Source organism: Musca domestica, unplaced genomic scaffold (genome assembly GCF_030504385.1).
Source record: "Musca domestica strain aabys unplaced genomic scaffold, Musca_domestica.polishedcontigs.V.1.1 303, whole genome shotgun sequence".
NCBI classification, from domain to species: domain Eukaryota; kingdom Metazoa; phylum Arthropoda; class Insecta; order Diptera; family Muscidae; genus Musca; species Musca domestica.
Genome location: NW_026712304.1, coordinates 416,737 through 488,825, shown reverse-complemented (window position 1 = coordinate 488,825; position 72,089 = coordinate 416,737).

The following is a 72,089-nucleotide window of genomic DNA, read 5'->3' as shown; positions in this document are numbered from 1 at the left end:
GAATGGGAATTTGGTGAAAACCTTTTGCTAAATCTAACGTGGAGAAGTATAAACATTTTCCCAATTTAGAAAATAAATCTTCTATGTTTGGTATAGGAAATTTGTCACTGATAGTAACATCATTAATTTTCCTATAATCTATTACTACTCTCCATTTCTGCTCTCCTGAATTTTTTTTGGGAACCACCCATATTGGAGCATTGTAGGGACTATTTGATTTCTTAATAATACCAGAATTTAGCATTTCCTTGACTTGCTTCTCTACTTCCTGCTTGTGAATTTCTGGAAAATGGCAAGTTCTTGAATACACAGGTATGACGTTTATGGTAGGTATCCTGTGTTTATATTTACCTGCTGCCGTTAAATGCTCGCCCTCAATATAAAATATTTTACTGTATTCTTTAACAACATGTAATAAATTCGAAATTTCCTCTTTATTTAAATGATCAAGGTGTAATCTATCAGTTAAATTGGTGATATCTGGTCTATGAAAGTTAATGTCTATTATTTGAAAATATAATTCCTTTAAGTCTGATTGGTCCTAACGTCCTAAGTCGAACAACAGTGGCAATTCTGTATGATGTGTTATTAGATTATTTTTTTCTAGATCAATTTTACATTGTAATGGCCTTAATACATTACACCCTAATATTCCATCATATTCACCACATATATCACATTCTAATAGCTCAAGCGTTGCTCCTTTCATTTTAAATTCATCGAAAAGGGAATTGTAATTTTGGATGTTGAAGTTGATTTTGAATTTATAGTATTAAGAACTATGGGTTTGTTTAATTCTGTACGAAAACAATCATGGTATAGTACCTTTTTTATTATTAATGTCGCAGCACCTGAATCTACTAAGAACTTAAGTGGAATCGAACTGGGCCTTATAATTATATAGGGAAGTGATCGTTGGCTGGTGACTGAAAATTTGTTTGTTCAATAATTCCTATGTCCATAGGAATCTGACTGTTATTGTTATACACTCGTCCATTGATATTACTGTTAAAAGTAGGTTCATTATTAATATTACTAGGCAAATAATTTGAGAACTGAGATTGGGGATTGTTTCTATTTGGTGTAAAATTTGGTTGAAATTGTCTATTATTGCTATAAAAATTATTTGAGAATCTTGTTTGAGTACTTTGTGAATTTCTGTTCTGACTTGATTTTTCGTATCTTCGAAATGTAGTATTTGGTGATCCAGAGTTACTATTATTATAAAATCGAGTATTGTCAAAATTTTGTTGTTGATTATGGTTATGGTTTCGTTTGTAATTATTGTAATGTTTATTATTATTAATTGGGTTTTCATAATATCTAGACGAAAAGACTGTAATTGAGTTTGACATTTTGTACCATTATTAAATTTTCATAAAAATATTCTGTTTCGACTAAAACTTCTTTGGCTTTTAAAAGATTATTTGGGTTTCTGGCGTTTAGAATTAGTTTTGCCTCACTGGGGAGTTTATTAATAAAAATGCGTAAAACCATTTCTTCATTATTAGAACATGTGTACCATTCGTTACTATTATCTATTGATGCTCTTAAATTAAGCTTAGTCAACAAAGTTATTAAATGCTCATACAAATCATTAATAGTTTCTCTCATTTCGGAAATTTTCATTTTGTTAATAATGCTCTCTATACTTTCATTAATACAAAAATTTGCTTTTAAAATACTCTTAATTTCATCCCAATTTGTGGGGCTGTTATTATTAATAGGAGCGATATTAGCTTTGTTAACTATTTTGTGTATAATTTTTAAGTCAAATAATGTTAGGCATGTACCTTCAACGTATTGCCTTATCTCTTCTATTGATTTTATAAAGAGAGGCAGCTCTTCCGCTTTACCGTCGAAGTTTGGAACACTCTTCAGAAAATCGAATACGCTCAACGTTGCCATGATGATTGCTCCTTGTGATGTTGTTTCTCTGTTGAATCTGTTGTTGCAATCCCAAACTTATCGCTGATTTGTTTTTGATGGTTCTGTCACGTAGGCATGAAGTTTTGCAACATTACACTTGGAGTTTTTATGTCTTTACTATTGTTATTATGCAAATTTCTTATGTTAATTGAAATCAACTGTTAGAATGGTATTTTTGATTGATTATTTTTTGTACAGTTGTGTATGGTCACTTTAGTTGTAATTTTGTTAGTTTGGGCATTAATTGAGTATGGCTCCAAATTCTTTTGACACTTATTTGATAATTTATTTAGTATTATATATAACTTATCTTATTATGCCCAATCACAGTTTTTTACAAGTATTTCAAATATTTAAACATACTGTTTTTAGAGGTTATTGTTTTCACAGAGGAACGAATTCACACAAATGTATATATATATTTTATAAATAAATTATTGACACTATTTTAGTTTACTTCACTATATTCGGTACTTTTCCTGGTATTTAAAAGTTATTATATTTATATATTTCAACGTTTGAGTTTAAAAAGAAAATATTTTATATTTTCTTTTTTTTGGGGTCGTGTACCGACTGCGCCAGTTATGTTTCAGGTTTCTTATAAAACATTTAAAAATAAAACAGTTCTTTAAGTCAAATTAATTTATTTATTTTTTCAATTTTTTAAATTCAATTTTAAGTAAAATAACCGACACCAACATATCTGTTCAAGATGTGTACAACAATTGAGAATTTTGTGAAAGAATATGTAATAATATAGATAATAACAATAATATTCTAGTGGGAGCTAAGTGGGTGAGACTGAAAGAAATTGGGAGCATGCTAGGTTGATAATGTCTGAAGAGAGAGAGAGAGAGAGGGAGAAAGAGAACGAGAACGAAAGAGAGCTTAAAATTCAAATTAAATTAAAAGAGTTAAAAGTTAAGATTATTGAGGGTCAACAGTGATAGGCTAATAACATAGACAAATAAAGGTATAGACTAAAAAGTTGTATCATCTGTTATCTTCGAAAAAAGTGCTTCACTAGATGTCGTTCATGCTGTGAGAGAGGTTCAGTAGACCCACTCAATTCTCTCAAAATACAAAATATTAAATATTTTTATGATTCTTTATTATTTATCAATTAAAAACGAAATATCGACTTTGTTTACTTTTACATTATCCAAATATGTCGTGAAATATAAATATATAGAACTTAAATAGCAGAAAAATGAATTAATTGTTTTCGAAGTCGAGTGACTTCACTAGCCCTGAGTGACTTAACTGGCCCAAGATCAACCATAGTGACATCTGCCGGAAGGGGTAAATTTTAAAACTTTTTAGTCTATACCTTTATTTGTCTATGCTAATAATAGGTACATGAATATGACTATAGTCATTTCTCTGCCGACGGCGCTTGTGTTTTATTCATCTTTGTGCGATATCCGTTGTTGGTTCGGCACATTGGGGTAAAACAATACAAATTGTGAATTATTTGCAATTTATTTTAGAATTTATTTTTTGTTAATTTTGTGATATATATTTGACTGTAGGGTATTTGGAATTTTCAGACAAATTCACCCTACCTTCGGCATTCTTTGCAGGTATATTTAGCAACATATATTGGTGAAAATTCATAGTTTTTTTCTTGCTAGATTTGCAAAATTTGTAAATATAATTTAACATTTGGCTGAACAATTGCAACCTAGTAGGGTTTTTGGAAATTTTGGACAAATTCACCCTACATAAGGCATTCTTTGTAGATATTTTCAGAACAAACATTAGTTGAAAATATTCGTTTGTGGCTATTTTCTTTAATTTTTGGGCAATTTATTAATAGCTGTTGGTACTATTTGTGATCCTCTGTAGGGTTTGGGTATTTTTTGGAAGAATACACCCTACATTCGGCATAAACTTTAAAAAGTTACCAAATTTATCATTAAATATTTCCTAGAGTTAGTCGATTTTGCAAGTCACGTTGTAAATCTGAAATATCGTACTGGTCTTAAGATTTTTGAAAGTAGTATATATATTTTACAAAATAACCTTCAGTTGGCATCAACAAATTAGTTATTTATTTTCCTATTTTTTTTTTTTTTTTTTTTGGAGCAATTTTAGCAATATTTGTCAAATAGGGAAAGATTTTCTTAATTTCTCTCCTACTGAGCCCTGCTATATCCTCAATATTTGTAACTTTTTGAAGTATTTGAATGTTTTTAGTTTTGGAAATTTTTCATTTCCGTTCAATAATAGCAACCTTTGTCTGATTTATCTTTCTTTTGCATATCGTTTGTATTGTTTTTGTTATAAACAGTAACAAAATGTCGATAACGCCAGTCACTCGCTTTGTTAGAGCTTCTAACACTCTTCTCAAATCTGTTGAATTCTTCGAACAGATAAAAGAATCTCAATTTACTGTATGTTATCTCAAAAATCGAATTACGGAAATTCAAGAATTGTGGGATAAGGTCTTGCATACTTACACTGAGTGCAAAAACTACCTCACGGCATCCGAGACTGCACAGGTTGATAATTTGGATGGCGTGGATGATATATATAATAAATCATTTATCGCATACCATTGGTATTTGACGGCAATTAAGCGGCATCTGGCTCATCTCAAATCACCCGTCTATAAGAATTGTTCTGCTATAGCTCCTCCTCCTAATAATGCTAATGTTACACCACCTTCAGGCTTGCTTTTGAGCGAACCTTAACTTATCGGTTCCTGTGTAGTCTGCTTCTCCACCCGTTAGTACTTGCTCCAAATCTCCCATTAATATAAGTTCCAATTCACCCTTCGATAATCATTGTTTCTTGGCCAACTTTTCGAGACCTATTCACAACCCTGTTCGTTAATAATTCAGGCCTTTCAAACATAGAACGTCTCTGCCATCTAAACAGAAGACTACCGGCGACGCACTCACAAATTGTAGTTTCTCCTTAGCGTGGAAAGCTTTGTCGGATGCGTATGATAATAAGCGCATCGTGGTGAATAGTCACATAAAAAGTTTGCTTGATATTCCACTTTTAAAGTTTGAAACTTGTTCGGGATTAAAAACTATCCAACGTGGCATAAATAGCTGCCTTGCTGCAATGACCGTCTATGATGTCGCCACGGATCAGTGGGATCCAATTCCACTCCAATTCCTTTAACCAACTTGACTTTGTGGGAGCAAAGCATCAAAAATAAGTCGTTGTTGCCTTCCTGGCCAGATTTAGATGCTTTCCTCACAAACAGAATACAAACTTTGCAGTGTGTTCAAAGCATACAGGAAAATCAGTCCATAGAAAAGTACTTGCCCAAAAAGCCACTTCTCCTATTCAATCTACTAAATCATTCTTGCCAAAGATTGGCATTCCACCCAGACCTCCACTAGATCGTTGGCATCCAAGCATGTTCGTACATCTAGTTCAATCATTAAAAAGCCATTGGTGCATGAGCCAAAATGTTTTGCTCCATCTCCTCAGCCAAACACTTATTGCCCAATTTGTCCTAAACAAAGTCATATTCTCCGACTTTGCCCACAATTTGAAACACTTTCGTTTGAGGACAAATTTTTAATTGTGAAAAAAATAAGTGTTGTATAAATTGTCTTTCTCGTGGCCATGTAGTTAAAAATTGACATAGCACAAATAGTTGCAAATATTGCAAACAAAGGCATCACAGCCTTCTTCACCGGCCACAATCTAGTATAGTTGTTGCAACTATTAAAAAAATTAAATCTCCACCATCCTGCATGTCTTCGGAAACACTCGGTTTGAAATCTAAGCACGTACCTCCGGCTTTTACCAAAGTCAAAAGTCGAGGTCCCAGTTCCCCTCCGGCTTTTACGAAGGTCAAAAGTCGAGGTCAAAACACCTCTAAAACGCACCCACCCTCTTCTAAAAATAGTTCCAGCCAGTCTCCTAACACCATTGAAGATAATGCGCTAATGGTAACTGCACTAGTCAACATTGTTCATAATGGGAAATCGTACACTGCACGAGCAATTGTAGATCCTTCTTCCAAGGCATCAATTGTAAGTAAAAAACTTAAAAACAAACTTGGCATTTTAACTCAATCTGATACTACTTGTTCTAAAGCTGTTGCACCAAGAGAAGTTTATTCTCTTCATTTGTCTTCCCCTAAAAATTCACCTAGAATTGTCAAAACTAAAGCGTTAGTCTCACCTAAAATCAAGGTGAAGTTGTTCTCGTCACCATCTTTTTGTAATTTAAAGACTCGAATTCCTAATCTTGATTTAGCGGATTCTTTTGATAATAGCCCAATATATTTGCTGCTTGGCGCTGACCTATATCCTAAGATACTCGAAGCTGAACCACCCCAAATGGTTTTGGATTCGTTGCTGGCTCAAAAGTTTATTTTCGGGTACATTCTCACTGGTTCAGTACCTCCCGCGACTTTTACATAATCTCGCACCAAAAATTTAAGTCGACCATATCTTAAAATAATGAATATCGCTTAAAATTTAAAAATATCACATGCACTAAACATTGTAAATTATAAAACTGAATTAAATCGTTCGTGTCATAATTTGAAAATCTGCAACTATAACTCACTTAGGAATCTGAATTTACGTTCTCTCCTAGCTCAATATAACACTTCATGATATAGATTGCTAGACTCTTAGTTCTAGCAAGGGGGCCGGAATGTATAAGTTCGATACGTTCCACCATAACTTTCCAATACTCGTCAATCACGGATGATGATTGGCACACTGGCATCTCCTCTACAACTCGCTTGACGGATACCGTAGTGTGCGGATCGCCGCTGGGTATTGGTTGTTGGCGGTAGGCTCACCTTGTTCTCATTGGAAGTAGTTGTAATAATACACAGACATGGGACCCCAAATTACATAAAGGTAATTTTGATTGTTTGTACGAAAAGAAAGAACACCAATAAAACCATGGATTTAAATTAGAATTAATACTAAATATTTCTGTGTTTTATTCTTTGCTATTTTCTTTCTTTTGCACACCACACGCGTGAATCACCCGCACCAAATCTCTCACCTACACATTACATCTCATACCACATAATAACTCTGGGGAGTTATAGTTGTTGTTGCTGCCGCTATCGAAGCCATTCCCCCACTCCCTTGAGTTAAACACTTCTTAATAATACTAATACTTATTAACAATACTAAGGCTGGAATCATGAAATTTGTTGTATATTTCTCGGTTTGTGTCTGAGGTTAAGATATGGAGGTCATTTTGCAAACGTGTCCTATATTTGTACAAAAAATACTATATGATACTTAATTTGGTATTGGGTGAAGGAATTAGGCTGCAATCCCGAAATTCGTTATTAAGGTCTCTGTTGGTATCTGTGGTTAAGATGTGGAAGTGGTTTTGGAAATGTGGCCCATATTTGTAAGAAAACTATTTAATAATACTATAATTGGTATTGGGTGAAGGAATGAGGCTGGAATCCCGAATTTTTTTATTTATGCCTCTGATGTTATCAGAAGTTAATATATAGAGATAGTTTTGGAAATGTAAGAAAACTACTAAATAATACTTAATTTGGTATTGGTTGAAAGAATTAAGATGGAATCCCGAAATTTTTTATTTAGGTCTCTGTTGGTGACTGTGGTTATGATATGGAAGTGAGTTTAGAAATGCGACCTTATTTGTGAGAAAACTTCCTAATGATACTAAAATTGGTGTTGGGTGCCTGGAAATGCGTCCCATATTTGTGAGAAAACTTCCTAATGATACTAAAATTGGTTCTCTTGGTGCCTGGGGTTAAGATATGGAAGTGGTTTTGGAAATGCGCCCTATATTTGTAAGAAAGTTACGTAATAATACTAAAATTGGTATTGGGTAAAGGAATAAGGCAGGAATACGGATTTTTTTAGTTAGACCTCTGATGTTGTCAGAAGTTAAAATATAGAGGTAGTTTTGGAAAAGCGTCCTATATATAAGGTTCTAAATAATACTAAATTTGGTATTGGGTGAAGGAATAACTATGGAAACCCGAAATTTTTTATTTAGGCCTCTGTTGGTGTCTGTGGTTAAGATATGGATATGATGTTGTCAGAAGTTAAAATTTAGAAGTAGTTTTGGAAAAGCGTCATATATATAAGGTTCTAAATAATACTAAATTTGGTATTGCATGAAGGAATAAGGATGGAATCCCGAAATTTGTTATTTAGGCCTCTGTTGGTGTCTGTGATTAAGATATGGAAGTGGTTTGGTAAATGTATCCTATATTTGCAAAAAAACTACTTAATAATACTAAAGTTGGTATTGTGTAAAGGAATAGGGCAGGAATCCCGAAATGTTTTATTCAGGCCTCTGATGTTGTCAGAAGTTAATATATAGAGGTAGTTTTGGAAAATCGTCCTATAAATGTAAGAAAACTACTAAATAATACTAAAATTGGTATTGGGTGAAGGAATAAGGCTGAAATCTGTTATTTAGGCTTGTGTTGGTGTCTGTGGTTAAGATATGGAAGTGGTTTTGGAAATACGCCCTATGTTTTTAAGAAAGTTACGTAATAATACTAAAATTGATATTGGGTGAAGAATAAAGCGCGGAATCAAAAAAATTTATATTTGGTATTGGGTGAAGGGATTAGGCTAGAATCTCTTTTAGTGTTTGTGGTTAAGATATGAAAGTGGGATTGGAAATGCGCCCTATATTTGTAAGAAAACTACTTAATAATACTAAAATTGGTATTGGGTGAAGGAATAAGGCTGGAATCATATAATTTGTTACTTAGGCTTCTGTTGGTGTCTGTGGTTATGATATGGAAGTGGTTTTGGAAATGCGTCCTATATTTGCAAGAAAACTACTTAACAATATTAAAATTGGTATTGGGTTAAAGAATAAGGCAGGAATCCGGAATTTTTTATTTAGGTCTCTGATGTTGTCAGAAGTTAAAATATAGAGGTAGTTTTGGAAAAGCGTCCTATATATGTAGGTAAACTACTAAATAATACTAAATTTGGTATTGGGTGAAGGAATAAGGATGGAATCCCGAAATTTGTTATTTATGTCTCTGAATGAGAAGAATAGAGTCCAATCTCCCTCTTCGATTGTCAACTGTATTCTTTATTCGGATCCTGCTCGGAGGATCAATGATTTGAGTGAGAAAAGAAAACCAACCGAATGGTTTGGCTGTTGATTCAATTCTGTTTTGGATCCGGCTCGAAGGACCAATGAATGAGAAAAGAAAACCGACCGAATGGTTTGACTGTTGAATTAATTCTGATTTTATTTCAAAAATATGTTTCTTAAGTGCTACAAAAACTAATCTAACTTAACCTAATCGCAGCCGTACAATTATTCTTATCTATTCCAATATTGAATGGAGAACATTGCAGGGCTGCTTGACATTTCATTCAAGTGGTCTTGTGCATCTACTGATTGCATCGACATATGTGCGTGTGGGTCATAACCTTTATTATCTCACACATTATCGTATGCTTCAGCGCACAAGATCACCGAATTGTTCACATGTGGTATTTTATGGCGGCTGGGAAATATATAATTTTAGAATATTTATTTTGTTGATAGATCTCCCCAGCGCCTCAACCGCACTCAAAAGTATGTACAAAGTATTTTGTACATTCTCCCGGGTGGCTGAAATGTGTATGTTATTAGTGGACTGTATTTTATAAAATTGAAAAATGGATAGTAAGAATAATCTATGTATTTATAGCTAAATATAGAAATAATATAATATTAATTTAGGACACGGCTTCCAGGAAACAACTCCACTGCTTTGTCCAGTCTCTTTTTCCGATACGACCATTTTTATCTGCCGGCTTCATTTTCCATGCAACCGAGTTAGTAGTCCATCGCTGCAGACCGTCATCACCAGCGTAGCAAATGATTGCCATTGGCCTTATGTTTAGCTCCGGCTTGTCATCTTCCATTCTGACGGCCATTGTTGGATTGCTCTTGATGCCTCTCTGGTAATACCCTTTCATAACCAAAGAAATTTCTCCGGCTTTTATTACTTCTTCGATGAATTCTTTCCCTCTAGAAACGAGGTCGTAATCAACATATTCATTGAAAATTTTGGATTCTTCTGTGCGCAGCGGCTTCTCTTCTTTTTCCACTTTTCGACTATTTTGAAGTGACTTGATATGTTCCTCCTGGAGTGGTTTTTCATCAGTCAGTGTGGGTGCGACACTAGAAATTCCTTCCACATCTCGTTCCTCACAATGAGGACTTGCCGGCGGGAAAAAATTCCCAGATTTACCTTCCAAGCCTGGAATTTGTTTTCGTTCAACAGCATTATGCTCCTCTCTTACACTAGTAAGTTGTTTGAACAAGTCATCTTTCTCAGCTTCGACTCCTGACGCTGTTGTGTTTTCTGCTTTCTGAAGGTCACGCTCCCCTTCTTGGAGCTTTTGTTTTTGGGACTCCTTTTGCAACATATTTTGTTTTTTAAATGTTGCCTTCTTGGCTCTTTTCCTTCTTTTTAATTTGTTTCTTTCTTAATTGTATGTTTTCCTATTTTATTGGGACTTTTGTTGTCCTCTTTTCACTTTGTTTTTGCCCTATGGCATTTTTATTTTATTTTGCCACTATGACTTTTTTATTTATTTTGCCCCTGTGGCTTTTTTGCTTTGTTTTTGCCCCAAAGGCTTTTTTATTTAATTAATCCCTTCGGCTCTTTTTAAAATGCCCCTATGGTCTTACATTTAAAATGCCTCAACGGACTTTCTTTTCTGTAGAAATTTTCCTCTTCTTCTGAAGAATAGCTACATTTACTTGTAGAGTGTCTCTAACCACTGGTGGGGGAAAATTCCTACAATTTTTCTCCTTTGTGATCGCTTGTTCTTTTTACTTTATAAAAAAGTGAAGGCTCGATTGACCAAATTTAAGCGAGAATAGAGTCTAATCCCCCTCTTCGATTGTCCACTCTATTCTGTTTTCGGTGAGAAAAGAAAACCAACCGAATGGTTTGGCTTTAGATTCAATTCTGATTTTTTTTTAAATATGTTTCTTAAGTTATACTGAAACTAATCTAACTTAACCTAATCGCAGCAACAAAATTATTCTTATCTATTCTAATACTGAATGGAGAACATTGCAGGGCTGCTTGACATCTCATTCAAGTGGTCTTGTACATCTACTGAGCGCATCGATATGCAATCCCGAAATTCGTTATTAAGGTCTCTTTTGGTGTCTGTGGTTAAGATGTGGAAGTGGTTTTGGAAATGTGCCTTATATTTTTAAGAAAACTACTTAATAATACTACAATTGGTATTGGGTGAAGGAATAAGGCTGGAAACCCGATTTTTTTTATTGAAGCCTCTGTTGTTGTCAGAAGTTAATAAAGGAATTAGACTGGAATCCAAAAATCTGTTTTTAGGTCTCTGTTCGTGTCTGTGGTTAAGATATGGAGATGATTTTGCAAACGCGTCCTATATTTGCACAAAAACTACTATATGATACTAAATTTGGTATTGGGTGAAGGAATTAGACTGGAATCCCAAAATTTGTTATTTAGGTCTCTGTTCTTGTCTGTTGTTAAGATATGGAAGTTGTATTGGAGATGCGCCCTACATTTGTTAGAAAACTACTTAATAGTATTAAAACTGGTATTGGGTGAAGTAATAAGGCAGCAATCCGGAAAATGTTTATTAGGCATCTGATTTTGTCAGAAGTTAAAATATAGAGGTAGTTTTGGAAAAGCGTCCTATATATGTACGAAAACTACTACGTAATAAATTTGTTATTTAAGTCTCTGTGGTTAAGATATGCAAATGGTTTTGGAAATGTGCCCTATATTTGTAAGAAAACTACTTAATAATATTAAAATTGGTATTGGGTGAAGGAATAAGGCTAGAATCCCGAAATTTGTTATATAGGTCCCTGTTGGTGTCTGTGGTTAAGATATGGAAATGGTTTTGGAAGTGTGCCCTATATTTGTATTTAGGTCTATGTTGGTGTCTGTGGTTAAGATATGGAAGTGAGTTTGAAAATGCACCCCATAATTGTAAGAAAACTTCTTAATAATACTAAAATTGGTGTTGGGTGAAGGAATAAGGTTGGAATCCCGAAATTTGTTATAAAGGTCTCTGTTGGTGTCTGTGGTTAAGATATGAAAGTGGTTTTGGAAATACATCTCTATTTGTATTTAGGTCTATGTTGGTGTCTGTGGTTAAGATATGGAAGTGAGTTTGAAAATGCACCCCATATTTGTAAGAAAACTTCTTAATAATACTAAAATTGGTATTGGGTGAAGGAATAAGGCTGGAATCCCGAGATTTGTTATTTATGTCTCTCTTGGTATCTGTGGCTAAGATATGGAAGTAAGAAATGCGCCCTATATTTGTAAGAAAACTACTTAATAATACTAAAATTGGTATTGGGTGAAGTAATAAAGCTGGAATCCCGAAATTTGTTATTTAGGTCTATGTTGGTTTTTGTGATTAAGATATGGAAGTGGTTTTGGAAATGCGCCCTATATTTGTAAGAAAACTACTTAATAAAACTACAATTAGTATTATGTGAGGCAAATAGGAAGGAATCTGGAAATTTTTTATATAGGCATCTGATGTTGTCAGAATTTAAAATATAGAGGTAGTTTTGGAAAAGCGTCCTATGTATGTAAGAAAACTTCTAAATAATACTAAATTTGGTATTGGGTGAAGAAATAAGGCTGGAATCATAAAATTTGTTATACAGGTCGTTGTTGGTGTCCGAAGTTAAAATATGGAGGTGATTTTGCAAACACGTCCCATATTTTTACAAAACATACTATATGCTACTAAATTTCGTATTGGGTTAAGGATTTAGGCTGTAATCCCGAAACTTTTTATTTAGGACTCTCTTGGTGTTTGTGGTTAAGATATGGAAGTGGTTTTGGAAATGCGTCCTATATTTGTAAGAAAACTATTTAATAATACTAAAATTGGTATTGGGTGAAGGAATAAGGCTGAAACACGAAATTTGTTATTTAGGTCTCTGTTGGTGTTTCTGGTTAAGATATGGAAGTGAGTTTGAAAATGCACCCCATATTTGTAAGAAAACTTCTTAATAATACCAAATTGGTGTTGGGTGAAGGAATAAGGTTGGAATCCCGAAATTTGTTATTTAGGTCTCCGTTGGTGTCTGTGGTTAAGATATGAAAGTGGTTTTGGAAATGCGCAACATATTTGTAAGAAAACTTCTTAATAATACTAAAATTGGTATTGGGTGAAGGAATAAGGCTGGAATCCCGAAATTTGTTATTTATGTCTCTCTTGGTATCTGTGGCTAAGATATGGAAGTAAGAAATGCGCCCTATATTTGTAAGAAAACTACTTAATAATATTAAAATTGGTAATTGGTGAAGTAATAAAGCTGGAATCCCGAAATTTGTTATTTAGGTATATGTTGGTTTTTGTGATTAAGATATGGAAGTGGTTTTTTAAATGCGTCCTATATTTGTAAGAAAACTACTTAATAATACTACAATTAGTATTAGGTGAGGCAAATATTAGGTGAGGCAAATAGGCAGGAATCTGGAAATTTTTTATATAGGCATCTGATGTTGTCAGAATTAAAAATATAGAGGTAGTTTTGGAAAAGCGTCCTATATATGTAAGAAAACTCTAAATAATACTAAATTTGGTATTGGGTGAAGAAATAAGGCTGGAATCATAAAATTTGTTATATAGGTCGTTGTTGGTGTCTGAGGTTAAAATATGGAGGTGATTTTGCAAACGCGTCCCATATTTGTACAAAACATACTATATGCTACTAAATTTCGTGTTGTGTTAAGGATTTAGGCTGCACTCCCGAAATTTGTTATTTAGGACTCTCTTGGTGTTTGTGGTTAAGATATGGAAGTGGTTTTGGAAATGCGTCCTATATTTGTAAGAAAACTACTTAATAATACTAAAATTGGTATTGGGTGAAGGAATAAGGCTGAAACCCGAAATTTGTTATTTAGGTCTCTGTTAGTGTTTGTGGTTAAGATATGGAAGTAGTTTTCGTAATGCGTCCTATATTTTTAAGAAAACTACTAATTAATACTAAAATTGGTATTGGGTGAAGGAATAAGGTTGGAATCCCGAAATTTGTTTTTTAGGTCTCTGATGTTGTCAGAAGTTAATATATAGAGCTGGTTTTGGAAAAGCGTCCTATATATGTACGAAAACTACTTAATAATACTAAAATTGGTATTGGGTGAAGGAATTAGGCTTATATCATGAAATTTGTTATTTAGGTCTCTGTTGGTGTCTGAGGTTAAAATATGGAGGTGATTTTGCAAACGCGTCCCATATTTGTACAAAACATACTATATGCTACTAAATTTCGTATTGTGTTAAGGATTTAGGCTGTAATCCCGAAATTTGTTATTTAGGACTCTCTTGGTGTTTGTGGTTAAGATATGGAAGTGGTTTTGGAAATGCGTCCTATATTTGTAAGAAAACTACTTAATAATACTAAAATTGGTATTGGGTGAAGGAATAAGGCTGAAACCCGAAATTTGTTATTTAGGTCTCTGTTGGTGTTTGTGGTTAAGATATGGAAGTTGTTTTGGAAATGCGTCCTATATTTTTAAGTAACTACTTAATAATACTAAAATTGGTATTGGGTGAAGGAATAAGGCTGGAATCCCGAGTTTTGTTATTGCGGTCTCTAGTGGTGTCTGTGAATATGATGTGTTGGTGGTTTTGGAAATGCGACCTATATTTATACAAAAAATACTATATGATACTAAATTTGGTATTGGGTAAAGGAATTAGACTCGAATCCTAAAATTTGTTTTTAGGTCTCTGTTCGTGTCTGTGGTTAAGATATGGAAGTGGGTTTGGAAATGCGCCCTATATTTGTAAGAAAACTTCTCAATAATACTAAAATTGGTGTTGGGTGAAGGAATAAGGCTGGAATCAAGAAATTTTTTATTTAGGTCTCTGTTGGTATCTGTGGTTAAGATATGGAAGTGGGTTTGGAAATGCGTCCTATATTTGTAAGAAAACTTCTTAATAATACTAAAATTAGTGTTGGGTGAATGAATAAGGCTGAAATCCCGTAAAATTTTTATTTAGGTCTCTGTAGGTGTCTGTGGTTAAGATATGGAAGTTGCTTTAGAAAAGTGCCCTATATTTTTAAGAAAACTGCTTAATAATACTAAAATTGGTATTGGGTAAAGGAATAAGGCTGCAGTCATGAAATTTGTTATAAAAATCTCTGTTTGTGTCTGAGGTTAAGATATGGGGGTGATTTTGCAAACGCGTCCTATATTTGTACAAAATTTACTATATGATACTAAATTTGGAATTGGGTGAAGGCATTAGAGTGGAATCCCGAAATTTGTTATTTAGGTCTCTGTTGGTGTATGTGGTTAAGATGTAGAAGCGGTTTCGGAAATGTGCCCTATATTTGTAAGAAAACTACTGAATAATAATAAAATTAGTATTGTATAAAAAATACTTTATGATACTAAATTTGGTATTGGGTGAAGGAATTACGCTGTAATCCCGAAATTTGTTATTTAGGTCTCTGTTGGTGTCTGCGGTTAAGATATGCCAATGGTTTTGGAAATGTGCCCTATATTTGTAAGAAAACTACTTAATAATATTAAAATTGATATTGGGTGAAGGAATAAGGCTGGAATCTCGAAATTTATTATTTAGACCTCTGTTGGTGTCTGCGGTTAAGATTTGGAAGTGGTTTTGGAAATGCGCCCCATATTTGCAAGAAAACTACTTAATAATACTAAAATTGGTATTGGGTGAAGGCATAAGGCAGGAATCCCGAAATGTTTTATTTAGACCTCTGATGTTGTCAGAAGTTAAAATATAGAGGTAGTTTTGGAAAAGCGTCTTAAATATGTACGAAAACTACTAAATAATACTAAATTTGGTATTGGTTGGAGGAATTAGGATGGAATCCCGAAATTTGTTATCTGCTATTGGTATCTGTGTTTAAGATATGAAGGTGGTTTTGGAAATGCGCCCTATATTTGTACAAAAAATACTATATGATACTGAATTTGGTATTGGGTGAAGGAATAAGGCTGGAATCCCGAAATTTTTTAGTTAGGTCTCTGTTGGTGTCTGTGGTTTAAATATGGAAGTTGTTTTGGAAATGCGCCCTACATTTGTTAGAAAACTACTTAATAATATTAAAACTGGTATTGAGTGAAGGAATAGGGCAGCAATCCGGAAAATCTTTATTAGGCATCTGATTTTGTCAGAAGTTAAAATATAGAGGTAGTTTTGGAAAAGGGTCCTATATATGTACGAGAACTACTACATAATAAATTTGTTATTTAAGTCTCTGTTGGTGTCTGTGGTTAAGATATGCAAATGGTTTTGGAAATGTGGCCTATATTTGTAAGAAAACTACTTAATAATATTAAAATTAGTATTGGGTGAAGGAATAAGGCTAGAATCCCGAAATTTGTTATATAGGTCTCTGTTGGTGTCTGTGGTTAAGATATGGAAATGGTTTTGGAAGTGTGCCCTATATTTGAATTTAGGTCTATGTTGGTGTCTGTGGTTAAGATATGGAAGTGAGTTTGAAAATTCACCCCATATTTGTAAGAAAACTTCTTAATAATACTAAAATTGGTGTTGGGTGAAGGAATAAGGTTGCAATCCCGAAATTTGTTATAAAGGTCTCTGTTGGTGTCTGTGATTAAGATATGAAAGTGGTTTTGGAAATGCGCAACATATTTGTAAGAAAACTTCTTAATAATACTAAAATTGGTATTGGGTGAAGGAATAAGGCTGGAATCCCGAGATTTGTTATTAAAGCCGCTTTTGTTGTTTGTGGTTAAGAAATGGAAGTGGGTTTGAAAACGCGCCCTATATTTGTAAGAAAACTACTTAATAATATTAAAATTGGTATTGAATGAAGGAATAAAGCTGGAATCATGAAATTTCTTATATAGGTCTCTGTTGCTGTCAGTGGTTAAGATATGGAGGTGATTTTGCAAAAGCTTCCTATGTTTGTACAAAAAATACTATATGATACTAAATTTGGTATTGGGTGAAGGAATTAGGCTGTAATCCCGAAATTCGTTACTTAGGTCTCTGATGGTGTTTGTGGTTAAAATATGGAAGTGGTTTTGGAAACGTGCCCTATATTTGTAAGAAAACTACTTAATAATACTAAAATTGGTATTGAATGAAGGAATAAGGCTGGAATCAAGAAATTTGTTATTTAGGTCTCTGTTGGTGTCTGTGGTTAAGATATGGAAATGGTTTTGGAAATGCGTCCAATATTTGCAAGAAAACTACTTAATTATACTAAAATTGGTATTGGGTGAAGGAATAAGGCAGGAATCCCAAAATATTATATTTAGGCCTCTAATGTTGTCAGAAGTTAAAATATAGAGGTAGTTGTGGAAAATCGTCCCCTATATGTACAACAACTACTAAATAATAGTAAATTTGGTATTGGGTGAAGGAATAAGGCTGGAATCATGAAATTTGTTATATAGGTCTCTGTTGGTGTTTGCATATGATACAAAAGTTGGTATTGAGTGAGGGAATTAGGCTGGAATCCCGAAATTTGTTATTTAGGTCTCTGTTGGTGTTTGTGGTTAAGATATGGAAGTGATTTTGGAAATGTGCCCTATATTTGTAAGAAAACTACTTAATAATACTAAAGTTAGTATTGGGTGAAAGAATAAGGCTGGAATACCAAAATTTGTTATTAAAGCCACTTTTGGTGTCTGTGGTTAAGATATGGAAATGGCTTTGGAAATGCGTCTTATGCTTGTACAAAAAATACTATATGATACTAAATTTGGTATTGTTTTTGTAAGAAAACTACTTAATAATACTAAAATTGGAGGTGATTTTGCAAATGTGGAGGTGATTTTGCAAACGCGTCGTGTATTTGTATAAAAAACTCTATATGATACAAAATTTGGTATTGGGTGAAGGAATTAGGCTGGAATCCCGAAATTTGTTATTTAGGTCTCTGTTGGTGTCTGTGGTTAAGATATGCCAATGTTTTTGGAAATGTGCCCTATATTTGTAAGAAAACTACTCAATAATACAAAAAAATGGTATTGGGTGAAAGAATAAGGCTGAAATCCCGAAATTTGTTATTTAAGTCTCTATTGGTGTCTGCGATTTTACTACGATAACCACTTTTCCCTTTATAATATCGGATACAATTGCAAATCTAGTGGATACTTGCGGGTTGTGGAGCAGAACAATTAATAATAAATCCGAATTTAGAAAAATGGAAACTGGCCCAAGCCAATCAAACATCTTCTTCCCATGCCCAATCAGTTTCAAAGATGAATTCTTTTGTAATTAACATTTAGCATAAACACACACAACTTTTATTGGGTTTGCAATATGAATTCTAAATAAATAAATCAACCGTACCATGAGTAGAAGAGGAAAATATTTTCGTTCTGACCATTTCTAAAAAAAAATATTAAAATAACCAAATGTCATCATAGCAGATGTGATCAAGTTTCACACCTTATTCCTAAAACTCCAAACGCTCTATCTACATTTCCAATGACTATTTTCAGTTATCTGACTTAGTTTCCGATTACGATTTGAAATTTTTTTTTATCTAAAATTTTTTTGCATATCTAGTCATGTTTCAAATAAAAACATAAAAACAATATGCCTCATCTAACCCTATATCTGTTCAAGATGTGTACAACAATTGAGAATTTTGTGAAAGAATGTATAATAATATAGATAATAACAATAATATTCTGGTGGGAGCTAAGTGGGTGAGACTGAAAGAAATTGGGAGCATGAGAGGTTGATAATGTCTGAAGAGAGAGAGAGGGAGTAAGAAAACGAGGACGAAAGAGAGCTTAAAATTCAAATTAAATTAAGAGAGTTAAAAGTTAAGATAATTGAGGGTCAACAGTGATAAGCTAATAATAGGTACATGAATATGACTCCCGCACCCCTTGTTTTTACATTTCCCCTGGAATGTAAATAGAAAGAATACAAAGTACGATTAAACTGTTAACCGACATTTGGTGACTTAAAACTAAATAATTGCTAATGTGATTAAAAGTATCTAGTTATAAAATAAAGTTACATTTTTATGGCATTATTATTATTATTTTTAAAACAAAATTAAATATTTATGACAAAATTATTGTTAAATTTATAGTTACATTATTGTTTCTTAGAATAATTCCTACCAGTTATTTTTCTCTCAAACTTGACATCTTTAATTTCATTTTGATATTTGTATTTTGTTTTGACAATATTCCTGTCTCTCTTACAACCTTTTTCATCGATAAAATTATGATCTCTTTTTTCTTTCACTTCTTTAGTTATGTATTTCGGTTTCTGTTTTATATTCTGAAAACCTAAATTTTTAACCAATTCTCTTTCACAAAATTTTTTAGTTTTTTCGTTAACGATTTTATTATGAATTGTGGACCATATAGATTTATCACATTTATTATGTAGCAACTTATTAGGTTTTTCTCCTGTTGCTGAGTGAGTAGAATCATTGTAAATTTCAACTGCTTTATCGTCCATATCGCTGTTTTTGTAATCTAAATTAAATAAGTGAATGTGTTCATTTAACGTTAAATTGAATTTTTCAATATCCGAGTTTCCGGTGTGAGTATTTGGGGAAGTGTAATGATACTCAATATTTTGCGTATTCAAAAAGTTCTTTATATACGCTGTGTTAAACTCATTGTCAGCTATAACTTTCCTCGGTTTCCCCATTATAGCGAATCGCTCTCTTAATTTTTCAGCTATTGTCAAAGAATTTTTGTCGTTCAAGTAGTGCAAAGTAACATGTTTTTTTGACTTATCTATACATGTCAAGAATGTTAACGTTTTATTCAAAAACCACACATCAATATGAATTACTTCGTTAGAAGTTATGGAAGTTTCTGTCAGACAAAATTTGGGTTTCATGGGATGTCCATCATACTTGTACATATTACAAATAATAAAATTATTAATGAATTTATGGATATCAGTTTTTAAACTGGGGAAATAAATTTCAATTTTTATATCATTATAGGTTTTCGAATTCCTCTATGATTCTTCTCTTTGTGGTGCTTTTCGAAGACTTCGTAAAGTACATCCTTTTCAAAAATATCTTTAAGGAATTTAGAACATTTTAAAATTGTCATATTGTTTCCTCTAGAAAAGTATTTGACTATTATTTTTTGTAACAGCTTATATATTTCAAAATTTTCATCATTCTCATTATATACGCTGTGTTAAACTCATTGTCAGCTATTACTTTCCTCGGTTTCCCCATTATAGCGAATCGCTCTCTTAATTTTTCAACTATTGTCAAAGAATTTTTGTCGTTCAAGTAGTGCAAAGTAACATGTTTTGTTGACTTATCTATACATGTCAAGAATGTTAACGTTTTATTCAAAAACCACACATCAATATGAATTACTTCGTTAGAAGTTATAGAAGTTTCTGTCAGACAAAATTTGGGTTTCATGGGATGTCCATCATACTTGTACATATTACAAATAATACAATTATTAATGAATTTATGGATATCAGTTTTTAAACTGGGGAAATAAATTTCACTTTTTAAATCATTATAGGTTTTCGAATTCCTCTATGTTTCTTCTCTTTGTGGTGCTTTTCGAAGACTTCGTAAAGTACATCCTTTTCAAAAATATCTTTAAGGAATTTAGAACATTTTAAAATTGCCATATTGTTTCCTCTAGAAAAGTATTTGACTATTATTTTTTGTAACATATATTTCAAAATTTTCACAAAATAATCCTACTTTGCCCTTTATAGGCAATATATCCCGCAACATAGGTAGTACTGATTCTTCTTTAAATTCTTTTGCCATTAAAGTGTACCTAATTTTGTTCCCATAGATTGTATCTTTTGTACATTTATCTTTATCACCCAACTCAATAATAATTTGGTTTTTGAAAATATTTAGAGGTAATTCACTGAGATGTATGTGATCATTTAGGTCTTCTATACCGCTATGAATCGTTGCTAAATCGGATGGTATATCATTAATATCGTTAGAATCTTCGAATTTATAAATGTCTAAACGACTGAGGGAATCAGAAACATGATTGGTTTTGCCCTTTATATATTCGATATTGAAATCGAACTCATTTAGTTTGATTTTCCATCTCTGAAGTTTTATATTAGGTTCTTTCAGACTGTTAAGCCAAACTAGAGGTCGATGGTCAGTCTGAATCTTAAATTTTCGTCCATACAGATACGGGCGAAAGTATGTGGTTGCCCATACAATCGCAAGCAATTCCTTTTCAATTGTACTATAATTACATTCATGCCTATTTAAAGTCCTCGAACTATACGCTATAGGGTGACCGTTTTGTGATAGGACAGCTCCTAATGCCGCGTTACTTGCGACAGTTGTTAATACAAACATTTTATCCCAATCTGGATAAGCTAGTACTGGACTTTCTGAGATGAGATTTTAGCGTCTTTTTTCAAATATTTGATCATAGCCAATGCTATTCTTCCGTAATCATTAATAAATTTCGATAGAAGCCTGTGAATCCTAGGAAAGCACGTATAGTCTTTATATTTTTTGGAATAGGAACTTTTTGTATTGCTTCAATTTTCGCTGGGTTGGGTTTTACCCCACCTGTCGTAATTATGTGACCTAAATACTCTGATTCCCCTTTTAAAAAAATTACATTTATCGGTTTGCACTTTAAGGTTAAATTCTGACAACCGCTTAAAATTTTTTCTTAGGGAGTTAATGTGTTCTTGTAGCGATGTAGAAAACACAAGAATATCATCAAGATAAACCACACAGATATTATAGTCATAGTCATGTAGAACTTCATTCATCATTCTCTGAAATGACGCTGGTGCATTTTTTAAGCCAAATGGCATCCTTGTAAATTCATAATGACCAGTACCAGTTGAAAAGGCAGTTTATGTGTGTCATCAGGATGAATGGGAATTTGGTGAAAACCTTTTGCTAAATCTAACGTGGAGAAGTATAAACATTTTCCCAATTTAGAAAATAAATCTTCTATGTTTGACATAGGAAATTTGTCACTGATAGTAACATCATTAATTTTCCTATAATCTATTACTACTCTCCATTTCTGCTCTCCTGAATTATCAATTTTTTTGGGAACCACCCATATTGGAGCATTGTAGGGACTATTTGATTTCTTAATAATACCAGAATTTAGCATTTCCTTGACTTACTTCTCTACTTCCTGCTTGTGAATTTCTGGAAAATGGTAAGTTCTTGAATACACAGGTATGACGTTTATGGTAGGTATCCTGTGTTAATATTTACCTGCTGCCGTTAAATGCTCGCCCTCAATATAAAATATTTTACTGTATTCTTTAACAACATGTAATAAATTCCAAATTTCCAGTTAAATTGGTGATATCTGGTCTATGAAAGTTAATGTCTATTATTTGAAAATATAATTCCTTTAAGTCAAATTGGACATAACGTCCTAAGTCGAACAACACTGGCAATTCTGTATGATGTGTTATTAGATTATTTTTTTCTAGATCAATTTTACTTTGTAATGGCCTTAATACATTACACCCTAATATTCCATCATATTCACCACATATATCACATTCCAATAGCTCAAGCGTTGCTCCTTTCATTTTAAATTCTTCGACAAGGGAATTGTAATTTTGGATGTTGAAGTTGATTTTGAATTTATAGTATTAAGAACTATGGGTTTGTTTAATTCTGTACGAAAACAATCATGGTATAGTCCCTTTTTTATTATTAATGTCGCAGCACCTGAATCTACTAAGAACTTAAGTGGAATCGAACTGGGCCTTATAATTATATAGGGAAGTGATCGTTGGCTGGTGACTGAAAATTTGTTTGTTCAATAATTCCTATGTCCATAGGAATCTGACTGTTATTGTTATACACTCGTCCATTGATATTACTGTTAAAAGTAGGTTCATTATTAATATTACTAGGCAAATAATTTGAGAACTGAGATTGGGGATTGTTCCTATTTGGTGTAAAATTTGGTTGAAATTGTCTATTATTGCTATAAAAATTATTTGAGAATTTTGTTTGAGTACTTTGTGAATTTCTGCTTTGATCTGAGTTTTCGTATCTTCGAAATGTAGTATTTGGTGATCCAGAGTTACTATTATTATAAAGTCGAGTATTGTCAAAATTTTGTTGTTGATTATGGTTATGGTTTCGTTTGTAATTATTGTAATGTTTATTATTATTAATTGGGTTTTCATAATATCTAGACGAAAAAGACTGTAATTGAGTTTGACATTTTGTACCATTATTAAATTTTTCAAAAAATATTCTGTTTCGACTAAAATTTCTTTGGCTTTTAAATGATTATCTGGGTTTCTGGCGTTTAAAATTAGTTTTGCCTCACTGGGGAGTTTATTAATAAAAATGCGTAAAACTATTTTTTCATTATTAGAACATGTGTACCTTTCGTTACTATTATCTATTGATGCTCTTAAATTAAGCTTAGTCAACAAAGTTATTAAATGCTCATACAAATCATTAATAGTTTCTCTCATTCCGGAAATTTTCATTTTGTTATTAATGCTCTCTATACTTTCATTAATACAAAAATTTGCTTTTAAAATACTCTTAATTTAATCCCAATTTGTGGGGCTGTTATTATTAATAAGAGCGATATTAGCTTTGTTAACTATTTTGTGTATAATTTTTAAGTCAAATAATGTTAGGCATTTACCTCCAACGTATTGCCTTATCTCTTCTATTGATTTTATAAAGAGAGGCAGCTCTTCCGCTTTACCGTCGAAGTCTGGAACACTCTTCAGAAACTCGAATACGCTCAACGTTGCCATGATGATTGCTCCTTGTGATGTTGTTTCTCTAAATTTTTTGTTGTTTTTCTCCAAAAATGTGGGGCTATGTGATGGATGGTGATGAATCTGTTGTTGCTATCCCAAACTTATCGCTGATTTGTTTTTGATGGTTCTGTCACGTAGGCATGAAGTTTTGCAATATTGCACTTGGAGTTTTTATGTCTTTACTATTGTTATTATGCAAATTTTTTATGTTAATTGAAATCAACTGTTAGAATGGTATTTTTGATTGATTATTTTTTTGTACAGTTGTGTATGGTCACCTTAGTTGTAATTTTTTTAGTTTGGGCATTAATTGAGTATGGCTCCAAATTCAAAATAGTTTATAATTCGAATTTATTTTTGATACTTATTTGATAATTTATTTAGTATTATACATAACTTATCTTATTATGCCCAATCACAGTCTTTTACAAGTATTTCAAATATTTAAACATACTGTTTTTAGAGGTTATTGTTTTCACAGAGGAACGAATTCACACAAATGTATATATATTTTATAAATAAATTATTGACACTGTTTTAGTTTACTTCACTATATTCAGTACTTTTCCTGGTATTTAAAGGTTATTATATTTATATTTTCAACGTTTGAGTTAAAAAAGAAAAGATTTTATATTTTCCTTTTTTTGGGTTCGTGTACCGACTGCGCCAGTTATGTTTCAGGTTTCTTATAAAACATTAAAAATAAAACAGTTTTTTAAGTCAAATTAATTAATTTATTTTTTAAATTTTTTAAATTCAATTTTAAGTAAAATAACCGACATCAACATATCTGTTCAAGATGTGTACAACAATTGAGAATTTTGTGAAAGAATGTGTAATAATATAGATAATAAAAATAATATTCTGGTGGGAGCTAAGTGGGTGAGACAGAAAGAAATTGGGAGCATTAGAGGTTGATAATGTCTGAAGAGAGAGAGAGAGAGAGAGAGGGAGAAGGGAACGAAAGAGAGCTTAAAATTCAAATTAAATTAAGAGAGTTAAAAGTTAAAATAATTGAGGGTCAACAGTGATAGGCTAATAATAGGTACATGAATATGACTCCCGCATCCCTTGTTTTTACATTCCCCCTGGAATGTAAATAAAAAGAATACAAAGTACAATTAAACTGTTAACCGACATTTGGTGACTTAAAACTAAATAATTGGTAATGTGATTAAAAGTATCTAGTTATAAAATAAAGTTAAATTTTTATGGCATTATTGTTATTTTTAAAACAAAATTAAATATTTATGACAAAATTATTGTTATCATTATTGTTTCTTAGAATAATTCCTACCAGTTATTTTTCTCTCACATTTAAATGTATAGTTACATTATTGTTTCTTAGAATAATTCCTTGACATCTTTAATTTCATTTTGATATTTGTATTTTCTTTTGACAATATTCCTGTCTCTCTTACAACCTTTTTCATCGATAAAATTATGATCTCTTTTTTCTTTCACTTCTTTAGTTATGTATTTTGGTTTCTGTTTTATATTCTGAAAACCTAAATTTTTAACCAATTCTCTTTCACAAAATTTTTTAGTTTTTTCGTTAACGATTTTATTATGAATTGTGGACCATATAGATTTATCACATTTATTATGTAGCAACTTATTAGGTTTTTCTCCTGTTGCTAAGTGAGTTGAATCATTGTAAATTTCAACTGCTTTGTATGCCATTGCTTTATCGTCCATATCGCTGTTTTGGTAATCTAATTTAAATAAGCGAATGTGTTCATTTAACGTTAAATGGAATCTTTCAATATCCGAATTTCCGGTGTGAGTATTTGGGGAAGTGTAATGATACTCAATATTTTCCGTACTCAAAAAGTTCTTTATATACGCTGTGTTAAACTCATTGTCAGCTATAACTTTCCTTGGTTTCCCCATTATAGCGAATCGCTCTCTTGATTTTTCAACTATTGTCAAAGAATTTTTGTCGTTAAGTAGTGCAAAGTAACATGTTTTGTTAACTTATCTATACATGTCAAGAATGTTAACGTTTTATTCAAAAACCACACATCAATATGAATTACTTCGTTAGAAGTTATAGGAGTTTCTGTCAGACAAAATTTGGGTTTCATGGGATGTCTATCATACTTTCACATATTACAAATAATACAATTATTAATGAATTTATGGATTTCAGTTTTTAAACTGGGGAGATAAATTTCACTTTTTAAATCATTATAGGTTTTCGAATTCCTCTATGATTCTTCTCTTTGTGGTGCTCTTCGAAGACTTCGTAAAGTACATCCTTTTCAAAAATATCTTTAAGGAATTTAGAACATTTTAAAATTGTCATATTGTTTCCTCTAGAAAAGTATTTGACTATTATTTTTTGTAACAGCTTATATATTTTAAAATTTTCACAAAATAATCCTACTTTGCCCTTTATAGGCAATATATCCCGCAACATAGGTAGTACTGATTCTTCTTTAAATTCTTTTGCCATTAAAGTGTACCTAATTTTGTTCCCATAGATTGTATCTTTTGTACATTTATATTTGTCACCCAACTCAATAATAATTTGGTTTTTGAAAATATTTAGAGGTAATTCACTGTGATGTATGTGATCATTTAGATCTTCTACACCGCTATGAATCGTTGCTAAATCGGATGGTATATCATTAATATCGTTAGAATCTTCGAATTTATAAATGTCTAAACGACTGAGGGAATCAGAAACATGATTGGTTTTGCCCTTTATATATTCGATATTGAAATCGAACTCATTTAGTTTGATTTTCCATCTCTGAAGTTTTATATTAGGTTCTTTCAGACTGTTAAGCCAAACTAGAGGTCGATGGTCAGTCTGAATCGTAAATTTTCGTCCATACAGATACGGGCGAAAGTATGTGGTTGCCCATACAATCGCAAGCAATTCCTTTTCAATTGTACTATAATTACATTCATGCCTATTTAAAGTCCTCGAACTATACGCTATAGGGTGACCGTTTTGTGATAGGACAGCTCCTAATGCCGCGTTACTTGCGACAGTTGTTAATACAAACATTTTATCCCAATCTGGATAAGCTAGTACTGGACTTTCTGAGATGAGATTTTAGCGTCTTTTTTCAAATATTTGATCATAGCCAATGCTATTCTTCCGTAATCATTAATAAATTTTCGATAGAAGCCTGTGAATCCTAGGAAAGCACGTATATTCTTTATATTTTTTGGAATAGGAACTTTTTGTATTGCTTCAGTTTTCGCTGGGTTGGGTTTTACCCCACCTGTCGTAATTATGCGACCTAAATACTCTCCCCTTTTAAAAAAATTACATTTATCGATTTGCACTTTAAGGTTAAATTCTGACAACCGCTTAAAAATTTTTCTTAGGGAGTTAATGTGTTCTTGTAGCGATGTAGAAAACACAAGAATATCATCAAGATAAACCACACAGATATTATAGTCGTTGTCATGTAGAACTTCATTCATCATTCTCTGAAATGACGCTGGTGCATTTTTTAAGCCAAATGGCATCCTTGTAAATTCATAATGACCAGTACCAGTTGAAAAGGCAGTTTTATGTGTGTCATCAGGATGAATGGGAATTTGGTGAACACCTTTTGCTAAATCTAACGTGGAGAAGTATAAACATTTTCCCAATTTAGAAAATAAATCTTCTATGTTTGGCATAAGAAATTTGTCACTGATAGTAACATCATTAATTTTCCTATAATCTATTACTACTCTCCATTTCTGCTCTCCTGAATTATCAATTTTTTTGGGAACCACCCATATTGGAGCATTGTAGGGACTATTTGATTTCTTAATAATACCAGAATTTAGCATTTCCTTGACTTGCTTCTCTACTTCCTGCTTGTGAATTTCTGGAAAATGGCAAGTTCTTGAATACACAGGTATGACGTTTATGGTAGGTATCCTGTGTTTATATTTACCTGCTGCCGTTAAATGCTCGCCCTCAATATAAAATATTTTACTGTATTCTTTAACAACATGTAATAAATTCGAAATTTCCTCTTTATTTAAATGATCAAGGTGTAATCTATCAGTTAAATTGGTGATATCTGGTCTATGAAAGTTAATGTCTATTATTTGAATATATAATTCCTTTAAGTCAAATTGGACATAACGTCCTAAGTCGAACAACACTGGCAATTCTGTATGATGTGTTATTAGATTATTTTTTTCTAGATCAATTTTACTTTGTAATGGCCTTAATACATTACACCCTAATATTCCATCATATTCACCACATATATCACATTCCAATAGCTCAAGCGTTGCTCCTTTCATTTTAAATTCTTCGACAAGGGAATTGTAATTTTGGATGTTGAAGTTGATTTTGAATTTATAGTATTAAGAACTATGGGTTTGTTTAATTCTGTACGAAAACAATCATGGTATAGTCCCTGTTTTTATTATTAATATCGCAGCACCTGAATCTACTAAGAACTTAAGTGGAATCGAACTGGGCCTTATAATTATATAGGGAAGTGATCGTTGGCTGGTGACTGAAAATTTGTTTGTTCAATAATTCCTATGTCCATAGGAATCTGACTGTTATTGTTATACACTCGTCCATTGATATTACTGTTAAAAGTAGGTTCATTATTAATATTACTAGGCAAATAATTTGAGAACTGAGATTGGGGATTGTTTCTATTTGGTTGAAATTGTCTATTATTGCTATAAAAATTATTTGAGAATCTTGTTTGAGTACTTTGTGAATTTCTGTTCTGACTTGAGTTTTCGTATCTTCGAAATGTAGTATTTGGTGATCCAGAGTTACTATTATTATAAAATCGAGTATTGTCAAAATTTTGTTGTTGATTATGGTTATGGTTTCGTTTGTAATTATTGTAATGTTTATTATTATTAATTGGGTTTTCATAATATCTAGACGAAAAAGACTGTAATTGAGTTTGACATTTTGTACCATTATTAAATTTTTCAAAAAATATTCTGTTTCGACTAAAATTTCTTTGGCTTTTAAAAGATTATCTGGGTTTCTGGCGTTTAAAATTAGTTTTGCCTCACTGGGGAGTTTATTAATAAAAATGCGTAAAACTATTTTTTCATTATTAGAACATGTGTACCTTTCGTTACTATTATCTATTGATGCTCTTAAATTAAGCTTAGTCAACAAAGTTATTAAATGCTCATACAAATCATTAATAGTTTCTCTCATTCCGGAAATTTTCATTTTGTTATTAATGCTCTCTATACTATCATTAATACAAAAATTTGCTTTTAAAATACTCTTAATTTAATCCCAATTTGTGGGGCTGTTATTATTAATAAGAGCGATATTAGCTTTGTTAACTATTTTGTGTATAATTTTTAAGTCAAATAATGTTAGGCATTTACCTCCAACGTATTGCCTTATCTCTTCTATTGATTTTATAAAGAGAGGCAGCTCTTCCGCTTTACCGTCGAAGTCTGGAACACTCTTCAGAAACTCGAATACGCTCAACGTTGCCATGATGATTGCTCCTTGTGATGTTGTTTCTCTAAATTTTTTGTTGTTTTTCTCCAAAAATGTGGGGCTATGTGATGGATGGTGATGAATCTGTTGTTGCTATCCCAAACTTATCGCTGATTTGTTTTTGATGGTTCTGTCACGTAGGCATGAAGTTTTGCAATATTGCACTTGGAGTTTTTATGTCTTTACTATTGTTATTATGCAAATTTTTTATGTTAATTGAAATCAACTGTTAGAATGGTATTTTTGATTGATTATTTTTTTGTACAGTTGTGTATGGTCACTTTAGTTGTAATTTTTTTAGTTTGGGCATTAATTGAGTATGGCTCCAAATTCAAAATAGTTTATAATTCGAATTTATTTTTGATACTTATTTGATAATTTATTTAGTATTATACATAACTTATCTTATTATGCCCAATCACAGTTTTTTACAAGTATTTCAAATATTTAAACATACTGTTTTTAGAGGTTATTGTTTTCACAGAGGAACGAATTCACACAAATGTATATATATTTTATAAATAAATTATTGACACTGTTTTAGTTTACTTCACTATATTCAGTACTTTTCCTGGTATTTAAAGGTTATTATATTTATATTTTCAACGTTTGAGTTAAAAAAGAAAAGATTTTATATTTTCCTTTTTTTGGGTTCGTGTACCGACTGCGCCAGTTATGTTTCAGGTTTCTTATAAAACATTAAAAATAAAACAGTTTTTTAAGTCAAATTAATTAATTTATTTTTTAAATTTTTTAAATTCAATTTTAAGTAAAATAACCGACATCAACATATCTGTTCAAGATGTGTACAACAATTGAGAATTTTGTGAAAGAATGTGTAATAATATAGATAATAAAAATAATATTCTGGTGGGAGCTAAGTGGGTGAGACAGAAAGAAATTGGGAGCATTAGAGGTTGATAATGTCTGAAGAGAGAGAGAGAGAGAGAGAGAGAGAGAGAGAGAGGGAGAAGGGAACGAAAGAGAGCTTAAAATTCAAATTAAATTAAGAGAGTTAAAAGTTAAAATAATTGAGGGTCAACAGTGATAGGCTAATAATAGGTACATGAATATGACTCCCGCATCCCTTGTTTTTACATTCCCCCTGGAATGTAAATAAAAAGAATACAAAGTACAATTAAACTGTTAACCGACATTTGGTGACTTAAAACTAAATAATTGGTAATGTGATTAAAAGTATCTAGTTATAAAATAAAGTTAAATTTTTATGGCATTATTGTTATTTTTAAAACAAAATTAAATATTTATGACAAAATTATTGTTATCATTATTGTTTCTTAGAATAATTCCTACCAGTTATTTTTCTCTCAAATTTAAATGTATAGTTACATTATTGTTTCTTAGAATAATTCCTTGACATCTTTAATTTCATTTTGATATTTGTATTTTCTTTTGACAATATTCCTGTCTCTCTTACAACCTTTTTCATCGATAAAATTATGATCTCTTTTTTCTTTCACTTCTTTAGTTATGTATTTTGGTTTCTGTTTTATATTCTGAAAACCTAAATTTTTAACCAATTCTCTTTCACAAAATTTTTTAGTTTTTTCGTTAACGATTTTATTATGAATTGTGGACCATATAGATTTATCACATTTATTATGTAGCAACTTATTAGGTTTTTCTCCTGTTGCTAAGTGAGTTGAATCATTGTAAATTTCAACTGCTTTGTATGCCATTGCTTTATCGTCCATATCGCTGTTTTGGTAATCTAATTTAAATAAGCGAATGTGTTCATTTAACGTTAAATGGAATCTTTCAATATCCGAATTTCCGGTGTGAGTATTTGGGGAAGTGTAATGATACTCAATATTTTCCGTACTCAAAAAGTTCTTTATATACGCTGTGTTAAACTCATTGTCAGCTATAACTTTCCTTGGTTTCCCCATTATAGCGAATCGCTCTCTTGATTTTTCAACTATTGTCAAAGAATTTTTGTCGTTAAGTAGTGCAAAGTAACATGTTTTGTTAACTTATCTATACATGTCAAGAATGTTAACGTTTTATTCAAAAACCACACATCAATATGAATTACTTCGTTAGAAGTTATAGGAGTTTCTGTCAGACAAAATTTGGGTTCATGGGATGTCTATCATACTTTCACATATTACAAATAATACAATTATTAATGAATTTATGGATTTCAGTTTTTAAACTGGGGAGATAAATTTCACTTTTTAAATCATTATAGGTTTTCGAATACCTCTATGATTCTTCTCTTTGTGGTGCTCTTCGAAGACTTTAAGGAATTTAGAACATTTTAAAATTGTCATATTGTTTCCTCTAGAAAAGTATTTGACTATTATTTTTTGTAACAGCTTATATATTTTAAAATTTTCACAAAATAATCCTACTTTGCCCTTTATAGGCAATATATCCCGCAACATAGGTAGTACTGATTCTTCTTTAAATTCTTTTGCCATTAAAGTGTACCTAATTTTGTTCCCATAGATTGTATCTTTTGTTCATTTATATTTGTCACCCAACTCAATAATAATTTGGTTTTTGAAAATATTTAGAGGTAATTCACTGAGATGTATGTGATCATTTAGATCTTCTACACCGCTATGAATCGTTGCTAAATCGGATGGTATATCATTAATATCGTTAGAATCTTCGAATTTATAAATGTCTAAACGACTGAGGGAATCAGAAACATGATTGGTTTTGCCCTTTATATATTCGATATTGAAATCGAACTCATTTAGTTTGATTTTCCATCTCTGAAGTTTATATTAGGTTCTTTCAGACTGTTAAGCCAAACTAGAGGTCGATGGTCAGTCTGAATCGTAAATTTTCGTCCATACAGATACGGGCGAAAGTATGTGGTTGCCCATACAATCGCAAGCAATTCCTTTTCAATTGTACTATAATTACATTCATGCCTATTTAAAGTCCTCGAACTATACGCTATAGGGTGACCGTTTTGTGATAGGACAGCTCCTAATGCCGCGTTACTTGCGACAGTTGTTAATACAAACATTTTATCCCAATTTGGATAAGCTAGTACTGGACTTTCTGAGATGAGATTTTAGCGTCTTTTTTCAAATATTTGATCATAGCCAATGCTATTCTTCCGTAATCATTAATAAATTTTCGATAGAAGCCTGTGAATCCTAGGAAAGCACGTATATTCTTTATATTTTTTGGAATAGGAACTTTTTGTATTGCTTCAGTTTTCGCTGGGTTGGGTTTTACCCCACCTGTCGTAATTATGCGACCTAAATACTCTCCCCTTTTAAAAAATTACATTTATCGATTTGCACTTTAAGGTTAAATTCTGACAACCGCTTAAAAATTTTTCTTAGGGAGTTAATGTGTTCTTGTAGCGATGTAGAAAACACAAGAATATCATCAAGATAAACCACACAGATATTATAGTCGTTGTCATGTAGAACTTCATTCATCATTCTCTGAAATGACGCTGGCGCATTTTTAAGCCAAATGGCATCCTTGTAAATTCATAATGACCAGTACCAGTTGAGAAGGCAGTTTTATGTGTGTCATCAGGATGAATGGGAATTTGGTGAAAACCTTTTGCTAAATATAACATGGAGAAGTATAAACATTTTCCCAATTTAGAAAATAAATCTTCTATGTTTGGCATAGGAAATTTGTCACTGATAGTAACATCATTAATTTTCCTATAATCTATTACTACTCTCCATTTCTGCTCTCCTGAATTATCAATTTTTTTGGGAACCACCCATATTGGAGCATTGTAGGGACTATTTGATTTCTTAATAATACCAGAATTTAGCATTTCCTTGACTTGCTTCTCTACTTCCTGCTTGTGAATTTCTGGAAAATGGCAAGTTCTTGAATACACAGGTATGACGTTTATGACGTAAAATTTCCTCTTTATTTAAATGATCAAGGTGTAATCTATCAGTTAAATTGGTGATATCTGGTCTATGAAAGTTAATGTCTACTATTTGAATATATAATTCCTTTAAGTCAAATTGGACATAACGTCCTAAGTCGAACAACACTGGCAATTCTGTATGATGTGTTATTAGATTATTTTTTTCTAGATCAGGCCTTAATACTACTAATTCTAGTAATGGCCTTAATACATTACACCCTAATATTCCATCATATTCACCACATATATCACATTCCAATAGCTCAAGCGTTGCTCCTTTCATTTTAAATTCTTCGAAAAAGTGAATTGTAATTTTGGATGTTGAAGTTGATTTTGAATTTATAGTATTAAGAACTATGGGTTTGTTTAATTCTGTACGAAAACAATCATGGTATAGTCCCTTTTTTATTATTAATGTCGCAGCACCTGAATCTACTAAGAACTTAAGTGGAATCGAACTGGGCCTTATAATTATATAGGGAAGTGATCGTTGGCTGGTGACTGAAAATTTGTTTGTTCAATAATTCCTATGTCCATAGGAATCTGACTGTTATTGTTATACACTCGTCCATTGATATTACTGTTAAAAGTAGGTTCATTATTAATATTACTAGGCAAATAATTTGAGAACTGAGATTGGGGATTGTTTCTATTTGGTTGAAATTGTCTATTATTGCTATAAAAATTATTTGAGAATCTTGTTTGAGTACTTTGTGAATTTCTGTTCTGACTTGAGTTTTCGTATCTTCGAAATGTAGTATTTGGTGATCCAGAGTTACTATTATTATAAAATCGAGTATTGTCAAAATTTTGTTGTTGATTATGGTTATGGTTTCGTTTGTAATTATTGTAATGTTTATTATTATTAATTGGGTTTTCATAATATCTAGACGAAAAAGACTGTAATTGAGTTTGACATTTTGTACCATTATTAAATTTTTCATAAAAATATTCTGTTTCGACTAAAACTTCTTTGGCTTTTAAAAGATTATCTGGGTTTCTGGCGTTTAGAATTAGTTTTGCCTCACTGGGGAGTTTATTAATAAAAATGCGTAAAACCATTTCTTCATTATTAGAACATGTGTACCATTCGTTACTATTATCTATTGATGCTCTTAAATTAAGCTTAGTCAACAAAGTTATTAAATGCTCATACAAATCATTAATAGTTTCTCTCATTTCGGAAATTTTCTTTTTGTTAATAATGCTCTCTATACTTTCATTAATACAAAAATTTGCTTTTAAAATACTCTTAATTTCATCCCAATTTGTGGGGCTGTTATTATTAATAGGAGCGATATTAGCTTTGTTAACTATTTTGTGTATAATTTTTAAGTCAAATAATGTTAGGCATGTACCTTCAACGTATTGCCTTATCTCTTCTATTGATGTTATAAAGAGAGGCAGCTCTTCCGCTTTACCGTCGAAGTTTGGAACACTCTTCAGAAACTCGAATACGCTCAACGTTGCCATGATGATTGCTCCTTGTGATGTTGTTTCTCTAATTTTTTTGTTGTTTTTCTCCAAAAATGTGGGGCTATGTGATGGATGGTGATGAATCTGTTGTTGCTATCCCAAACTTATCGCTGATTTGTTTTTGATGGTTCTGTCACGTAGGCATGAAGTTTTGCAACATTGCACTTGGAGTTTTTATGTCTTTACTATTGTTATTATGTAAATTGAAATCAACTGTTAGAATGGTATTTTTGATTGATTATTTTTTTGTACAGTTGTGTATGGTCACTTTAGTTGTAATTTTGTTAGTTTGGGCATTAATTGAGTATGGCTCCAAATTCAAAATAGTTTATAATTCGAATTTATTTTTGATACTTATTTGATAATTTATTTAGTATTATATATAACTTATCTTATTATGCCCAATCACATTTTTTTACAAGTATTTCAAATATTTAAACATACACTTTTTAGAGGTTATTGTTTTCACAGAGGAACGAATTCACACAAATGTGTATATATTTTATAAATAAATTATTGACACTATTTTAGTTTACTTCACTATATTCAGTACTTTTCCTGGTATTTAAAAGTTATTATATTTATATTTTCAACGTTTGAGTTTAAAAAGAAAAGATTTTATATTTTCCTTTTTTTGGGTTCGTGTGCCGACTGCGCCAGTTATGTTTCAGGTTTCTTATAAAACATTTAAAAATAAAACAGTTTTTTAAGTTAAATTTATTTATTTATTTTCTCAATTTTTTAAATTCAGTTTTAAATTAAATAACCGACATCAATATATCTATTCAAGATGTGTACAACAATTGCGAATTTTGTGAAAGAATGTGTAATAATATAGATAATAACAATAATATTCTGGTGGGAGCTAAGTGGGTGAGACTGAGAGAAATTGGGAGCATGAGAGGTTGATAATGTCTGAAAAGAGAGAGATGGAGAAAGACAACGAGAACGAAAGAGAGCTTAAAATTCAAATTAAATTAAGAGAGTTAAAAGTTAAGATAATTGAGGGTCAACAGTGATAGGCTAATAATAGGTACATGAATATGACTCCCCGCACCCCTTGTTTTTACATTCCCCCTGGAATGTAAATAAAAAGAATACAAAGTACAATTAAACTGTTAACCGACATTTGGTTACTTAAAACTAAATAATTGGTAATGTGATTAAAAGTATCTAGTTATAAAATAAAGTTAAATTTTTATGGCATTATTGTTATTTTTAAAACAAAATTAAATATTTATGACAAAATTATTGTTAAATTTATAGTTACATTATTGTTTCTTAGAATAATTCCTACCAGTTATTTTTCTCTCACATTTAAATGTATAGTTACATTATTGTTTCTTAGAATAATTCCTTGACATCTTTAATTTCATTTTGATATTTGTATTTTCTTTTGACAATATTCCTGTCTCTCTTACAACCTTTTTCATCGATAAAATTATGATCTCTTTTTTCTTTCACTTCTTTAGTTATGTATTTTGGTTTCTGTTTTATATTCTGAAAACCTAAATTTTTAACCAATTCTCTTTCACAAAATTTTTGACAATCGCTTCTGCGTTCATTTAATTTCTAAGTTCTTTTAGTTTTTACGTTAACGATTTTATTATGAATTGTGGACCATATAGATTTATCACATTTATTATGTAGCAACTTATTAGGTTTTTCCCCTGTTGCTGAGTGAGTAGAATCATTGTAAATTTCAACTGCTTTGTATGCCATTGCTTTATCGTCCATATCGCTGTTTTTGTAATCTAATTTAAATAAGCGAATGTGTTCATTTAACGTTAAATGGAATTTTTCAATATCCGAATTTCCGGTGTGAGTATTTGGGGAAGTGTAATGATACTCAATATTTTGCGTATTCAAAAAGTTCTTTATATACGCTGTGTTAAACTTATTGTCAGCTATAACTTTCCTCGGTTTCCCCATTATAGCGAATCGCTCTCTTAATTTTTCAACTATTGTCAAAGAATTTTTGTCGTTAAGTAGTGCAAAGTAACATGTTTTGTTAACTTATCTATACATGTCAAGAATGTTAACGTTTTATTCAAAAACCACACATCAATATGAATTACTTCGTTAGAAGTTATAGGAGTTTCTGTCAGACAAAATTTGGGTTTCATGGGATGTCTATCATACTTGCACATATTACAAATAATACAATTATTAATGAATTTATGGATATCAGTTTTTAAACTGGGGAAATAAATTTCACTTTTTAAATCATTATAGGTTTTCGAATTCCTCTATGTTTCTTCTCTTTGTGGTGCTTTTCGAAGACTTCGTAAAGTACATCCTTTTCAAAAATATCTTTAAGGAATTTAGAACATTTTAAAATTGTCATATTGTTTCCTCTAGAAAAGTATTTGACTATTATTTTTTGTAACAGCTTATATATTTCAAAATTTTCACAAAATAATCCTACTTTGCCCTTTATAGGCAATATATCCCGCAACATAGGTAGTACTGATTCTTCTTTAAATTCTTTTGCCATTAAAGTGTACCTAATTTTGTTCCCATAGATTGTATCTTTTGTACATTTATATTTGTCACCCAACTCAATAATAATTTGGTTTTTGAAAATATTTAGAGGTAATTCACTGAGATGTATGTGATCATTTAGGTCTTCTATACCGCTATGAATCGTTGCTAAATCGGATGGTATTTCATTAATATCGTAAGAATCTTCGAATTTATAAATGTCTAAACGACTGAAGGAATCAGCAACTTGATTGGTTTTGCCCTCTATATATTCAATATTGAAATCGAAATCATTTAGTTTGATTTTCCATCTCTGAAGTTTTATATTAGGTTCTTTCAGACTGTTAAGCCAAACTAGAGGTCGATGGTCAGTCTGAATCTTAAATTTTCGTCCATACAGATACGGGCGAAAGTATGTGGTTACCCATACAATCGCAAGCAACTCCTTTTCAATTGTACTATAATTACATTCATGCCTATTTAAAGTCCTCGAACTATACGCTATAGGGTGACCGTTTTGTGATAGGACAGCTCCTAATGCCGCGTTACTTGCGACAGTTGTTAATACAAACATTTTATCCCAATCTGGATAAGCTAGTACTGGACTTTCTGAGATGAGCATTTTTAGTTTGTTGAATGACTCAATATAATAAGGATTGCTTACGTCAATTTTAGCATCTTTTTTCAAATATTTGATCATAGCCAATGTTATTCTTCCGTAATCATTAATAAATTTTCGATAGAAGCCTGTTAATCCTAGGAAAGCACGTATATTCTTTATATTTTTTGGAATAGGAACTTTTTGTATTGCTTCAATTTTCGCTGGGTTGAGTTTTATCCCACCTGTCGTAATTATGTGACCTAAATACTCTGATTCCCTTTTGAAAAAACTACATTTATCGATTTGCACTTTAAGGTTAAAATCTGACAACCGTTAAAAATTTTTTCTTAGGGAGTTAATGTGTTCTTGTAGCGATGTAGGAAACACAAGAATATCAACAAGATAAACCTCACAGATATTATTAACATAGTCATGTAGAACTTCATTCATCATTCTCTGAAATGACGCTGGCGCATTTTTAAGCCAAATGGCATCCTTGTAAATTCATAATGACCAGTACCAGTTGAGAAGGCAGTTTTATGTGTGTCATCAGGATGAATGGGAATTTGGTGAAAACCTTTTGCTAAATATAACATGGAGAAGTATAAACATTTTCCCAATTTAGAAAATAAATCTTCTATGTTTGGCATAGGAAATTTGTCACTGATAGTAACATCATTAATTTTCCTATAATCTATTACTACTCTCCATTTCTGCTCTCCTGAATTATCAATTTTTTTGGGAACCACCCATATTGGAGCATTGTAGGGAGTATTTGATTTCTTAATAATACCAGAATTTAGCATTTCCTTGACTTGCTTCTCTACTTCCTGCTTGTGAATTTCTGGAAAATGGCAAGTTCTTGAATACACAGGTATGACGTTTATGGTAGGTATCCTGTGTTTATATTTACCTGCTGCCGTTAAATGCTCGCCCTCAATATAAAATATTTTACTGTATTCTTTAACAACATGTAATAAATTCGAAATTTCCTCTTTATTTAAATGATCAAGGTTAATGTCTATTATTTGAAAATATAATTCCTTTAAGTCAAATTGGACATAACGTCCTAAGTCGAACAACACTGGCAATTCTGTATGATGTGTTATTAGATTATTTTTTTCAAGATCAATTTTACTTTGTAATGGCCTTAATACATTACACCCTAATATTCCATCATATTCACCACATATATCACATTCTAATAGCTCAAGCGTTGCTCCTTTCATTTTAAATTCTTCGAAAAGGGAATTGTAATTTTGGATGTTGAAGTTGATTTTGAATTTATAGTATTAAGAACTATGGGTTTGTTTAATTCTGTACGAAAACAATCATGGTATAGTCCCTTTTTTTATTATTAATGTCGCAGCACCTGAATCTACTAAGAACTTAAGTGGAATCGAACTGGGCCTTATAATTATATAGGGAAGTGATCGTTGGCTGGTGACTGAAAATTTGTTTGTTCAATAATTCCTATGTCCATAGGAATCTGACTGTTATTGTTATACACTCGTCCATTGATATTACTGTTAAAAGTAGGTTCATTATTAATATTACTAGGCAAATAATTTGAGAACTGAGATTGGGGATTGTTTCTATTTGGTGTAAAATTTGGTTGAAATTGTCTATTATTGGTATAAAAATTATTTGAGAATCTTGTTTGAGTACTTTGTGAATTTCTGTTTTGACCTGAGTTTTCGTATCTTCGAAATGTAGTATTTTGTGATACAGAGTTACTATTATTATAAAATCGAGTATTGTCAAAATTTTGTTGTTGATTAAGGTTATGGTTTCGTTTGTAATTATTGTAATGTTTATTATTATTAATTGGGTTTTCATAATATCTAGACGAAAAAGACTGTAATTGAGTTTGACATTTTGTATCATTATTAAATATTTCATAAAAATATTCTGTTTCGACTAAAACTTCTTTGGCTTTTAAAAGATTATCTGGGTTTCTGGCGTTTAGAATTAGTTTTGCCTCACTGGGGAGTTTATTAATAAAAATGCGTAAAACCATTTCTTCATTATTGTTATTGTTTTCACAGAGTATTTTAAAAGCAAATTTTTGTATTATTGAAAGTATAGAGAGCATTATTAACAAAATTAAAATTTCCGAAATGAGAGACTGACTAAGCTTAATTTAAGATTGACACTGTTTTAGTTTACTTCACTATATTCAGTACTTTTCCTGGTATTTAAAGGTTATTATATTTATATTTTCAACGTTTGAGTTAAAAAAGAAAAGATTTTATATTTTCCTTTTTTTGGGTTCGTGTACCGACTGCGCCAGTTATGTTTCAGGTTTCTTATAAAACATTTAAAAATAAAACAGTTTTTTAAGTCAAATTAATTAATTTATTTTTTAAATTTTTTAAATTCAATTTTAAGTAAAATAACCGACATCAACATATCTGTTCAAGATGTGTACAACAATTGAGAATTTTGTGAAAGAATGTGTAATAATATAGATAATAAAAATAATATTCTGGTGGGAGCTAAGTGGGTGAGACAGAAAGAAATTGGGAGCATGAGAGGTTGATAATGTCTGAAGAGAGAGAGAGAGAGAGGGAGAAAGAGAACGAAAGAGAGCTTAAAATTCAAATTAAATTAAGAGAGTTAAAAGTTAAAATAATTGAGGGTCAACAGTGATAGGCTAATAATAGGTACATGAATATGACTCCCGCATCCCTTGTTTTTACATTCCCCTTGGAATGTAAATAAAAAGAATTCAAAGTACAATTAAACTGTTAACCGACATTTGGTGACTTAAAACTAAATAATTGGTAATGTGATTAAAAGTATCTAGTTATAAATTAAAGTTAAATTTTTATGGCATTATTGTTATTTTTAAAACAAAATTAAATATTTATGACAAAATTATTGTTATCATTATTGTTTCTTAGAATAATTCCTACCAGTTATTTTTCTCTCAAATTTAAATGTATAGTTACATTATTGTTTCTTAGAATAATTCCTTGACATCTTTAATTTCATTTTGATATTTGTATTTTCTTTTGACAATATTCCTGTCTCTTTTACAACCTTTTTCATCGATAAAATTATGATCTCTTTTTTCTTTCACTTCTTTAGTTATGTATTTTGGTTTCTGTTTTATATTCTGAAAACCTAAATTTTTAACCAATTCTCTTTCACAAAATTTTTTAGTTTTTTCGTTAACGATTTTATTATGAATTGTGGACCATATAGATTTATCACATTTATTATGTAGCAACTTATTAGGTTTTTCTCCTGTTGCTGAGTGAGTTGAATCATTGTAAATTTCAACTGCTTTGTATGCCATTGCTTTATCGTCCATATCGCTGTTTTGGTAATCTAATTTAAATAAGCGAATGTGTTCATTTAACGTTAAATGGAATCTTTCAATATCCGAATTTCCGGTGTGAGTATTTGGGGAAGTGTAATGATACTCAATATTTTCCGTACTCAAAAAGTTCTTTATATACGCTGTGTTAAACTCATTGTCAGCTATAACTTTCCTTGGTTTCCCCATTATAGCGAATCGCTCTCTTGATTTTTCAACTATTGTCAAAGAATTTTTGTCGTTAAGTAGTGCAAAGTAACATGTTTTGTTAACTTATCTATACATGTCAAGAATGTTAACGTTTTATTCAAAAACCACACATCAATATGAATTACTTCGTTAGAAGTTATAGGAGTTTCTGTCAGACAAAATTTGGGTTTCATGGGATGTCTATCATACTTTCACATATTACAAATAATACAATTATTAATGAATTTATGGATTTCAGTTTTTAAACTGGGGAGATAAATTTCACTTTTTAAATCATTATAGGTTTTCGAATACCTCTATGATTCTTCTCTTTGTGGTGCTCTTCGAAGACTTCGTAAAGTACATCCTTTTCAAAAATATCTTTAAGGAATTTAGAACATTTTAAAATTGTCATATTGTTTCCTCTAGAAAAGTATTTGACTATTATTTTTTGTAACAGCTTATATATTTCAAAATTTTCACAAAATAATCCTACTTTGCCCTTTATAGGCAATATATCCCGCAACATAGGTAGTACTGATTCTTCTTTAAATTCTTTTGCCATTAAAGTGTACCTAATTTTGTTCCCATAGATTGTATCTTTTGTACATTTATATTTGTCACCCAACTCAATAATAATTTGGTTTTTGAAAATATTTAGAGGTAATTCACTGAGATGTATGTGATCATTTAGATCTTCTATACCGCTATGAATCGTTGCTAAATCGGATGGTATATCATTAATATCGTTAGAATCTTCGAATTTATAAATGTCTAAACGACTGAGGGAATCAGAAACATGATTGGTTTTGCCCTTTATATATTCGATATTGAAATCGAACTCATTTAGTTTGATTTTCCATCTCTGAAGTTTTATATTACGTTCTTTCAGACTGTTAAGCCAAACTAGAGGTCGATGGTCAGTCTGAATCTTAAATTTTCGTCCATACAGATACGGGCGAAAGTATGTGGTTGCCCATACAATCGCAAGCAATTCATTTTCAATTGTACTATAATTACATTCATGCCTATTTAAAGTCCTCGAACTATACGCTATAGGGTGACCGTTTTGTGATAGGACAGCTCCTAATGCCGCGTTACTTGCGACAGTTGTTAATACAAACATATTATCCCAATCTGGATAAGCTAGTACTGGACTTTCTGAGATGAGATTTTAGCGTCTTTTTTCAAATATTTGATCATAGCCAATGCTATTCTTCCGTAATCATTAATAAATTTTCGATAGAAGCCTGTGAATCCTAGGAAAGCACGTATATTCTTTATATTTTTTGGAATAGGAACTTTTTGTATTGCTTCAGTTTTCGCTGGGTTGGGTTTTACCCCACCTGTCGTAATTATGCGACCTAAATACTCTCCCCTTTTAAAAAAATTACATTTATCGGTTTGCACTTTAAGGTTAAATTCTGACAACCGCTTAAAAATTTTTCTTAGGGAGTTAATGTGTTCTTGTAGCGATGTAGAAAACACAAGAATATCATCAAGATAAACCACACAGATAATATAGTCATAGTCATGTACAACTTCATTCATCATTCTCTGAAATGACGCTGGTGCATTTTTTAAGCCAAATGGCATCCTTGTAAATTCATAATGACCAGTACCAGTTGAAAAGGCAGTTTTATGTGTGTCATCAGGATGAATGGGAATTTGGTGAAAACCTTTTGCTAAATCTAACGTGGAGAAGTATAAACATTTTCCCAATTTAGAAAATAAATCTTCTATGTTTGACATAGGAAATTTGTCACTGATAGTAACATCATTAATTTTTCTATAATCTATTACTACTCTCCATTTCTGCTCTCCTGAATTATCAATTTTTTTGGGAACCACCCATATTGGAGCATTGTAGGGACTATTTGATTTCTTAATAATACCAGAATTTAGCATTTCCTTGACTTGCTTCTCTACTTCCTGCTTGTGAATTTCTGGAAAATGGCAAGTTCTTGAATACACAGGTATGACGTTTATGGTAGGTATCCTGTTTATATTTACCTGCTGCCGTTAAATGCTCGCCCTCAATATAAAATATTTTACTGTATTCTTTAACAACATGTAATAAATTCCAAATTTCCTCTTTATTTAAATGATCAAAGTGTAATCTATCAGTTAAATTGGTGATATCTGGTCTATGAAAGTTAATGTCTATTATTTGAAAATATAATTCCTTTAAGTCAGATTGGACATAACGTCCTAAGTCGAACAACAGTGACAATTCTGTATGATGTGTTATTAGATTATTTTTTTCTAGATCAATTTCACTTTGTAATGGCCTTAATACATTACACCCTAATATTCCATCATATTCACCACATATATCACATTCTAATAGTTCAAGAGTTGCTCCTTTCATTTTAAATTCTTCGAAAAAGTGAATTGTAATTTTGGATGTTGATGTTGATTTTGAAATTATAGTATTAAAAACTATGGGTTTGTTTAATTCTGTACGAAAACAATCATGGTATAGTCCCTTTTTTATTATTGATGTCGCAGCACCTAAATCTACTAAGAACTTATGTGGGATCGAACTGGTCCTTATAATTATATAGGTGAGGTGAAGTGATCGTTGGCTGGTGACTGAAAATTTGTTTGTTCAATAATTCCTATGTCCATAGGAATCTGACTGTTATTGTTATACACTCGTCCATTGATATTACTGTTAAAAGTAGGTTCATTATTAATATTACAGGGAAAAAAAGTTGAGAACTGAGATTGGGGATTTATCCTATTTGGTGCAAAATTTGGTTGAAATTGTCTATTATTGCTATAAAAATTATTTGAGAATCTTGTTTGAGTACTTTGTGAATTTCTGTTCTGACTGGAGTTTTCGTATCTTCGAAATGTAGTATTTGGTGATCCAGAGTTACTATTATTATAAAATCGAGTATTGTCAAAATTTTTTTGTTGATTATGGTTATGGTTTCGTTTGTAATTATTGTAATGTTTATTATTATTAATTGGGTTTTCATAATATCTAGACGAAAAAGACTGTAATTGAGTTTGACATTTTGTACCATTATTAAATTTTTCATAAAAATATTCTGTTTCGACTAAAATTTCTTTGGCTTTTAAAAGATTATCCGGGTTTCTGGCGTTTAAAATTAGTTTGCCTCACTTAATAAAAATGCGTAAAACTATTTTTTCATTATTAGAACATGTTTACCTTTCGTTACTATTATCTATTGATGCTCTTAAATTAAGCTTAGTCAACAAAGTTATTAAATGCTCATACAAATCATTAATAGTTTCTCTCATTCCGGAAATTTTCATTTTGTTAATAATGCTCTCTATACTTTCATTAATACAAAAATTTGCTTTTAAAATACTCTTAATTTCATCCCAATTTGTGGGGCTGTTATTATTAATAGGAGCGATATTAGCTTTGTTAACTATTTTGTGTATAATTTTTAAGTCAAATAATGTTAGGCATGTACCTTCAACGTATTGCCTTATCTCTTCTATTGATTTTATAAAGAGAGGCAGCTCTTCCGCTTTACCGTCGAAGTCTGGAACACTCTTCAGAAACTCGAATACGCTCAACGTTGCCATGATGATTGCTCCTTGTGATGTTGTTTCTCTAATTTTTTTGTTGTTTTTCTCCAAAAATGTGGGGCTATGTGATGGATGGTGATGAATCTGTTGTTGCTATCCCAAACTTATCGCTGATTTGTTTTTGATGGTTCTGTCACGTAGGCATGAAGTTTTGCAACATTGCACTTGGAGTTTTTATGTCTTTACTATTGTTATTATGCAAATTTCTTATGTTAATTGAAATCAACTGTTAGAATGGTATTTTTGATTGATTATTTTTTTGTACAGTTGTGTATGGTCACTTTAGTTGTAATTTTGTTAGTTTGGGCATTAATTGAGTATGGCTCCAAATTCAAAATAGTTTATAATTCGAATTTATTTTTGACACTTATTTGATAATTTATTTAGTATTATATATAACTTATCTTATTATGCCCAATCACAGTTTTTTACAAGTATTTCAAATATTTAAACATACTGTTTTTAGAGGTTATTGTTTTCACAGAGGAACGAATTCACACAAATGTATATATATTTTATAAATAAATTATTGACACTTTTTGTAGTTTACTTCACTATATTCAGTACTTTTCCTGGTATTTAAAAGTTATTATATTTATATTTTCAACGTTTGAGTTTAAAAAGAAAAGATTTTATATTTTCCTTTTTTTTTGGGTTCGTGTACCGACTGCGCCAGTTATGTTTCAGGTTTCTTATAAAACATTTAAAAATAAAACAGTTTTTTAAGTCAAATTAATTAATTTATTTTTTAAATTTTTTAAATTCAATTTTAAGTAAAATAACCGACATCAACATATCTGTTCAAGATATGTACAACAATTGAGAATTTTGTGAAAGAATGTGTAATAATATAGATAATAACAATAATATTCTAGTGGGAGCTAAGTGGGTGAGACTGAAAGAAATTGGGAGCATGGGAGGTTGATAATGTCTGAAGAGAGAGAGAGAGAGAGAGAGGGAGAAAGAGAACGAAGACGAAAGAGAGCTTAAAAATCAAATTAAATTAAGAGAATTAAAAGTTGAGATAATTGAGGGTCAACAGTGATAGGCTAATAATAGGTACATGAATATGACTATAGTCATTTCTCTGCCGACGGCGCTTGTGTTTTATTCCTCTTTGCGCGATATCCGTTGTTGGTTCGGCACATTGGGGTAAAACAGTACAAATTGTAAATTTTTGCAATTTATTTTAGAATTTATTTTTTGTTAATTTTGTGATATATTTTTGACTAGTTGTAGGGTATTTGGAATTTTCAGACAAATTCACCCTACCTTCGGCATTCTTTGCAGGTATATTTAGCAACATATATTGGTGAAAATTCATAGTTTTTTTCTTGCTAGATTTGCAAAATTTGTAAATATAATTTAACATTTGGCTGAACAATTGCAACCTAGTAGGGTTTTTGGAAATTTTGGACAAATTCACCCTACATAAGGCATTCTTTGTAGATATTTTCAGAACAAACATTAGTTGAAAATATTCGTTTGTGGCTATTTTCTTTAATTTTTGGGCAATTTATTAATAGCTGTTGGTACTATTTGTGATCCTCTGTAGGGTTTGGGTATTTTTTGGAAGAATACACCCTACATTCGGCATAAACTTTAAAAAGTTACCAAATTTATCATTAAATATTTCCTAGAGATAGTCGATTTTGCAAGTCACGTTGTAAATCTGAAATATCGTACTGGTCTTAAGATTTTTGAAAGTAGTACATATATTTTACAAAATAACCTTCAGTTGGCATCAACAAATGAGTTATTTATTTTCCTATTTTTTTTGGAGCAATTTTAGCAATATTTGTCACATAGGGAAAGATTTTCTTAATTTCTCTCCTACTGAGCCCTGCTATATCCTCAATATTTGTAACTTTTTGAAGTATTTGAATGTTTTCAGTTTTGGAAATTTGTCATTTCCGTTCAATAATAGCAACCTTTGTCTGATTTATCTTTCTTTTGCATATCGTTTGTATTGTTTTTGTTATAAACAGTAACAAAATGTCGATAACGCCAGTCACTCGCTTTGTTAGAGCTTCTAACACTCTTCTCAAATCTGTTGAATTCTTCGAACAGATAAAAGAATCTCAATTTACTGTATGTTATCTCAAAAATCGAATTACGGAAATTCAAGAATTGTGGGATAAGGTCTTGCATACTTACACTGAGTGCAAAACTACCTCACGGCATCCGAGACAGCACAGGTTGATAATTGGAAAGTGGATGATATATATAATAAATCATTTATCGAATACCATTGGTATTTGACGGCAATTAAGCGGCATCTGGCTCATCTCAAATCACCCGTCTATAAGAATTGTTCTGCTATAGCTCCTCCTCCTAATAATGCTAATGTTACACCACCTTCAGGCTTGCTTTTGAGCGAACCTTAACTTATCGGTTCCTGTGTAGTCTGCTTCTCCACCCGTTAGTACTTGCTCCAAATCTCCCATTAATATAAGTTCCAATTCACCCTTCGATAATCATTGTTTCATTTTGCCACCTATTGATATCGAAGTCTTTGTTGGTGATTCTGTATCTTGGCCAACTTTTCGAGACCTATTCACCACCCTGTTCGTTAATAATTCAGGCCTTTCAAACATAGAACGTCTCTGCCATCTAAACAGAAGACTACCGGCGACGCACTCACAAATTGTAGTTTCTCCTTAGCGTGGAAAGCTTTGTCGGATGCATATGATAATAAGCGCATCGTGGTGAATAGTCACATAAAAAGTTTGCTTGATATTCCACTTTTAATGTTTGAAACTTGTTCGGGATTGAAAACTATCCAACGTGGCATAAATAGCTGCCTTGCTGCAATGACCGTCTATGACGTCGCCACGGATCAGTGGGATCCAATTCCACTCCAATTCCTTTAACCAACTTGACTTTGTGGGAGCAAAGCATCAAAAATAAGTCGTTGTTGCCTTCCTGGCCAGATTTAGATGCTTTCCTCACAAACAGAATACAAACTTTGCAGTGTGTTCAAAGCATACAGGAAAATCAGTCCATAGAAAAGTACTTGCCCAAAAAGCCACTTCTCCTATTCAATCTACTAAATCATTCTTGCCAAAGATTGGCATTCCACCCAGACCTCCACTAGATCGTTGGCATCCAAGCATGTTCGTACATCTAGTTCAATCATTAAAAAGCCATTGGTGCATGAGCCAAAATGTTTTGCTCCATCTCCTCAGCCAAACACTTATTGCCCAATTTGTCCTAAACAAAGTCATATTCTCCGACTTTGCCCACAATTTGAAAAACTTTCGTTTGAGGACAAATTTTTAATTGTGAAAAAAAATAAGTGTTGTATAAATTGTCTTTCGCGTGGCCATGTAGTTAAAAATTGACATAGCACAAATATTGCAAACAAAGGCATCACAGCCTTCTTCACCGGCCACAATCTAGTATACTTGTTGCAAATATTAAAAAAAATAAATCTCCACTATCCTGCATGTCTTCGGAAACACTCGGTTTGAAATCTAAGCACGTACCTCCGGCTTTTACCAAAGTCAAAAGTCGAGGTCCCAGTTCCCCTCCGGCTTTTACGAAGGTCAAAAGTCGAGGTCAAAACACCTCTAAAACGCACCCACCCTCTGCTAAAAATAGTTCCAGCCAGTCTCCTAACACCATTGAAGATAATGCGCTAATGGTAACTGCACTAGTCAACATTGTTCATAATGGCAAATCGTACACTGCACGAGCAATTGTAGATCCTTCTTCCAAGGCATCAATTGTAAGTAAAAAACTTAAAAACAAACTTGGCATTTTAACTCAATCTGATACTACTTGTTCTAAAGCTGTTGCACCAAGAGAAGTTTATTCTCTTCATTTGTCTTCCCCTAAAAATTCACCTAGAATTGTCAAAACTAAAGCGTTAGTCTCACCTAAAATCAAGGTGAAGTTGTTCTCGTCACCATCTTTTTGTAATTTAAAGACTCGAATTCCTAATCTTGATTTAGCGGATTCTTTTGATAATAGCCCAATAGATTTGCTGCTTGGCGCTGACCTATATCCTAAGATACTCGAAGCTGAACCACCCCAAATGGTTTTGGATTCGTTGCTGGCCCAAAAGTTTATTTTCGGGTACATTCTCACTGGTTCAGTACCTCCCGCGACTTTTACATAATCTCGCACCAAAAATTGAAGTCGACCATATCTTAAAATAATGAATATCGCTTAAAATTTAAAAATATCACATGCACTAAACATTGTAAATTGTAAAACTGAATTAAATCGTTCGTGTCATAATTTGAAAATCTGCAACTATAACTCACTTAGGAATCTGAATTTACGTTCTCTCCTAGCTCAATATAACACTTTATGATATAGATTGCTAGACTCTTAATTCTAGCAAGGGGGCCGGAATGTATAAGTTCGATACGTTCCACCACAACTTTCCAATACTCGTCAATCACGGATGCTGATTGGCACACTGGCATCTCCTCTACAACTCGCTTGACGGATACCGTAGTGTGCGGATCGCCGCTGGGTATTGGTTGTTGGCGGTAGGCTCACCTTGCTCTCATTGGAAGTAGTTGTAATAATACACAGACATGGGACCCTCAGCGGTCACTCAGAACCTCTGCGTTCACTTGTCTGTATTTGCATATGTATTAGAAATAGACAAGGGATCCTCTGCGATCACTTAGAACCTCTGCGTTCACTTGTCTTTTAGAAACGAAAGCATCGACACACGGCCTCTGTCGCCACCCCAAATTACATAAAGGTAATTTTGATTGTTTGTACGAAAAGAAAGAACACCAATAAAACCATGGATTTAAACTAGAATTAATACTAATTATTTCTGTGATTTATTCTTTGCTATTTTCTTTCTTTTGCACACCACACGCGTGAATCACCCGCACCACATCTCTCACCTACACATTACATCTCATACCACATAATAACTCTGGGGAGTTATAGTTGTTGTTGCTGCCGCTATCGAAGCCATTCCCCCACTCCCTTGAGTTAAACACTTCTTAATAATACTAAAATTGGTATTGGGTGAAGGAATAAAGCTGGAATCCCGAAATTTGTTATTTAGGTCTCTATTGGCGTCTGTGAGTAATATGTGGAGGTGGTTTTGGAAATTCTTCCTATATTTGTACAAATATACAATATAATACTAAATTTGGTATTGGGTTAAGGAATTAGGCTGCAATCCCGAAATTCGTTATTTAGGTCTCTGTTGGTGTCTGTGGTTAAGATGTGGAGGTGGTTTTGGAAATGCGCCCTATATTTGTAAGAAAACTACTTAATAATACTAAAATTGGTATTGGGTGAAGGAATAAGGAAGGAATCCCAAATTTAATATTTAGATCTCTGATGTGGTCAGAATTTAAAATATAGAGGTAGTTTTGGAAGAGCGTCCTATATATGTAAGTAAGCTACTAAATAATACTAAATTTGGTATTGGGTGAAAGAATAAGGATGGAATCCCGAAATTTGTTATTTAGGTCTCTATTGGTGTCCGTGAGTAAGATGTGGAGGTGGTTTTGGAAATGCGTCCTATATTTGTACAAAAATACTATACTAAATTTGGTATTGGGTGAAGGAATAAGGCTGCAATCCCGATATTCGTTATTTAGGTCTCTGTTGGTGTCTGTGGTTAAGATGTGGAAGTGGTTTTGGAAATGCGCCCTATATTTGTAAGAAAGCTACGTAATAATATTAAAATTGGTATTTGGTGAAGGATTAAGGCTGGAATCATGAAATTTGTTGTATATTTCTCGGTTTGTGTCTGAGGTTAAGATATGGAGGTCATTTTGCAAACGTGTCCTATATTTGTACAAAAAATACTATATGATACTTAACTTGGTATTGGGTGAAGGAATTAGGCTGCAATCCCGAAATTCGTTATTAAGGTCTCTGTTGGTATCTGTGGTTAAGATGTGGAAGTGGTTTTGGAAATGTGGCCTATATTTGTAAGAAAACTATTTAATAATACTATAATTGGTATTGGGTGAAGGAATGAGGCTGGAATCCCGAAATTATTTATTTATGCCTCTGATGTTATCAGAATTTAAAATATGGAGGTAGTTTTGGAAGAGCGTCTTATATATGTAAGTAAGCTACTAAATAATGCTAAATTTGGTATTGGGTGAAGGAATAAGGATGGAATCCCGAAATTTGTTATTTAGGTCTCTATTGGTGTCTGTGAGTAAGATGTGGAGGTGGTTTTGGAAATGCGTCCTATATTTGTACAAAAATACTATATAATACTAAATTTGGTATTGGGTGAAGGAATAAGGCTGCAATCCCGAAATTCGTTATTTAGGTCTCTGTTAGTGTTTGTGGTTAAGATGTGGAAGTGGTTTTGGAAATGGGCCCTATATTTGTAAGAAAGCTACGTAATAATATTAAAATTGGTATTGGGTGAAGGATTAAGGCTGGAATAATATTAAAATTGGTATTTGGTGAAGTATAAGGCAGGAATCCCGAAATTTTTTATTTAGGCCTCTGATGTTGTGAAAAGTTAAAATGTAGAGGTAGTTTTGGAAAAGCGTCCTATATATGCACGAAAACTAGTAAATAATACTAAATTTGAATGAAATAATACCAAATTTGAATTTGGTATAAGGCTGGAATACCGAAATTTGTTATTTAGGCTTCTTGGTGTCGGTATTTAAGATATGGAAGTGGTTTTGGAAATGCGTCCTATATTTGCAAGAAAACTACTAAATAATACTAAAATTGGTATTGGGTAAAGGAATAAGACAGGAATACGGATTTTTTTTAATTAGGCCTCTGATGTTGTCAGAAGTTAAAATATAGAGGTAGTTTTGGAAAAGCGTCCTATATATGAGGTTCTAAATAATACTAAATTTGGTATTGGGTGAAGGAATAAGGATGGAAACCCGAAATTTTTTATTTAGGCCTCTGTTGGTGTCTGTGGTTAAGATATGGATATGATGTTGTCAGAAGTTAAAATATTGAGGTAGTTTTGGAAAAGCGTCCTATATATAAGGTTCTAAATAATACTAAATTTGGTATTGGGTGAAGGAATAAGGATGGAATCCCGAAATGTTTTTTTTAGGCCTCTGATGTTGTCAGAAGTTAATTTATAGAAGTAGTTTTGGAAAATCGTCCTATAAATGTAAGAAAACTACTAAATAATACTAAAATTCGTATTGGGTGAAGGAATAAGGCTGAAATCTGTTATTTAGGCTTCTGTTGGTGTCTGTGGATAAGATATGGAAGTGGTTTTGGAAATACGCCCTATGTTTGTAAGAAAGTTACGTAATAATACTAAAATTGATATTGGGTGAAGAATAAAGCGCGGAATCAAAAAAATTTATATTTGGTATTGGGTGAAGGAATAAGGATGGAATCCCGAAATTTGTTATTTATGTCTCTGAATGAGAAGAATAGAGTCCAATCTCCCTCTTCGATTGTCAACTCTATTCTTTATTCGGATCCTGCTCGGAGGATCAATGATTTGAGTGAGAAAAGAAAACCAACCGAATGGTTTGGCTGTTGATTCAATTCTGTTTTGGATCCGGCTCGAAGGACCAATGAATGAGAAAAGAAAACCGACCGAATGGTTTGACTGTTGAATTAATTCTGATTTTATTTCAAAAATATGTTTCTTAAGTGCTACAAAAACTAATCTAACTTAACCTAATCGCAGCCGTACAATTATTCTTATCTATTCCAATATTGAATGGAGAACATTGCAGGGCTGCTTGACATTTCATTCAAGTGGTCTTGTGCATCTACTGAGCGCATCGATATATGTGCGTGTGGGTCATAACCTGTATGTGTATGTTATTAGTGGACTGTATTTTATAAAATTGAAAAATGGATAGTAAGAATAATCTATGTATTTATAGCTAAATATAGAAATAATATAATATTAATTTAGGACACGGCTTCAAGGAAACAACTCCACTGCTTTGTCCAGTCTCTTTTTCCAATACGACCATTTTTATCTGCCGGCTTCATTTTCCATGCAACCGAGTTAGTAGTCCATCGCTGCAGACCGTCATCACCAGCGTAGCAAATGATTGCCATTGGCCTTATGTTTAGCTCCGGCTTGTCATCTTCCATTCTGACGGCCATTGTTGGATTGCTCTTGATGCCTCTCTGGTAATACCCTTTCATAACCAAAGAAATTTCTCCGGCTTTTATTACTTCTTCGATGAATTCTTTCCCTCTAGAAACGAGGTCGTAATCAACATATTCATCGAAAATTTTGGATTCTTCTGTGCGCAGCGGCTTCTCTTCTTTTTCCACTTTTCGACTATTTTGAAGTGACTTGATATGTTCCTCCTGGAGTGGTTTTTCATCAGTCAGTGTGGGTGCGACACTAGAAATTCCTTCCACATCTCGTTCCTCACAATGAGGACTTGCCGGCGGGAAAAAATTCCCAGATTTACCTTCCAAGCCTGGAATTTGTTTTCGTTTAACAGCATTATGCTCCTCTCTTACACTAGTAAGTTGTTTGGACAAGTCATCTTTCTCAGCTTCGACTCCTGACGCTGTTGTATTTTCTGTTTTCTGAAGGTCACGCTCCCCTTCTTGGAGCTTTTGTTTTTGGGACTCCTTTTGCAACATATTTTGTTTTTTTAAATGTTGCCTTCTTGGCTCTTTTCCTTCTTTTTAATTTGCTTCTTTCTTAATTGTATGTTTTCCTAATTTATTGGGACTTTTATTGTCCTCTTTTCACTTTGTTTTTGCCCTATGGCATTTTTATTTTATTTTGCCACTATGACTTTTTTATTTATTTTGCCCCTGTGGCTTTTTTGCTTTGTTTTTGCCCCAATGATTTTTTTTTTTTTTAATTAATCCATTCGGCTCTTTTTAAAATGCCCCTATGGTCTTACATTTAAAATGCGTCAACGGACTTTCTTTTCTGTAGAAATTTTCCTCTTCTTCTGAACAATAGCTACATTTACTTGTAGAGAGTCTCTAACCACTGGTGGGGGAAAATTCCTACAATTTTTCTCCTTTGTGATCGCTTGTTCTTTTTAATTTATAAAAAAGTGAAGGCTCGATTGACCAAATTTAAGCGAGAATAGAGTCTAATCTCCCTCTTGGATTGTCCACTCTATTCTGTTTTCGGAGAGAAAAGAAAACCAATCGAATGGTTTGGCTTTAGATTCAATTCTGATTTTTTTTTAATATGTTTCTTAAGTGCTACTGAAACTAAACTAACTTAACCTAATCGCAGCAACAAAATTATTCTTATCTATTCTAATATTGAATGGAGAACATTGCAGGGCTGCTTGACATCTCATTCAAGTGGTCTTGTGCATCTACTGAGCGCATCGATATATGTGCGTGTGGGTCATAACCTTTATTATCTCTCACATTATCGTATGCGTCAGCGCACAAGATCACCGAATTCTTCACATGTGATATTTTATGGCGACTGGGAAATATTTAATTTTAGAACATTTATCTTTTATTGCTACATTTTCTCAGCGCCTTAATCGCACTCAAAACTATGTACAAAGTATTTTGTACATCTCTATTGGTGTTTGTGGTTAAGATATGGAAGTGCTTTTAGAAATGAGCCCTATATTTGTAAGAAAGCTACGTAATAATACAAAAATTGGTGTTGGGTGAAGGAATAAGGCTGGAATCATGAAATTTGTTATTTAGGCTTATGTTGGTGTCTGTAGTTAAGATATGGAAATGCGTCCTACATTTGCAAGAAAACTACTTAGTAATACTAAAATTGGTATTGGGTGAAGGAATAAGGAAGGAATCCCAAAATTTTATATTTAGACCTCTGATGTTGTCAGAATTTAAAATATAGAGGTAGTTTTGGAAAAGCGTCCTATATATGTACGTAAACTACCAAATGAAACTAAATTTGATATTGGGTGAAGGAATAAGGATGGAATCCCGAAATTTGTTATTTGCTATTGGTTTCTGTGATTAAGATATGGAGGTGGTTTTGAAAATGCGTCCTATATTTGTACAAAAATACTATATGACACTAAATTTGATATTGGGTAAAGGAATAAGGCAGGAATCATGAAATTTGTTATATAGGTCTCTGTTGGTGGTTGAGGTTAAGATCTGGATGTGATTTTGCACACGCGTCCTATATTTGTACAAAAAATACTATATGATACTAAATTTGGTATTGGATGAAGAAATTAGGCTGGAATCCCGAAATTTGTTATTTAGGTCTCTGTTGGTGTTTGAGGTTAAGATGTGGAGGTGATTTTGCAAAAGCGTCCGATATTTGTATAAAAAATACTATATGATACTAAATTTGGTATTCGAAATTCGTTATATAGGCCTCTGTTGGTGTCTGTGGTTAAGAAATGGAAGTGGTTTTGGAAATGTGCCATACATTTGTAGGAAAACTACTTAATAATACTAAAATTGGTATCAAGTGAAGGAATAAGGCTAGAATCATGTAATTTGTTATTTAGGTCTCTATTGGTGTCTGTGGCTAAGATATGAAAGTGCTTTTGGAAATGCGCGCTATATTTTGCACAAAAAAACTACTTAATAATACTAAAATTGATATTGGGTGAAGGAATAAGGCAGGAATCCCAAATATTTTATATTTAGCCCTGTGATGTTGTCAGAAGTTAAAATATAGAGGTAGTTTTGGAAAAGCGTACGAAAACTACTAAATAATACTAAATTTGGCATTGGGTGAAGGATTAAGGCTGGAATCATGAAATTAGTTATATATATCTCTGTTGGTGTCTGAATTTAAGATATGGAGGTCATTTTGCTATCGTGTCCTATATTTGTACAAAAAATACTATATGATACTAAATTTGGTATTGGGTGCAATCCCGAAATTCGTTATTTAAGTCTCTTTTGGTGTCTGTGGTTAAGATGTGGAAGTGGTTTTGGAAATGTGCCTTATATTTTTAAGAAAACTACTTAATAATACTACAATTGGTATTGGGTGAAGGAATAAGGCTGGAAACCCGATTTTTTTTATTGAAGCCTCTGTTGTTGTCAGAAGTTAATAAAGGAATTAGACTGGAATCCAAAAATTTGTTTTTAGGTCTCTGTTCGTGTCTGTGGTTAAGATATGGAGATGATTTTGCAAACGCGTCCTATATTTGCACAAAAACTACTATATGATACTAAATTTGGTATTGGGTGAAGGAATTAGACTGGAATCCCAAAATTTGTTATTTAGGTCTCTGTTCTTGTCTGTTGTTAAGATATGGAAGTTGTATTGGAGATGCGCCCTACATTTGTTAGAAAACTACTTAATAGTATTAAAACTGGTATTGGGTGAAGTAATAAGGCAGCAATCCGGAAAATGTTTATTAGGCATCTGATTTTGTCAGAAGTTAAAATATAGAGGTAGTTTTGGAAAAGCGTCCTATATATGTACGAAAACTACTACGTAATAAATTTGTTATTTAAGTCTCTGTGGTTAAGATATGCAAATGGTTTTGGAAATGTGCCCTATATTTGTAAGAAAACTACTTAATAATATTAAAATTGGTATTGGGTGAAGGAATAAGGCTAGAATCCCGAAATTTGTTATATAGGTCCCTGTTGGTGCCTGTGGTTAAGATATGGAAATGGTTTTGGAAGTGTGCCCTATATTTGTATTTAGGTCTATGTTGGTGTCTGTGGTTAAGATATGGAAGTGAGTTTGAAAATGCACCCCATATTTGTAAGAAAACTTCTTAATAATACTAAAATTGGTGTTGGGTGAAGGAATAAGGTTGGAATCCCGAAATTTGTTATAAAGGTCTCTGTTGGTGTCTGTGGTTAAGATATGAAAGTGGTTTTGGAAATGCGCAACATATTTGTAAGAAAACTTCTTAATAATACTAAAATTGGTATTGGGTGAAGGAATAAGGCTGGAATCCCGAGATTTGTTATTTATGTCTCTCTTGGTATCTGTGGCTAAGATATGGAAGTAAGAAATGCGCCCTATATTTGTAAGAAAACTACTTAATAATACTAAAATTGGTATTGGGTGAAGTAATAAAGCTGGAATCCCGAAATTTGTTATTTAGGTCTATGTTGGTTTTTGTGATTAAGATATGGAAGTGGTTTTGGAAATGCGCCTTATATTTTTAAGAAAACTACTTAATAATACTACAATTGGTATTGGGTGAAGGAATAAGGCTGGAAACCCGATTTTTTTATTGAAGCCTCTGTTGTTGTCAGAAGTTAATATATAGAGCTAGTTTCGGAAAAGTGTCCTATATATGTACGAAAACTACTAAATAATACTAAATTTTGTGTTTGGTGGAGGAATAAGTCTGGAATCATAAAATTTTTTATATAGGTCGCAGTTGATGTCTTATTTTAAGATATGCAATTGGTTTTGGAAATGCGCCTATATTTGCAAGAAAACTACTTAAAAATACTAAAATTGGTATTGGGTGAAGGAATAAGGCTGGAATCCTGAAATTTGTTATTCAGATCTCTGTTGGTGACTGTGGTTATGATATGGAAGTTGTTTAAGTAAGAATTGTCTCCATTTATTTGAAATCGTGGTGCAGTTTGTTGCAACACTTATCGTATTGTACATTCGTTGAAATCTGTTTACTACTTCTTATTGCAACATTGGTATGTCAATGTCAGACTTCAACGAATTGGCGCTAAAGCTACCACCTTACTTCAGTCTGTCTTGGTGATTCCTGCTTGCTATCGGTTAAGTGTTCGTTCTCAACACTGTAATCATTACACGTTCGTGTGTAATTACTGAGGTAAATTTGGTTACCTATTGATAATAATATCAATAAAGAATTCATTAATTTAACTTGCAGGAAACTAAAAAGATCGTGTTTTATTTCTATTTTTCTTTCCCCCTTTATCGGAGCGCAATTTCGGCGCATTAACATTCGATCCTCTCGAGCCGGATTCGCCATCTCGGATTGACATTTGATCCATTCGAACCGCGATCGATGAACGAACCACCAACAAATACAGTCCATTTTATTTGGTGTCTTTGGTTGTTGCCTTCTATGTTCGTGTGGAAGAAATCCCTAGCATCAACATCATTTTCGCAATCATCATCATCATCAATACCATCATCATATTCATTTTTATACAAAAGGTAGGTGCAGTGCATTTATATTGTTGTGAGCCCGCGAAAAAAACAATAACAAACAAGAATATTACAATAACAAAACGGCCACTTTACAACGCGTCGCGGAGTTCCCTTTTTCGTTTGTGGTCAAAGTCCAATTGTCGTGGACAACAACATCGAACAGTGCAAATGCAAAAGAAAAATAATTTGGAAGAAAGAAAAAAAAACTGTGAATTTGTCGCATTCTATTTTGCATGAATGTTATCACTTTTTGTTTTGTTACATTTGTGTTGTGATCTCATGTTCGTGTGAGATAAATAAAATAAAAACTAACAACAAATATAAGCATCAATTCTCTTAGTACACATTGCACTGTTCGCTGTTAAATAATCATACACAATTATATTCACATATTTATGTTAGTGACATATTTATGCTTTACTGCTTTCTCGTTGTTTGTCGTTAGATCATACACACACGCTGTATACGTACATACCCTTATTACTGGTAGCCGTCGCTTGACCGTCAGTAATAAACATACATACGTTGATGGGTTGTTCTTCTTTGTTACGTGTACGCTACACCACTCGGGTCGGTTGATTGTGGTTAAGTAACACGTTTGATACAAAGTTAGAAATTGTTTTTGAATATTATATATAAATGTGTGTATGAATAGTTAAAAATATTTTTGGGCAATTTTAGTAACGTGAGTTACGTACCTTCACCCTAATGTTGCCATTAACGCTGACTACGACATCAGCATTATTGTCCAGAAATACTTGAAACAATAACATAACAACGATCGCACTGATGGTGCTTCCGTTGCCAATGCTAAATCAATATTTCGAAACAATAAATTCTGAATCAGCTAAACCAATAAAATTAATAATTTACAAAATAAGCATAATCGATAATATACGGAATAAGCATAAACAAAACGTTTTTTAAAGTCAACAGAAAGCAGCAACAATGTTACACAACATTGTCGCCGTATCTGTCAACTTAGCATTAATACAAAATAAATTGTCAAAAAGAACTTGAATACATTTAGTCTTAAGATCACAGAAGAAGAATAAAGTGGCATTAAGCCAAAGCTCTTGTCATTTTATTTTTTTCATTTTTTCATACCCGTAATTGGCGCAGTCGCGGAACTTAGCATCAAAAGATACTAAGAAAAGAACCAGACATTAAAATTAGTGTGTCAAAACAACTAATAACAGTTCGCAAAAAAAAAAATCAAAAAAAACAGCGAAGATTTTATCTAAAAATTTATGAATAGACAAGAAATTTTCGACGCAAATCGAAATTTACAAATGGAACAAGAACAAATTAATGAACTAAGTGAAGTAGTTAGAAGGCAAGAAATGGCTATCAACCAACTTCATCAACAGCTGCAACAGCAAATACAACAAATACAACAAATACAAGAACCTGAACAACAAATCTTGCTTACTCCGAAAGACATATTGGCACAATTTCGGCAACTAAAACCGCTAGACAAGGACCATTCGGTGACAGCATTTACCGCAGTGGAAGCAATACTTGATTTATGCCCCAGGAATAACCAGCAGGTAATACGTTTATCCATGGCTATCGTGATGAATGAAAAAATTCTTGGAACAACAGGAAATTACATCCGGGAGATAGGACTGAGCTGATGGACTATCACCGTCCAAAATCAACATATGGGGACGTATTTAATAAGTGTCGTAATGTTAAAGTGAGTAATTTACGAGAATTATTTAATTATTTTGAAAAGGCTAAATACGAACTCAGCCAAATATATCTTTTTGATGAAATGAAACCACAAATATATGAACCCAGCAGAGTGGACAAAGATTTAGTTAATATATTAATTGAAGAAATAGATATTCCCTTAAGGTCTCATATAGACCAAAATAGTACTCTGAATGAAGTTATTACAAGGTATACTCAAATAAGAGCTTTGGATGACCCAAGAGTCATTCACTATAGACACAACAAAAAAATACTCAAAATCAATCAACTAATCAACCACATGAAACTAATACTAGCCAACATTCAAAACGACCATACCAAAATCGTATTAACACTAACCAACAAAGAAACAATACACAAGATAACAATACTGGATTTCAACACAGGAATAATTATAATAATAGACAAAGCTCGGGGCAAACCCGAAATTCTCATATGAGTATAGGGACTCAATATACTAATCGTGATAATGAACCCATATATATGGAGATAGGCACCACTCAGGAAGAAAGAGTCGAAACAGAAAATGAATTAAATTTTTTTGACATCGCCTCAAGGGCACAATTACCCTTAGTATCATTATCAATAGGAAAACAGAAGATTAGGTGCCTAGTGGACACAGGTTCAACCACTAGCATCTTAAAAGAAGGTATTCTTAAAGAAGACTACCCAATGTCAGAATTATAAAATCCATGGGTTTACAAAACCCTTAGTGGGACCAAGGAAGAAGAATATGAAGTAGTAACACCGTTCCCAAAGGAATTAAGGTGTGAGGGTAACTTGCAATGGAAAATAATACATTTTTCCAACAAAAATTTTTCTGGCATAATTGGTCAGAATTTTCTAACGGGATTTAAAGCTAAAATAGACAACGAACTAAAATTTATAGAAATGCTAGGTCAAAAATTATATTTCGAGGAATACATATACCCAGAGTATATGGACGATATCTGTACACTCGAATCAATAGAAAACGACAACATAGATAATTTCGACTTAAGCCATTTAAACTCTGAAGAGGAACAGCTAACCATAAGGTTACTTAACGATTTTAAAGATCTCTTCTTTAAAGAAGGAGACAACCTTTCAGCGACAAACGAAATATTTCACGAAATAGTTACAACTACAGACAAACCTTTATATTCAAAAACATATAGGTATCCGCAGATACACGAGTCGGAGATAAATCGTCAAATTGAGGACATGCTTAGGCAAAATATAATACGAAAAAGTAATTCACCATACAATAGCCCACTATGGATTGTGGACAAAAAAATGGACAACTCAGGGATAAGAAATACAGAATCGTTATCGATTACAGGAAACTAAATGAGTTCACAGTGGATGATAAGTATCCCATTCCTAATCTAAACTCATTATTGGACAGACTGGGTAGAGCCCAATACTTCACAACTCTTGATCTGGCGAGAGGCTTTCACCAGATATTAGTTAGAGAGGAAGATAGAAGAAAAACGGCTTTCTCTACACCTTCAGGTCATTACGAATTTGTTCGAATGCCTTTTGGGCTGAAAAATGCCCCCTCGACTTTCCAAAGGTTGATGAATGAGGTCCCTAAGGATCACATCAACAAAACATGTGTTGTATATATGGATGATATCCTTATATTCAGTACATCAATCCAGAAGCATATGGTCACTTTGAGGAAAATATTAAAAACCCTACGTAAAGCTAAGCTTAAAATACAAGTTGACAAATGTGATTTTTTGAAGAAAGAGACTCAATTCTTAGGTCATGTATTAACCGCTAAGGGTATAAAACCAAATCCTGATAAAGTCTCTATTATTCGAAAATTGAGAATACCAAACACTGCAAAACAAATAAAATCCTTTCTGGGAATGACAGGATTTTATAGGAAGTTCATCAAAGATTACGTAAAAATTGCACACCCAATGACCGTATGCCTGAAAAAAGGTCAGTCAATAAATATCAACGATCCCAATTATTTAGTAGCGTTCGAAAAATTAAAAGATTTGGTGACGAACACTCCATTACTGAGATATCCAAATTTCTATAAGAAATTTAAAATAACTACTGATGCAAGCGATTTCGCAATCGGGGCAGTACTTTCTCAAGAAGGATACCCAATTGCCTATGCATCTCGTACATTAAACAGACATGAATGTAATTATGCTACGGTGGAAAAAGAACTACTCGCCATCGTCTGGGCAGTAAAATACATCAGACCATATATATATGGTAGAGAATTGGATCTAGAAAGCGATCACCAACCGCTGGAGTGGTTAATGACGAAGTACTCCGGCAAAAATATCAACCCAGAGATGGTTAATAAGTCTAGGAGAGTACAACTTCTCTCTCGAATAAATAAAAGGAAAGACCAACTACATAGCGGATTTCCTGAGTAGAATACGAGAGGATGAAATAAACTGTTGGCAACCGGAAACCGACAATCAAGAGGCACGAACCGCTGATTTATTAAGTGGGGACATAGATCAAGACGATATCGCCTCATTAGGGGTACAAACAGTTCACTCTCAAGAGTACGACTTAGGGTATAACGTACCAATACTAGAGACAGTGGTTAACAGATTCAAAACACAAATAATCCTCGTGGAAAAAAAAACAAAACCCAACAACTGTAGTTTTCGGAAACAAAAGAATTTTCCTAGACAAAGACGATATTGATAACGGATTAACCCTCGAAATCTTGCGCAGAGAACTGGTAAAGGGCAAGGTGGGAATATATTCATACCTTAATGATCCCGAATATTACAAAGTATACAAAATAATAGAGAGAGAGTTCGTGAAATGTACAAAGTACGCTAGAGATATAGAAAATGAAGATGAATTGAAAACTCAAATTGCCCTCTTTCACAAAAATGAAAGCTGCCATTGCGGCATAGTGGCGACGTATGAGAAACTAAAATCGATAATCTATAATCCAAATCTAAGAATACAAATCCATAAAATTATAAATAACTGCGATGTATGCAGCGGTGGGAAATATGACCGCAACCCAATCAAAAGTAAATTCTACACAACAGAAACCCCGAAAACAATAAACGAAGTAGTTCACATTGATACATATATAAATAGTAAACAATCATTTATAACTTTTATAGACAAATTTTCAAAACATGCCATATGTTTTCCACTCCCAGATAGGAATGCAAGAACTATCCTAAGTAAGATTCAAGAGTTTATCGCTATAAAGCGAAAAGTAAAAAAATTCGTTTTCGATAATGAATTTAAATCGGGAACAGTAACAGAATATTTAAGAGGAGAAAATATAGAATTTCATACAACTAAACCAAATAGTCACACCGGAAACTCAGACGCAGAGCGACTTAATAACACCATAACAGAGAAAATTAGAACACTTAATATCGAAGAGAAAATACCAGTTATTATGCAAATGAATAAGGCTATTACTCTTTATAACAACAATTATCACAGCACAATTGGGTGTACACCCCTTGAAGCCCAAAATCATGTGGCCGACTATAATAAAATATATGAACGACTTAAAAATATAAAACGAACAAAAATAGAAAATGCAAACAAAAACAGGGAAACATACACCGAAAATAGAGAGAACGGGTTCATTAAAAATTACAAAAACGTCAGACATAAAGAAACGGCAAAATTTATTAAAAAGAATCTTACCAATATTCACGATTCTAATATCAAACGACCTACCAAATTTTCAGACAATCATCCCCATCATCCTGATCATTCTAATAACCCAGACGAAGGCGGTGGTAGAAATCACACCCCTTCAAACTGAAATCGGATTCATACCCATAGAAGTATCCCATGTAGAAATAGTCAACAACACAAAAATCGTACTACATTTGATCAACCCAGCGGAAATTTTGGAATTGATAAGTCAAATGGAACAGAATATAAAGACAATTACAAGAGAAGATAAATACGAACTCGACATAGAAATACAAACTCTTAGGTCAAAGATCGGGTCTATAACACCAAATACCCGGATCAGACAGAAACGGGGACTACTTAATATAGGAGGAACAGTACAAAAATGGCTGTTCGGTGTCATGGACGAATCGGATCGCCAAAACATTTTACAGCATCTCATAAACCATCAAGAAAATAATCACCAAATCATAAATACTATTAACCAACAAATAAATATAAACGATAATATCCAAAAATCCATTAATAACCTAAAAGAGACAATAATAGATGATCGTGAGAAAATAACTAACACACTTAATAACATCAATACGTACAATAACGAACTTAGAAACGAAATCTTATATCACGATCAAATAATAACATTAAAATTTGGACTCTATAGCCTCGGCTAGATACAAACTATTTCATCCATCCATATTAACAAACGAGGAATTAAGTAAATACAGTATCGATTTTTATAAAATTAAATTAATAAAAATGGATGTAATGATTCATGAGGGAAATATAGTTATCGCTATCAAAATTCCCATTGACATCATCACTACTAAAATCATACGCATTATTCCTATTACTAACAGTAATAATGAGAAAATAGACGCAGAAATCGAAGAAATAATAAACATAAATAACAAAACCTACAAGTTTGAAAACGAAAAAACTCTAAGAGAACTTAAGCTAAGCAAAAATTGTATAACGGAAAATAATTGTAAATTAATAAAAGACTTCAAAACAGTAGTAGAGGTAATAAATGATGGCACGATACTCATACAAAATGCAAATAAAATGTTAATAGAAGAGAAATGTAATGAAAGAGAAATAACTCACACAATAGAAAACAACACTCTTATTGAATTTATAAACTGTACAATCATAATAGAAGATGAACAATATTCAAACAAACAAGAAATATATATTCAAAAATTTGACGAAGATAACATGAAAAAAAATCATAATTTTTCAAGTACACCATCATTCAAGGAAATAGTAATAAAGAAATAAAAAATATTAAAGAAATACAAGAACTAAAAATAAGGAACATAATTTCAGATACAAGCACAATTGCAATAATAATAATTTTAAGCATTACTATTATATATGTTTTTCTAAAACTATGAACAATCCAAAATAAATACAGAATTCAGGAGAATCCTATGACAAAAGGGGGAGGAGTTACGTACCTTCACCCTAATGTTGCCATTAACGCTGACGACGACATCAGCATTATTGTCCAGAAATACTTGAAACAATAACATAACAACGATCGCACTGATGTTGCTTCCGTTGCCAATGCTAAATCAATATTTCGAAACAATAAATTCTGAATCAGCTAAACCAATAAAATCAATAATATACAAAATAAGCATAATCGATAATATACGGAATAAGCATAAACAAAACGTTTTTTAAAGTCAACAGAAAGCAGCAACAATGTTACACAACATTGTCGCCGTATCTGTCAACTTAGCATTAATACAAAATAAATTGTCAAAAAGAACTTGAATACATTTAGTCTTAAGATCACAGAAGAAGAATAAAGTGGCATTAAGCCAAAGCTCTTGTCATTTTAATTTTTTCATTTTTTCATACCCGTAATTCGTGCACCCTATATTGGGCACATTTAACCTATTGTGTTAGTTAATTGAACAAAGGCTATTTTTGTGGTTTTCAATAAATTTTTATTCTAAAATTAAATATTTTTGTCGATATTTTGAGTTTTTATGGTAGACAATTTTCGATTTGTGTGATCTTTTTCTAAATTTTGGCACATATTTTAGAATATTCGCAATTGATTCAAATTTTCTTTTGTTTCTTGGTAAATTTTTTGGACAAATTTGTCGTTTTTCTCTACGATTTCGGTAAAAAGATAATTTTTGGAATTGAATTTCGTTCTTTACTTAATAATCATGTCGCAAAATACGCTAGCTGCTTTTAATTGTAAATGGAAATTCCTTATTAAAGTCATGGGGTACGTTAAGAAATTTAAACTTAAAGATCTTGACTTCTTCGAATTAGAGGCTCGTAGCTCTAATTTAGAAAATGTATGGAAAGCTACTGATGAGAGTTTCAAATTATGTGAAACTTATTTGGAAACGTCGGGTGTGACTACCAAATCGGATTTTGATTCCGTTTATACAAAATATGAGGAAGCTAGGGAAAAATATATGGTTTGCTTAAGTCAGTTAAAAACCAGGCTGTCTAAGGTTAGTCGGTCGAAAAAGTCCTCGTTGAACTCGTCTCGTAGCAGTTCATTAGCATCGTTATCGCAGCATCCACGTGATATTCCTCCAGAAGCACAGTCTCGCGATGTTGCTTTAATAAACTTGAACTCTTCCACTCATACTTCTCGTGAAGTTGGTGTTCAAGCTAGTTCCCCAATATCGTCTATTGGGAATCCTAGTGTCGTTAAGAGTTTTGTTGATCCTCCTCTAGTAGACAGTGTTCATAATCTAGCGGTGCCTCCTTGTGATATAGACGTTTTCGATGGTAATTTTCAAAATTGGCCCACGTTTAGAGATTTATTTAGCGCGGTCTATATATATAATTCGCGTTTGAGCGATATTGAGCGCCTTTGTTATTTAGTACGCAAAACCAGCGGAGAAGCTCGAGAAATCGTCTCGAGATTCCCTCTGACCAACCGCAGTTTCGGTCTAGAGTGGAATGCCTTAAGTGACGAATATGATAAACCTCGGTTAATCGTCCATACTCATTTGAAATCTCTGTTTGCGCTTCCCGTTCTTGAAAAAGAAAGTAGCTCTGGTTTGAAAGTAATTCAACGCGGCATTAATGGATGTCTTTCGGCGATGTCCATATATGACATTCCTACGGATAATTGGGATCCAATTATCGTTTTCATATGTCTTCAACGTTTGCCAAACATTACACTGACACTGTGGGAGCAAAGTGTCAAAAATAAAACTGCGATTTCCTTGTGGAAGGACTTGGATAGTTTTCTGACGGAGACAATTCGTACTCTCACTTGTCTTCACGACATGATAGAAGTTGAACCATCACCAAAACTGGTTGATCAATCTCGTTCTTGTACGTTATCTCCTCGGCAGTCATATCGCTCTTGTTGCTTGTTTTGTCCCTCGCAGATCCATCCTCTTTTTAAATGTTCTCATTTCAAAAATATGACCCTTTCGGCAAGATTTTCTACGGTGAAGCGTCATCGTTTGTGTATCAACTGCTTGCGCAAGGGACATGAAATCAAAAATTGTAAAAGTTGTCGTCGGTGTTTGATTTGTAATCGAAGTCATCACACATTGCTTCATAGAGATGGTTCAACAACAAATAGTCCAAGTCCAATGGCAACACCTCCAAGTTCGCGTTTGTCAGTTTCGGCTCCACCTTTTTGTTCCCCAACTTCTAGTCAATCTGCCGATTCAAATCCATCTCGTTCCTCTACATCGGCTGGAGAGGTAGTTCGACAGTCATTTCACGCTGCGCAGAATCAATCGGTTCTTTTGGGCACTGCCATGGTGAAAGTTGTTCATCAAGGTGGTTCGTATTCTGCTAGGGCGTTGACAGATCCGGCTTCTGAGTCCTCTTTCGTCACAGAGCGACTTCAAAAGAAACTTAAGCTTCCTATTTGTTCGTCCAAATCCACCATTTCTGGTGTTAATTGTTCACCTGCGGCTACATCAAAGAATGTTTGTAATATTGAAATCAAAAGTAGCCTGGACCATTCATTGTCCCTGAAAACTTCAGCGGTCGTGCTGAATTCGATTTCAGGAAATCTACCGTCGTTTGCGGACACGTTCGACCTCAGAAATCGACTATCTAATGTCGTATTAGCAGATTCAAAATTGTTCAAGTCAAGTCCAGTAGATATTTTGATAGGTGCAGACTTGTACCCTAGAATTATTAAAGACCACAGCTTTCGCTTTTCGTCTGGTTCTTTGCTTGCTCAAAATACCATATTTGGTTGGATTGTAACTGGAATTGAAATCTAGTACTGTAACGTGGCCACAAATGTACTCGTTTTAGTGAGCAAATCCGTCACTGCGGATTTCACAGACTCGGGTTTCGTTTAAAATCCGTAACTGCGGATTTCGTGGAACTAAAATCCGTAACTGCGGATGTCGTTATTGTATCGTGAAAATAGCCCATAACTGTGGGTTTTGTTTTGAACTTAAAAAGTTTTGCACAAGTCCGAATCCATATCTGTGGGTTCTTGGTGACTTTGAACTATCAATTTGTTTATCGTTTACTTTCGAAACTGCTCACATGTTGCACTGTACCCACACTTTATACTTTTTATCGAATTAATTTATATTGTTACACCATCCCAAGATGCTGTAAGGTGGCCGGCTAATGTTTAAGTAAGAATTGTTTCCATTTATTTGAAATGGAATCGTGGTGGAGTTTGTTGCAACACTTATCGTATTGTACATTCGTTGAAATCTGTTTACTACTTCTTATTGCAACATTGATATGTCAATGTCAGATTTCAACGAATTGGCGCTAAAGCTACCACCTTACTTCAGTCTGTCTTGGTGATTCCTGCTTGCTATCGGTTGAGTGTTCGTTCTCAACACTGTAATCATTACACGTTCGTGTGTAATTACAAATGTAAATTTGGTGACCTATTGATAATAATATCAATAAAGAATTCATTAATTTAACTTGCAGGAAACTAAAAAGATCGTGTTTTATTTCTATTTTTCTTTCCCCCTTTATCGGAGCGCAATTTCGGCGCATTAACATTTGATCCTGTCGAGCCGGATTCGCCATCTCGGATTAGAGAAGTGGTTTTGGAAATGTGCCCTATATTTGCAAGAAAACTACTTAATAATACTAAAATTGGTATTGGGTGAAGGAATAAGGCTGGAATCCTGAAATTTGTTATTCAGATCTCTGTTGGTGACTGTGGTTATGATATGGAAGTTGTTTAAGTAAGAATTGTCTCCATTTATTTGAAATCGTGGTGCAGTTTGTTGCAACACTTATCGTATTGTACATTCGTTGAAATCTGTTTACTACTTCTTATTGCAACATTGGTATGTCAATGTCAGACTTCAACGAATTGGCGCTAAAGCTACCACCTTACTTCAGTCTGTCTTGGTGATTCCTGCTTGCTATCGGTTAAGTGTTCGTTCTCAACACTGTAATCATTACACGTTCGTGTGTAATTACTGAGGTAAATTTGGTTACCTATTGATAATAATATCAATAAAGAATTCATTAATTTAACTTGCAGGAAACTAAAAAGATCGTGTTTTATTTCTATTTTTCTTTCCCCCTTTATCGGAGCGCAATTTCGGCGCATTAATATTTGATCCTGTCGAGCCGGATTCGCCATCTCGGATTAAGAGAAGTGGTTTTGGAAATGTGCCCTATATTTGTAAGAATATTACTTAATAATACTAAAATTGGTATTGGGTGAAGGAATGAGTCTGGAATCCCGAAAATTTTTATTTAGGCCTCTGATGTTGGCAGAAGTTAATATATAGAGGTAGTTTTGGAAATGTCAGAAAACTACTAAATAATACCAAATTTGCTTATTTAGGTCTCTATTGGTGTCTGTGGTTAAGATATGGAAATAGTTTTGGAAATGCGCCCTATACTTGCAACAAAACTACTAAATAATACTAAAATTGGTGTTGGGTGAAGGAATAAGGCAGGATTCCCGAAATTTTTTATTTAGGCCTCTGATGTCTTGAGAAGTTAAAATGTAGAGGTAGAGGTATGTACGCAAGCGAGTAAATAATACTAAATTTGAATTTGGAATAAGGCTGGAATACCGAAATTTGTTATTTAGGCTTCTGTTGGTGTCTGTGGTTAAGATATGAAAGTGGTTTTGGAAATGCGCCCTATATTTGCAAGAAAGCTACTTAATAATACTAAAATTGGGGATATCTGGCAACTCTGTTGTGATTACAAGTGACAAGAGACGACACAAAAGTCTCCAAAACTAAATTTATAAAAAATAAATTTGCTCGGTTAATTGTGTATTTTTGAGTGTTTTGTAGTGTTAATTTTATTAAATATATAAAAAAATATTTGAAGAAAGTGAAGTTTTTGATTAAACTTGTGTTTTAAAGTGTTTTCGCAAATTTCCAACTAAATTTCGTTCTTCCTGAGCATACTTTCGGGCACTTACTTAATTACAAAAAACAATACCGTTCACACAGTTCTACTTTAAACTCTGTCGTTTACACCTAAAGCTAATACTCATATTTCTATTTGTAACTGCTGATAACGGCTTGCTCTTATAAGGATTGTAATTTTAAAAATGTTACTGAACGTCTTATCACGTGTTATTTATGTGATAACTATATGCATTTGAAATGCGCTGGGTTTAATGGCAGACAATTCGACTTTATCACTGATAAATCTGAAGGACTCCGCTGGTCTTGTTTGGATTGTAGGGATTTAGAAATAAATTTCTATTGTCTTTTTAAGGACACTAAAGCTGAAATTCTAAACTTAAAAAAAAAGTTTTAACTCTGTATCACAAAATTTCGATAGAATTGAAAAAATGGTTAATACCTTTCAATTTTTAGATGTTTCTCCTAAAAGGAAAAAGTCCGCCAGCGTTGTTAGTACTCTTGGTTGCACTTATTCAGGCCCTGATAACTGAATAAGTTTAAATTCTCCTACTGTGGTTAACCCCCCTACTGAGAACTATACTCAATACAGTAGTGACTCACATCCGGCCATTTCTGCATCGAACGTTAGTTCTTGCACTGAAGGGAATAAAACCTCATCAATGTCATTTGCAAAAAATACTCCCAACCCACCTACTATCGTAGTAAATGATACACATTTAAACACTACTGTTGATCTAAATCAAGACTTTAATCAACCGCTTTCTAACCAGTAAAACTGTATTTTTATCTAAGCTGCACCCAAATACTTCAACTGATGCTATTCGTAACTATGTGAAATCTAAAATAACCGATCTGTCAGACAACGATATAAATGAATTTAAACTTAGTTCCTCTCAACGACGTGAAATTTCCTCTTTTAAAATAAATGTGCCCCACAAAATATTAAATACTATTGTCAGTAACTCGTTTTGACCTCGTTTTGAGAACGTACAAAAACCCATAGATCTGTGAATATTCCAACAGTATCAAAAAAAAAAAAAAAAACTAAATGATGTCATATCTATACTATATCAGAATGTAAGTGGTCTTAACACTACAGAAATATTTCCCGATAATTATCTAATTTTCAGAAAGGATAGGTTGAATAAAAAAGATGGTGGGGTTCTGATTGCAGTCCACCACTCGATTCCTTCGGAAGCTGTCGATATTTTTGTCGACCCAAATAATGAATTTGTTTGTGCAAAGCTAATAGTCTTTGGTAATACAATTTATATAACCTGCTTATATATTACACCCAATTCAGGGGTTGAAACTTACTTAAATCACGCTGATCTTATTGGAAAAGTTTCCTCTTTGCTAACAGATAACTCTACTTTGATTTGCATGGGTCTTCCTAATGTTTCTTGCGTCTTCCTAATGTTTCTTGCGTCTCGGGTGATAATAAATTAGATTATGTACCCTCTACTTAGCCAGTTGTGCTCGACGCTTTTTGGGATAAGATTTATGAACTTTGTTTATACCAAGTAAATTTTATACTCAATGGTTAGGTTTAATTTTCTCATCTTCCCTGAATATTTCGCTTTGTAGAAGTCCTCCATTTGTAATTCCTGAGGATACATATCATCCAACGCTCCTTTTAAACCTTGAATTAAGGAACACTCTGTCCAATATTACCGTTATTAATACTTTATCTAGTAGGCGAAATTTTGCGAAGGTCAATATACCCCTATTACGCTCTCTCTTATCAGGTTCTATGTGGTGCATCAATTGCGACATTGATTCACGTGTTTCTAAATTTTATCAACAGCTCAATTTAGCTCTAGCTAGCTCCGTACCAATGGCATAACCATTAGTTGACCAAGGCCCTGCTTGGTTTACACCTACACTAAGACGTCTACGTAATATTAAAATTAGACTTTTTAAAAATTGCAAAAAATCTAACACTGCCGTAAATTATTCAAAATATTCCATGGCAAGAAATAGATATGATTCGGAAAACTCCAAATGTTATTCTCAGCATTTATCCCAAATGCGGCAGAATTTATTAAATAATCCTAAGAATTTCTTTAAATTCGTAAACTCCAAAAGGAGAGCTCAGAAATTTCTCTCCAGCATGAAACTTGGTAGTAAAGAGTCTTCAGACAATCTTGAAATTGCAAATTTATTTGCTGACTTTTTTCAGTCTTCCTATACCCAGGGCACATCTACAGGCCCTTGCGAAATTCATACCACTTCATTGAATCACTTTCTCTGCATTATCTTAATCGAAGACGAAGTCTTAAAGGGTTTAAAGACATTACGCTCCTTATTTTCCCCTGGCCCTGTTGGTGTTTCAACCTATATTTTAAAATCTAGTGCTAGAGAATTATACTTACCTTTGACTAAAATATTTAATTACCTCTTTGAAATTAGGTTATTTTCCAAGCTTCTGGAGATCAAGTTTTGTTATCCCACTTCATAAATCAGGCAATTGACGTTTCATAGATAACTATAGATGTATTGCTAAATTAAGTGACATTCCTAAACTTTTCGAACTCTTAGTCTCACGTCGGATGTCACATTTTATAAAAAGCATATTATCACCTTTTCAGCATGGTTTTATGAAAGGCAGATCTACTACTTCTAATCTTTTAGAATTTGTATGTCATGTTCACGGATTTATAAATAAACAACAAACTGACGCTATTTATACAGACTTCAGTAAAGCCTTTGATACCGTAGTTCATAAGCTTTTGCTATATAAACTCGATACTATGGGTTTTCCGACAGCT